The 72089-nt window shown below is 40.9% G+C and overlaps 1 protein-coding gene across 1 annotated transcript; it reads right to left on the reverse strand.

The window, feature by feature from the left end:
- Positions 1-1332: 1332 nt before the first annotated feature.
- FRRS1 (ferric chelate reductase 1) lies at positions 1333-45064 on the reverse strand (the record flags this gene model as incomplete). Its single annotated transcript, XM_080691477.1, has 15 exons — positions 1333-1425; positions 1504-1565; positions 4637-4780; positions 6213-6271; positions 7314-7411; positions 14134-14220; positions 16686-16801; positions 20289-20402; positions 24488-24635; positions 25597-25695; positions 36863-37045; positions 40040-40187; positions 41510-41604; positions 44163-44299; positions 44869-45064. 15 exons carry the CDS (start codon positions 45062-45064, stop codon positions 1333-1335), a joined length of 1779 nt encoding a protein of 592 aa, XP_080547603.1.
- Positions 45065-72089: the final 27025 nt, after the last annotated feature.

Below are 72089 nucleotides of genomic sequence, written 5' to 3' on the forward strand. Positions count from 1 at the left end.
TGAGGCCATTATTTAAAGATAGAAACTAGGTTCTTGGGCCTAGTGGAAACTGTAGCATAATACAGAAATGAAGCGTGGCCCCTAAGCATGTTTAGTTTAAACATGCACAATTTTTCTTTTTTCCTTTGCCTATGATGAGTGTATGCATTTACTGTGGGATACACAAAGAGAATGCAGAGAATATCACTTAACTATTAAAAATCACCACAGTTTGAAAACAGAAATGAAACTAGAGAATAATACCACTAGTCTTTAAGTTTCTACACCCATTGTTCCAACCTAAAAAGAAAATGGAGAATTTTTTTTTTTACAAATAAGGATGAGGAGCTGGTAAAATTTAAGGAAAATGCTGTTAAGTACTAAAATCCACAGAAGCAAATAGGAACAAATGAGGACTTCGGTGTTGCAGCGCCACCCACTGGCTAGAAGCCCTCATAGCAAATATGCGACTGGGCCAAAAATAGAAGATAAATCAACAGAATGGGAAGGAAAATAACACTATTCTGATTCATTAGAGCACCAGAAACTTATTACAAAACAGCACCACCTAAAATGTTTTATTACCACAAGGAAAGATAATCATTGTTAGCTGTGTTCACGAGAGGGAGCCTTATTTTGAAACGCAAGCCTTTGATCTCCAAATGCTGTCAGGACTTACTGATATCTTATTGTGAAATAATACATGAAAAGCCATAGCTGAATAAGTAGATAATATCTTTAAGCAGAACATGTCCACTTGCATTTCATCACTAACAAAGAAATTATAATACTAATAATACAATTAAATGTTAATGAAATCTCCAGTGGAATCACATCCATTTCTACCTTTAACCAGAGAAGTTTTAAAATACACAGATCAAACAAAATCTTCCAAACACTAGACTGAAAAACACAGTTTCTAAAATAAGTCCAAAGACAATTCAGATAAACTAGTAAAAAAACAAATGTTTTCTTTAAAATATCATAGCAGCTCTGTTGTCCAAAACCTTAATAAAATTTCCCTTTTATTCTAATAATGTTTTCTCTTTTACAAATTGTTCTTGTTTATCTTCTTCAGTGGTACCATTCTGAAAATCTTGGCATGGAATATTTACGAATCTTTTTCCTCCAGTACAAGGTTTTCCTTAAGAAGCTTGACCTCGGTTTTTATTTTATCTGACCGTCCTGAATTTGCTCTGTGAAGATCAGAATTCAGAATTCCTCTCTAGACACAACCCTGGTCTTCCAAATTCAAATTCGCAAATAAGCTCCAGGCAGTCAGTGCAGGCTGCCAGTTTCTTTGGCTTGATGATAATTATTATCTGGTCCACAAAAAAGAAGGTCTTTGCTTGTTCATAGATGGCTGATTGCAGATAAGAATATGATGAGAAATGTCACATTCCCACTGACATAAATTGCCAACACTGTCTTTTTAAAAGCATGGCCCTGCAAGAAAAGAATTGAGATATAAAGCAAAGTACCACCATTAAGGTTTGTGTCAATAACCAAGAAAAAAAGGCTTACCTCAGCTTCAGATGCCGTAAGTGACGGCATGATCTGCATTCTATCATCGTCCAGGATTTCAACTGTCAAGAACAACACAAGTTTGTAAGGACAGTGTTATGCAGACAAAAAAAAAAAAACCTCTAACAATAAAATAAAATAAAACCTGATTCCTAGGGTTCACCTATTTCCAAGGTCAAAGTTCTCTCCTTTCAAGGTTTCAAATAAATATTGTGAACTAGCCAGGCATGGTAGCTCATGCCTGTAACCCCAGTACTAGGGAAGCTGAGGCAGGAGGATCACAGGTTCAAAGACAGCCTCAGCAGTGGAGCGAGACTATCAGCAACCTAGTGAGACCCTGTTTCAAAACAAAAATTAAAAGGGCTGAGGGTTTAGCTTGGAGGTAGAATTCTCCCTGGATCCAATCCCCAGTGAAAAAGAAAAAGAAAGCTTTCCAAATAGCTCTCACAAATTGAGACATACCAACTATAGCACATATTTGTCAAAGAGCTTAAAATTTAAAAAAATAATCCTAACAATCTAAGTTTTTACTTTACTTTTTTTAATTAACAACTTAGAACTGTATATATGTATGGCATACCACGTTTTGATATAAGTTTATATTGTAAAATGCTTAAATCAAGCTAAGTAACATTTTACTCAACCCAAGTTTAAGAATATCTGTATTTTAAACAGTAAGCCATAACTGAGTGATCATCAAAAGTCCCATGTATGTAAATATAACCTAGTCAAGAACCCAAAGGAGCGATACACACACACACACACACACACACACACACACACACACACACACTATTTGGCTCCTGAAAGCTGCCTAGGCTCCTATGTACACTAGACAACAAAGTTTTTGCTTTTAGAAAGCTACTTATTCACCAGGTGTGGTAGTACACACCTGTAATCCCAGTACTTGGGACGCTGAGGCAGAACAATCTCAGGTTTAAAGGCAGTCTCAGTAACTTAACAAAATCCTATTTCAAAATTAAAAATTAAAATAAAAACAAAGAAGAAAGCCACCTATTTGGGGAAAGGGCTACAAATGATAAAGAACACAGAGGACACTTAGCCTAGAATCCAAACTACCTTAAAATGTCATCCACTCTCTACTAATTTCTCCACCCCTATCAGTAACTTGACACTGCCTGGCACTAAGACCAAACCAGAGCATGTCACTAGAGAGCACAAACAAAGTAGGTCCTATATTGCTATATATATTTTTGCATGTGACAAGCCAAGTGATCACACCAAGTAAGTTCATCAAATAGATAAGACCTGTCTGCAGCTGCGCCCTGTGTTGACTCTGGGTCTTCTCCCACTCCACCTCACGGTTTTCTCAGTTCTAGGAATCCTGAGCTCCCAGTGTATACTGTCTCCAGGTCAGACCAACATGCCTGGTAAAAGCACTTAAAAGACTTCTTCCTTTAAAACCTAAAATTTTGCCAGGTGTGGTGGTGCACGCTTGTAATCCCTGCGCTTGGGAGACGGAGACAGGAGGATCGCACAGGTTCGAAGCCAGCCGTGCTGGCTTAAGAGACCCTGTTTCCAAATTTTAAAAAGTATAAAAATAGGTCTGGGAGTGTAGCCCGGAGGTAGAAGGGTTTCCAGATACCCCAGTACCACCCCAAAAAATAAATAAATAAAATAAAACCTAAAATTTTTCCTTTATGTTTTATGTTAAATAAAATAAAAAGGCATAAAAATCCCCACAATTAATACCCCTGGCTGAGAAACAACAACAGAAACTCTTACTGAGCCACCATGCAACAGCCAACCACTAATACCAAGCAGATGTTTTTACATTCCAATAGCTTGCATAGAGGTGATTCTAACTCTAGTTAGATGGTGATCATCAAGAATACAAACAATAATAAGTGCTATTTGAGGATGCAAGGAAACAGTAACTTTTATAGCCAGTGGGATTGTAAATTAGTACAGCCACTATGTTGATCAGTATAAAGATTTCTCAATAGACTAGGAATGGAGCCACCGTATGATCCAGCTGTACCACTCCCCAGTATCTTCCCAAAAGAATTAAAGTCAGAATACATGCATGTATTTTATCAATTAAAACATACTAAAGTTAAAACATACTAAAATTTAAGGGATGAATAAGATGAACATTTAAGACAGAATAGTTCATTTAATCTTGCCCTCTGAGGTCTTGTGGGGGAGGAGGAGTCCTGGGGATGGAACTCAGGTTCACACTATGATACATGCATACCCGTGTTCACAGTAGTCAAATTATAGAACCAACCTGGGTGTCTGTCGATAGATAAGTGGATACAGAAAATGTGATATATACACACAGTGGACTCTTGGCCATAAGGAAGGACAAAATTATGTCATTTGCAGAAAAATAGTTGGATCTAGAGAATATTATGATAAGTGAAACTAGCCAGCCTTAGAAAGTATGTTTTCTCTCATATGTGGTTGTATATTTTCTCCAATATGTGAAAACTGGAGAGAAAAATAGGAAACAAAAGGGACTTCAGATAAATAAGTAAAGAGACCCATAGAATAGTGGAGGGGAATAAGAAGATGGAGGCTAGAAAGGGAAAAGGAGGCTTCATGAAGAAAACCATTCAAAGAATGCTGTGTCCATATATGAAGGTATCACAACCAATCTCACTACCATGTACAGGGAATGGGTTTGGAGCAGGGTGGGGTGCAGAAGGAAATACCCCTTGGATCCATGTATGTGCTATGAGCATGTATGTGTCTATCGCTTTTTGTTTTGTTTTGTTTTTTTGCGGTACTGAGGGTGGAACCCAGGGGCATTCTACCTCTGAGCCACGCCCCCAGCCCTATTTTTTATGCTTTATTTTGAAACAGGGTCTCACTGAGTTGCAAAGGGCCTCACTATGACCAGCATGTGTCTATCACTTTGAATCTCCCTATGACATATAACTCACTCTATCACAGAGCTATACCCCCAGCCTATTGTGCTTTTTTAACTTTGAATGAGGCAGAGTCTCACTAAGTTGCCGAGGCTCTCCTCGGACCTACTATCCTCCTGTCTCGGCCTCCGAGTACTGGGATTACAGTGTACACCACCACACCCACCTATAGTCATAATACATCAATATAAGTCTATGTATATTTTTAAATCTACTATATGGCTTTTAAAGCAGGTTACCTTTTCGAGAGAGTCGATAAGCATGTATCTCTAGAACAGTATCAGTCCCGATGTGCCAGGTTACAAATCCAATCATTGCATAAATTTTCCATGGATCAGGAAGATTCAATCCTGGTAAATCCATTCCCAGGAATATTGCTGCCACTAAGCATAAAAGATAAAAAATTATATTCAAATGCAGTTGTCCCCCAAATAGATAATCATTGCATGTATTTTATTAATTAAAACACACTAAAATTTTATGAGATGAATAAGGCGAGCATTTAAGAAAAAACAGTTCACTTAATCTTGCCCTGAGGTCTTGTGGGGAGGGAGGAGTCCTGGGGTTGGAACCCAGGCTCACTCTATCACAGAGCTATACCCACAGCCTACTGTGCTTTTTTAACTTTGAATGAGGCTCTCACAAAGTTGCCGAGAGTCTCACTAAGTTGCTGAGCCTCTCCTCGGACCTACTATCCTCCTGTCTCGGCCTCCTAAGTACTGGGATTAGTGTACACCACCACACCCACCTAGAGTCTACTGTAAAACTACATAGGGCAAGATAGGAAATTAGAATTAGAATCATAAGAGGCAACCAAACTTTCCAGGAAGTTTTTAGTCTGCAATCTCAGAAGAAATGAAAGTGTGGAAACCATTGCCGCTTGGACCTCTCTTCCACGTGGAATCCCACACACTAAAGAGACATTAACATAGGAGGTGCCTGCTTAAAGGGGCTTTTACAAAAGCCATCAGAATGTGCTGCACTCTCATCCCTGCCTTCCAGAAACCACCACCCCTGGAAGGTACCAGCCCTATGGGAACAAACGACCCTCAACTTCGGCAGCTTCTACATGTGGCTGTCCACACAGCTTATTCCACTGGCAGAGACAAATGCGTAATAAAAACAGTCTGGGTGATTCTGTGTGCATATATGAAATTACCAATGCCAATTTCAACATGTACAGGACAGGGAAGAGGGTAGGGTGGGAACCAGAGGAAAGCACACACCAAGTGCTGGGTGCAAGTTTATTCCTATCACTCTATACCTCAGTGTGATGCATGAATACAATGCACCAATAAAAGTAAGAAAGGAAGGAAAATATTAGGAAAAAAACAGTCTTTAAAAATATTTTAAGGTAGCCAGGCATGGTGGCGCACGCTTGTAATCCCTACGCTTGGGAAGCTGAGACAGGAGGATCACACAGGTTCGAAGCCAGCTTCAGCAACTTAGTGAGGCTCTCAGCAACTCAGTGAGACCCTGTTTCCAAATAAAATATAAAAATAGATCTGGGAGTATAGCCAGGAGGTAGAAAGCCTCTGGGTCCCACCCCCAGTACCACCAATAAATAAATAAATAAATATAAATAAAAAATATTTTAAAGTCACTTTTAAAACTTTAAACCAAACACTGAAATAATGACTTAAATTGTTAACTCTAGAAATCACTTTCTGGATTTCAATGTTTAAGGCTGATTTCACCTCAACAACCAGTTACTCCAGTCACTAATACATCTAAAAATCATTTAAGCCAAATTACAACTTATAATATAAACAGCTATATATATATATATATATATATAGCCTTACAATTACTTACCTGCTACTATTCTTGCAGCTGTCCCCAAACTCCAGTGAGTCCAGTTAAACACTTGCCTTCTACCAAAAGAAAGAGCTGGTCAGTGTTCTTAAACGTGAGGGGAGGACAATTCCCAAGAGAATACGAGCATGTCATTTCCCTGTCAAAAAAACTGGATATGAGCCGGGCGTGGTGGCGCACGCTTGTAATCCCAGTGCTTGGGAGGCTGAGACAGGAGGATTACACGGGTTCGAAGCCAGCCTCAGCTACTTAGTGAGGCTCTCAGCAACTTAGTGAGACCCTGTTTCCAAATAAAGCATAAAATAGGTCTGGGAGTACAGCCCAGAGGTAGAAAGCCTCTGGGTTCCACCCCCAGTACCACCAAAAAAAAAAAAAAAAAACCTGGATATCTGAAATAAGTTTTTTAAAGCCTTCCAAAGTAAAAACAATTTGTCATCATATTTTATAAGATGCAAAATGTCTCCATTCAAAAAGGTTCATTTACCAACTAATGATATCCTCATTAAGAAGAGTGATATAGTGCCCGGCATGGTGGCGCACGCTTGTAATCCCCGCGCTTGGGAGGCGGAGACAAGAGGATCGTGCAGGTTCGAAGCCAGCCTCGCTGGCTTAAGAGACCCTGTTTACAAATAAAAATATAAAAATAGGTCTGGGAGTGTAGCCCAGAGGTAGAAGGGTTTCCAGGAACCCCAGTACCACCAAAAAAACAAGAACAAAACAAAGAAGAGTGATATAGAAGCTAGGCGTAGTGATGCATACCTGTAATCTCAGGACTGGGGAGACTGAGACAGGAAAATCACAAGTTCAAGACCAGCCTCAGCAAGTCTGCGAGGTGCGCAGATCTATTTCAAATTTTAAAAATAGGGCTGGGAGTATAGCTTGGAGTTAGAACACCCTCAGGTTCAATCCCCAGCACCACAGGAAAAAAAGAAAGAAAGAAAGAAAAAAGAAAGAAAGAAAGAAAGAAAGAAAGAAAGAAAGAAAGAAAGAAAGAAAGAAAGAGAAAGAAAAAGAGAGAGAGAAAGAAAGAAAGAAAGAAAGAAAGAAAGAAAGAAAGAAAGAAAGAAAGAGAAAAGAACATTGATATATAAAAGCAAGTACCTCGGATCATGTACAGGTGGCCTGAAGACTGCCAGCAGAGGCTGAAGAACTGCTAATGCCATCACTATACAACCCAGGTATGGGTGGTAACCTGCGTGCTGGACAAAATTAGGACATTTTAATGGTCTCAATCTCTCTCATCAGTTTAAATCCTCAAGCTAAAAATAATATATATTTGTGAATTTTTTGTGTTTTTTTCATAGCTTTGAACATTCAATGATGATGCTAATGATGCTAATGATAGTGATGATGATAATTTTGGTGATGATGATGGTGATGGTGACAGTGATGATGATGGTGATGATGATGGTGATGGTGACAGTGATGATGATGGTGATGATGATAATGATGGTGATGATGATGGTGATGGTGACAGTGATGATGATGGTGATGGTGACAGTGATGATGATGGTGATGATGATAATGATGGTGATGATGATGGTGATGGTAACAGTGATGATGATGGTGATGATGATGATGATGGTAAAAATTGGTAACACTGACTATATACTTTCTACCAGGCATATGTTCTTTCCACAGATTAACAGTAGTACTGGCTACAGTGCTTTCCAGCTGGTATTAGTATCCCAATTTTACAAACTGGGAACTAAGGCTCAGAGATATCAAGTACTGGGTCCAAGTCCATACCACATGTGAATGGTTGTGGTGGGATCCAAGGACAGAATGCCGCCTCTGCCGCATCAGGACGTTAGATGGCCACGGACACCAGGACAGCCAGGTGCAGCCATCTAGAACCAGCTGGAGTTCACATGTCAAGAGCAATCATCCCAATGTATCCTAATGATTTGTGTAGACCTCAGTGTTTCCCTAAGCCGTGGGTTCAATATGATTCCTAGTAATTCCGAAGCTTAATGAGTCACTCAAACATTTGTAGATTAAGTGAATAACCTGTGTGTCCATTGTACTGAAAGCTTATCTCCTCTGTTCAGAAGGGTTTAACTCAAGAAGAAAATGAACTCAGAATCTCAACAGTTTATGCAACTCTCCTTGGCAGTATCCTGTGCTCCTCCAAACAGTACCTCCGGGATTAGGCCACTGACATTTAAGTACAATGACTTCATTTAAACACTTACGAACCAAGAACATGCTCTACTCTGTGACATTTATTTGTTTGTTTTATTTTTTGGTGATGGTACTGGGGTTCCTGGAAACCCTTCTACCTCTGGGCTTCACTCCCAGACCTATTTTATATTTTAGTTTTATAACACGGTCTAAGTTGCTGAGAACCTCACTAAGTAGCTGAGGCTGGCTTCGAACCTGCGCGATCCTCCTGTCTCTGCCTCCCAAGCACGGGGATTACAAGCGTGCGCCACCACGCCCGGCTCCGTGACATATCTAAATGGAGGGGTGCTGTGGTCTGTGGTCACTGGCTCCCACGCTCCAGCAGACTTTAAATCTGTGGCCTGAGCCGGGCGTGGTGGCGCACGCTTGTAATCCCAGCATCCGGGAGGCTGAGACAGGAGGATCGCGGTTTGTACCCAACCTCAGCTACTTAGTGAGGCCCTCCGCAATTTAGTGAAACCCTGTTTCAAAATAAAGGATAAAAAATAGGGCAAGGGATGTAAGCTCGGAGGTCAAATGCCCCTGGGTTCCATCCCCAGACCCGCAAAAAAAAAAAATAAATAAATTAAATAAATAAATAAATAAATAAATAAATAAATAAATAAATATCTGTAACCTGAAACAGGGACATGATGGTGACTAAACTATGATAGGAAGTCCTTACAAACAGGAGCCAAAGGCTGAGGAAAGAACAATAGAAAAACACCTTTAAACCATGGACTCAGCTATACATGGATAAAATTATAACCATGATTGTGGAGATGAGTCTTCATCCAATTAAAAAATAACAGCAGCAGCAGCAGCAAAAAAAATAAATAAATAAAAATAAAAAAATTTTTAATTTGGTCTTAGAATGTGCTGGGAACTGTCCAAAGTGCTTTCAGTGAGTTAACTCCCAGTTCACAGAAAGCCTGTGAGATGGACAGGACATCACCCCATTGCACAGATGAGGAGACTGAGGGAGAGAGACAGTAAGTAACTGGCCTATAGTTGTCCCGGGTAGTAAGTGATGATGCCAGAATTTGAACCCAAGAAGTCTGACTCTAAAGTAGTGCCCTTAAGCTGGGCGTGGTGGCGCGCGCTTGTAATCCCCACGCTTGGGAGGCTGACACAGGAGGATAGCACAGGTTCGAAGCCAGCCTCAGCTACTGAGTGAGGCTCTCAGCAACTTAGTGAGACCCTGTTTCCAAATAAAGTATAAAATAGGTCTGGGAGTATAGCCCAGAGGTAGAAAAACCCCTGGGTTCCACCCCCAGTACCATTAAATAAATAAATAAATAAATAAATAAATAAATAAAGTCGTGCCCTTCACCTTTACACAGCCAGCCCTCCAGGTATGTGGGATCTGTGTGCATGGAGTTAACCAACCACTGATGCACAGATGGAAAATATTTTTAAAAAGAATTGCTCAATTCTTTTTTAAAATTCTAAAATCTAATTCTAAATTACTAAATACATACAGACTTTTTTCTTGCTACAATTTTTTCTTCTTGTTCTCTCTAAACATCTGCTTCAAACATTCATTAAGTAACTAATACAAAGCTACAACAATGATTTACAAAGCACTCAGGTTGTATCAGGTATTAAAGGTAACCTGGAGATGATTTCAAGCATGCACGAGTATGTGTGTCAGTCACATGCATTGTTTATTTTTTTGGTGGTACTGAGGATGGAACCCAGGGGCCTTCTACCTCCAAGCTGTACCTCCAGACCTATTTTATATCTTATTAGGAAACGGGGACAGTGCTAAGTTGCTGAGAGCCTCACTAAGCTGCTGAGGCCGACTTTGAACCTGCAACCCTCCTGTCTCAGCCACCATGCGCGGCTCAGTTATATGCATTTTATATAAGAGACTTGAGCATCTGCAGATTCTGGTATCACCAGGGTTCCTAGAGCTGATCCCCATAGACAGTGAGGGACAACTGTACTATTCCATTCATAAAGTGCAAAGACGATAAACTACAAATTACAAAATAAGTGTGGCCCTCGTTCCAAATACCTGGTAAAATTAAGTTCTGATGTCTTTGTTCATAACAGAAACTTTTCAGAATTTCCTTTAAAAAATAGCTTGACAGCCGGGCATGGTGACGCATGCTTATAATCCCAGCATTTGGGAGGCTGAAATAGTAGGATCCGTTTCACAGACAGCCTCAGCTACTTAGTGAGGCCCTCTGCAACTCAGTGTTTCAAAAATTAAGAATAAAAAATAGGGCTGGGGGTGTAGCTTGGAAGTAGAATGCTCCTGGGTTCCATCTCCAGTACCGGGGGAAGAAAAAAAAATCTTGACTATTACAAAAAATACCTTAAAAAAGCAGAAGTGGTATTTTTCTAGTACCATCTCTGACTCAAGATTCGCATTTATCTCATGAAGCACCAGCCCAAACTCCAAAATACTGCATTTTGATATCACACACTATCTGGAAAATTGAACGACTTTAATGAAAGCATTAGGTACTTTTGCATTTAGGTGTGTCATTTACACCCGATCAGGCTTATTTGTTTATTCACTGCATATATACCGGGTGCCTACTATGTACCAGAATCTGTTCTGGGTGCTTGGGACACACCAGCACCGAGAGCTTTCACAGAGCTCACTGACTAGAATGTAGGAAGACACACGAAGAAAAATCATAAGATGGAGGAGAAATCACATGGCAAAGTGGAAAATACCAGGCCCTGACTTTCACAAAGCTTCACCCTAGCCCCCTGTCTCTAACCCTTTCTTTTCTTTTCTTTTCTTTTCTTTTTTTTTTTAGGGAATAGGCAATATTTTGTGCTGTGTGCATGTATGTCTCTGTCACTCTGAACTGTAACACGATGTATGATTCCAAGAAAATGAAAATGAAAAAATATTTGATCCTCTTAAATCTAGCCACACAGAGTGTTTAAACTGATTTGCAAAATTAATTATCCAGCAATCCTAAATAAGCATTTTTACATTTCAAGACATTTTCTCTTACTTATAGTTCATTATGTGATTAATACATTGCAATTATACATGCACACAGCACTTGGTATTTTTCCCTCCATATCTCACCCTGTTCCCTCCCACACCCAAACACATTAGTGAAATTGGTTGTGATATCTCTACATATTGCCATCGTGTTATTTGGATTGTCTCTAACCCTTTTAAAAGAGGTGTTGGAAGAAATATCCTTACCCTTTCAGACTGTGGGATTCAGGTGCACCCAGCGGTAAGGAAACATACTGCATTTTGTTAAGTTTCCCTTCATGTCAGAAACACTGGGGCTGGAACCATACCTTATGTCATGAAGATCAAAGATCGGTTTGTGAGATTGTGAAGATCTACTTATCAACCAAGCATTCTCCACGGGCAGGTGGCTGGATTGCCATTCATTGTTACAGAGATAGCGAACAAGTTCTTTATGGAGAAGAGATTTCACAGAATTTTAGGTGGGCAATCCACTAACTACTCCACTTAGGAGAAAATCCATGTGTTTACTAACTCATAACATGAGCATTTTCCGTGTGCCACAGAACATACTGGAGATCACTTTTGTGCACACAAAAAAGGCATGTGAACCTGTCCCCTATTTTCTGCCAGATTGCTAGGAATATACTTACTGATACAATCATATTTATGGTTCCTTTACCTATCTGTTTCCCCTTTGGCTTTACTGACAAATAAAATGTATTATAATTGACAAAACTTTTATATTTAAATAAAGAAAAGGCAGCTGGGCGTGGTGACACACACTTGTAATCCCAGTACTTGGGAGGCTGAGACAGGAGGATCGCAGCCTCAGCAACCCTGTGAAACCCTCTGCAGCTTAGTGAGACATTGCTTCAAAACAAAAAATAAAATCAGCCTGGGATTGTAGCTCAGAGGTAAAATGCCCCTGAGTTCAATCCTCAGTATCTAAAAGTAAACAATCATTCTGCCTTCTTTATGAGGAATAGACTGCAGGGGAGCAAGGTTTGAGGGGAGGAGACTTAGGCGGCCACTGTAAAGGTTCAGGCAAAAGATGGTGGTGGATCCTACCCAGAGAGTGGCATCAAGGATGGAGAAGAGGAGTATTATATTATAGATTTGGAGGGGGGGGGTTACTGGGGTTCCTGGAAACTCTTCTACCTCCGGGCTACACTCCCAGATCTATTTTTATACTTTTTTTTATTTGGAAATAGGATCTCTTAAGCCAGCACGGCTGGCTTCAAACCTGCGTGATCCTCCTGTCTCCACCTCCCAAGTGGGGGATTTACAAGCGTGCGCCACCATGCCTGGCTAGATGTATTTTAGAGTCAATGGAGCCGGGCGTGATGGCGCACGCTTTTAATCCCCGTGCTTGGGAGGTGGAGACAGGAGGATCTCGCAGGTTCGAAGCCAGCCGCGCTGGTTTAAGAGACCCTGTTTCCAAATAAAATATAAAATAGGTCTGGGAATGTAGCCTGGATGTAGAACGCCCCTGGGTTCCATCCCCAGTACCACCAAAAAAAAAAAAAAAAAAAAAGTATAAAAATAGGTCTGGGAGTGTAGCCCAGAGGTAGAAGGGTTTCCAGGAAAACAAATACACACACACACACACACACACACACACACACACACACACACAGAGAGAGAGAGACAGAGACAGACAGACAGACAGACAATGGGACTTCCTGATGGATTTAACAGGGAATATGAAAGTGCAGTTAAAGACAATTCCAAGGTTTGGGTCTAAAGATGGAGTTGTCACAGCTAACATGAGAATGGCAAGGCTGGAAGAAGACATTAGGAATTCCACTTCCAACAAGTTCAGTGTGAGATGTCTTTTACATGCCAGTAGAGGTCCTGAGCACTATGTAAGATAGATGTGTGAGCCAGGGGAGAGCTCTGGGCCAAAGATAAACCTTTGGGAATAAGATTCAGGTTTTCGTTTTGTTTTGGGTTTGTTTGTTTGTTTTTCCCGGTACTGGGGATGGAACCCAGGGGCATTCTACCTCCAAGCTACACCTCCAGTCCTATTTTTTTTTTTTATTCTTTATTTTGAAACAGGTCTCACTAAATTGCGAGAGGCCTCACTAAGTAGCTGAGGTTTCCTGTGAACTATGATCCTCCAGTCTCAGCCTCCCGAATGCTGGGATTACAAGCATGGGCCACCACGCCGGCTATAAGCTTCAGTTTCTTTGTTTGTGACCTGGTATTATTATCAACGCCTACTATATCTGACATTTATATTTTGGAGGAAAATATTATTTGAAGTTTATTTCAAATATAATGTTTTTTATACTTTTATTGGTGCATTATAGTCTCACATCAGTGATAGCGACACACATGCACATATTTAAGTATGATAATAGTGTGAACACACAGCACAGCTGGCCACGTGGCAGGAATGCAACTTCTGTTAGCTTAGCGTTAATCAGAGCACCAGCTAGAGAGAACCACATACATTGTTCATGTTCCTAAAAGATCACACGTGCAACTTTCACCCCCCTATAATAAAAAGAAAAACTCACTAAAGCCATAATGTGTACATGTGATGCAACCTAAAAATACATTTTTTATTATTTATTTATTCTAAAAATACATTTCATTACCAAGTATTCTGTTCCAACATCCTCACTCCATCCCTGACCCCCAACCCTGTGAAACAGTCATCAGATGATTCAAAAGAGAAAGAAAGAGGGACACACAAAGAAAGAAATGCCCTTTTACCCATCATGGGAGAATAAAACAGCAATCTGCTATGACATCAAAATGGATTACATGAAAACATCCTGCTTGACGTACACTCACCCGGCTCCAGCCGCCTCTGTATATAAAAGGCATAACAAAAGCGATGCAGGTGAGCACCGATGTCGTGAGCATGAGCATCCGATGCACCTGCAAGGTGAATGGCAAAGTGAGAAGAGAGCTCGCGTGTGAGGGAGCTGGGGTTACGTGGGGTGGATCCTGGGGTGGACTTCCCTGGAGTCACGCATTCGACTGACCTCCAGTCACAGTTCAGGGTCAGTAAAAATGAAATTTTAGTATACCATTAAACTTTAAAGAAAACTCTAAGCTACCATCCCCATCATTCAAAAGTATTTACTAAAATTTCACCCACACAGAGAGAGCGGGACATGCCACACACAGAGCACACTTATTGGCCAAGTCCTTTATTTCCTTCCAAAGACATTTACTAAGCTCTATCACCATGTACTATGTTAGAGCTAGTGCAGTGAGATAGCAAAGAAACAGAAAATACTATATCTCCTGAGGAGCTTGGGATATAATTAAGCAGGTAAGTGAAAAATTCATGAAATGTATAAATCATTATATATACATGTCAAGAGAATATTAAGAGTGAAAATAAATCCCAGGGCTTGGGAGGCTGAGACAGGAGGATCACAGATTCAAGATCGGCCTCGGCAACTTGGCACAGCCCTCAGCAACTTAGTGAGAACTTGTTTCATAATAAAATAAAACAAAAAAATGGGGCCAGGGTGTGGCTCAGAGGTAGAATGCCTCTAGGTTTAATCTCCAGTACCACAAGAGGGGGAGAGGGAGAGAAGGCAGAGGGGATGAGACAAAGAGAGAGGGAGAAAGAGAGGGAGAGGGAGAGGGAGAGGGGGAGAGAGAGAGAGAGAGAGAGAGAGAGAGAGAGAGAGAGAGAGAGAGAGAGAGAGAGAGAGAATAGGCACTACTGATTGATTATGGAAAACTGGTGTGAATCAAAACTATTTCAAGGAAAGAAGGAAAGTAGAATATATATTTACCCTAGAGGTATCTATATATGTCATTATAACAAAACACACACACACACATGCACACACTTTCAAAAACAGTGAAGGATTTGGAGGAGGAGACAGTCCTCCTATTGGGAACACCTACAGGAGCAGCTGGAGAGGAGAGAGGCAGAAATGAGAGTGAGGAAGAGCACACGCATGGAGCCAGAGGCAGGATCCAATCTTGCAGCAGCAGAAAGAAGAATAAAACAGAGAGCCAGGCGTGGTGGTGCACACTTGTAATCCCAGCATTTGGGAGGCTGAGCCAGGAAGATCACGGTTCATGGACAGCCTCAACTACTACTTAGTGAGGCCCGTTGCCACTAAGACCCTGTTTCAAAATAAAGAATAAAAAATAGGGCTGGGGGTGTAGCTTGAAGATAAAATGCCCCTGGTTTCCATCCCTAATACCAAAAAGAAAGAAAGAAAACAGATAATCCTGCTAGTCAATTATGGAAAATGAAGATAAGTAAAACATCAAAAGCTACAAACCTCTATGAATATAGAGTGTGAAGAATACTCTAATAAATTCGATACTGTTCCATTAGCAGTATTTCTCTCTACAGGCAGGCAGACACATTCTAACTCCACACCTCCTCAGTGATCTTCCACTCTGTGTGCAAATATCTCTATTCCATGACCCAGGAAAGACAAGGTTGTTTGGCTTAGTTCTGAAGGGAACGTACTGACTTTTACTTGTGTTCCCATTAGGGGACTGCCAGCCCATTCCATGAGAAGGGACAGCAGGAATAAGAACACTTCCAGTCTCTCCTCCCACCTACATGGGGGACCGACAACCTGACTATGTTAGGGACAGCCCACCGTTCACCCACCAAGCAGAGGACAGGTGGTGGGTTCCACTGCCTCTCTTCTGCTCTCCAGCCTTCCTGGACTCGTCTTTCCTCAGTGCAGTGGGTGGATGCTCTCTTGCATCTTCCCCCAACCAACAGAGGTGTAAGGAAGGAGCATTTGGATCCCAGAGTCTGCGTTACAAAGGGACACACAGGGCCCTGACACCTTCCCCCACACAGCCTGCCTCTGTCTGTGTTTGAACCACAAGCAACTTGTGTCTCTCTCAATTGGTTAGGAAACCATAGAGAATGAAAGAGGATCCTAGACCTACAACAGCTATAATAAAAAAAGAAAGAAAGAGAGGGGGGAAGGAAGGAAGGAAGGAAGGAAGGAAGGAAGGAAGGAAGGAAGGGGAGGAGGAGGAGAAGGAGGAGAAGGAAGAGAAGGAGAGAAGTGAAGGAAGCAAGGAAGGAAGGAGGAGGAGGAAGAGGGAGGAGAAAGAGGGAGGAGAAAGAGAAGAAGTGAAGGAAGGAAGGAAGGAAGAAAGGAAGGAAGGAAGGAAGGAGGAAGGAAAGGGAGGAGGAGGAGAAGGAGAAGGAGAGAAGTGAAGGAAGCAAGGAAGGAAGGAGGAGGAGGAAGAGGAAGGAGAAAGAGAAGAAGTGAAGGAAGGAAGGAAGGAAAGAAGGAAGGAAGGAAGGAAGGAAGGAAGGAAGGAAACACATTTTATGATTCAAAGCTGCAATGTTTAAATAATATGAAAACCACAATAAGCTTCTTCCTATCACTTACCTGAAACCATGCTGCTTCGCCAAGAAAGAAAGCTTTTGACCAAACAGGCCTGAAGAACCGGGCAACCAGCACACCTATGCTAACAGTTGTCATCCAGGCCACAAACATTAAGGCACCTAAAGTGAGAAAAGGACAATGGTTGGCGTCACAGATTAACTAAGCTTTTTCTTAGCCAGGCGTGATGGCACATGCTTGTAATCCCAGCATTTGGGAGGCTGAGACAGGAGGATCACAGTTCACAGACAGACTCAGCTACTACCTAGTGAGGCCCTTTGCAACTCAGTGAGACCCTGTTTCCAAATAAAGAACAAAAAATAGGGCTGGGGGTGTAGTTCGGAGGTAGAATGTCCCTGGGTTCCATCCCCAGTGCGGAAAAAAAAAAAAATTCAGACTAACTCAGCTGCTTCTTAAGTGATCAAGCCAATTATTTAGGAAATATATAAACAGCCAGTAAAATTTATTCAGCTAACATAAGTATGACCTAAAAAGACCTGGCACATCAAAGGTTTTACCACCACCACTACTTCTAGCAACCTGAGCACTTCCAGTCTGTATTGTGTGACAAGCATTCAAAGTGCCGTGTGCTCTAACTCATTATACTAGTGGTCTGTCTGCAGTGAATGTCGAGAGTCATCTCACAATCTTCTTATGTCTTATTCCAAAAAAAACAATTAAAAATAAATAAACAAATGATTTCCAATATAATTACTTATCAACTGAAGGTACGACATGAATGGAATCGAATGAACAAAAATAAAGTAATTTTTCAAGTTTAACTGTGGTGATGTTTGTGGAAATTCTACTATGATAGATAACTCTGAGAATAGAAAGGGAGTATACCAAATAAAGAAAATTTTCCAGAATACTAATGTCTTATAATGGCATACTTTACACCACATACTTTCCCTACTTTCATATCCCATCTTTTTTATAATAAGCCAGGCCACCTTTCGAATGGAATCAACTTTCATTGATAAAAACAGAGACACAATGGAATTTTACTCAGCCATCAAAAAAAACTCAATTACATCATTTTCAGGGAAATGGATGGAACCGGAGGACATGCTAAGTGAGATTAGTCAGTCACAAAAAATAAGAAATCAGATACTTTCCCTAATATGTGAGAGTTAGGGAAAATTGGGTCATAGAAGGAACTCTAGATGAAAAAGAAAATCCTATGGAGGAGCAAACAAGGCGACCTAAAGGAGGAGAAAGGAGGGGGGAAGAGGAAAATCTCTAAAACACACAATGTACTTAAACATATCGAAGTCAACCACTAAGCCGAGCAAGGGAGGGTGGGAAGGGGAGGGAATGAGGTGGGAAATGGTTAGGGGTTAAATCAGTGATGTGTACATGTCTGTACACACAAGTTTTTTACCCCAATAAGATGTATGAATATAAAGCACCAATAAAAAATAAAATAAAATAAAATAACAGGGCATTTGAGAACCTGGAGTCCAGGTCTCTGCTCCTAACTGGCGCCGTTCCCCATTCAAGCATATGATGCCAAGCATTGACTGAATTTTTTGTATACTCTCAATTATTTGTACCTTGATCAGTTCTTCAGCCATAAAACTATATTTCTGAGACCAACTTACTATTATAATGGTAATTATTAGCACTCTTCATTAGCATTTTTGTGTGTGTGTACGGTACTGGAGATGGAACCCAGGGTCATTCTACCTCTGAGCTACACCCCCAGCCCTATCATTTACTCTGTATTTTGAAACAGGGTCTCACTGAGTTGCCTCACTAAGTAGCTGAGGCTGTCCGTGAACCACGATCTTCCGGTCTCAGCCTCCGGAATGCTGGGATTAGACGCGTGCGCCACCATGCCTGGCGCATTAGCATTTATTTTAATAAATACAAAAAAATTAAGGTCTTATGAAGGTTAAGTAGAATGACCCATTGATAGTCAAACCTGGCTCTGGCACCAGTTAGAAGTAATTAGGATACTTTTTTAAGTTAATAATGTCTAAACTGGGTAGGGTGGCACACGCTTGTAAACCCAGCTTTGGGAGGCTGAGACAGGAGGATCTCAGTTTGCAGACAATCTCAGCTACTTAGTGAGGTCCTTTGCAACTCAGTGAGACCTTGTTTCAAAATAAAGAAAAATATGTCTACGGCTGTAGTTCAGAAGTAGAATACCCCTGGGTTCCATCCCCAGTACCAAAAAAAATTAATAATGCCCTTAAAACTCCATTGTTGATTTTAATATTCTACCAGGGTCAAAAACCACTGAATATACCATTTACTTTTTTTTTTTTTTTTTCAGTACTGGGGTTGGAACCCAGGGGCATTCTACCTCTGAGCTACACCACCACTACACTACCAGCCCTATTTTTTATTCTTTATTTTGAAACAGGATCTCACTAAGTTGCAAAGGGTCTCATTAAGTAGCTGAGGCTGTCCACTAACCATGATCTCCTGTCTCAGCCTCCAAATGCTGGGATTACAAGCATGTGCCACCACGCCCGGCTACCATTCACTTTTTTACACATTTATTGGTGCACTGTAATTATACATCATAGTGAGATTCAAAGTGATACAGACGCACATGTACACAGCACATCCCCCTCCCCACTCCCCATACATGTTAGTGAGACTGGTGGTGATACCTTCATATATATGGACATAGCATTATTCTTCAAGCCTCCTTTTTCCTCTGGCTCCCAGCCCCCGCCCCCTATTCTCATGGTCTCTCTCATCATTTATCTCAAGTCCATTTTGTTTCCTATTTGTTTCAGTTTCCACATAAGAGAGAAAATGTAAATGGAAAATTAAAATTGTGATATCAATTCTTAATGAACTCAAGCGGAAATGGTTTACCTCGTGATAAAATCACCCAGCAGGGGAGCTGGAAAGAATATCTTAAATTTTCCATATTGTTTCAGTGAGCCCCAAGACTTCACTTTTGGAGGCTGGCTGATCTCACTTAGCATAATATTATCTAGTTCCATTCATTTTCCTGAAAATGACATGATTTTGTTCCTTTTTTTTTTTTTTTTTTTTTTTGGTGGTGGTACTGGGGTTCCTGGAAGCCCTTCTACTTCCGGGCTACACTCCCAGACCTATTTTTATATTTTTATTTGGAAACAGGGTCTATTAAGCCAGCACACGCGGCTGGCTTCGAACCTGCACGATCCTCCTGTCTCCGCCTCCCAAGCGTGGGGATTACAAGCGTGTGCCACCACGCCCAGCTTGCTCTTCCTTTTTAATAAAAAATTAGCAACATTAAAGCCAGTCAGGTATGGTGGTACATGCTTGTAATCCCAATACTTGGGAGGCTGAGATAGGAGGATTATAGGTTCAAGGACAGCCTCAGCAGCTTGGTGAGACCAGGTACAATCACCAGTACCACAGAAAGAAAGAAGGAAAGAAAGAAAGAAAGAAAGAAAGAAAGAAAGAAAGAAAGAAAGAAAGAAAGAAAGAAAGAAAGAAAGAAAGAAAGAAAGGTGATCTACCTGCAAATGTTAAGGCTTAGTAATAAAAGATTTTTGAAAATTTGCTCCAAGTTATGCCTGCCAGCACTCCTAATCCAGCCAACACTGAGTGGTCAGGAAAGCTTATTCCATAGGTAATAATGCCACACATGTAACTTACCATGAAGTTTCAGAAGGAGTGAAGAACGGGACCCTCCTATGTTCTTCGGATCATCTGTCACATTGTGTTTTTCGTATGTAATCAAAGGTTGCTGAGAGTGCTTATAAATTTGACCTAAACATTTTTTCAAAATAAAGATAATAAAAATAATTACTTCTTCAAGGAGAGAAAAGGTTGAAAGATGAGCATAGAATGAGAAATTTGTTTCCTATGGTGATTAAAAAAAAAAGAACCTACAGAGTTGATAGTCATATGCAAAAGAAACATAAAGATATATGCAAAGGCACCTGGCCTTTCTGGAAAATGTTAAAAAATAACCAGCCAAGAAATGAATCAAAAGCACGCTTGTAATCCCAGCATTTTGGAGGCTGAGACAGGAGGATCACAGGTTCACAGCCAGCCTCAGCTACTTAGTGAGGCTCTCCACAACTTAGTGAGGCCCTGTTTCAAAATAAAGAATAAAAAAATTGGGCTGGGGTATAGCTCAGAGGTAGAATGCTCCTGGGTTCAATCCAAAATACCACCAAAAATAACAACAACAACAATAATACCAGCAGCAACAACTAGGAATGGAAAAGTTATGGAAAAAACTGATGGTGTGTAAGAAATGGGTTAACAAGTCAAATTAATTATTATTGTGGTCACAAATCATTCATAATTTTCAAAAAAGAATACTTTTTCTTTCTTTCTTTTTTTTTTTTTTTGTCTGGGGATGGAACCCAGGGGCACTAAGTTGTCGAGGGCCTCACTGAGTAGCTGAGGCTATCCACGAACCACGATCCTCTGGTCTCAGCCTCCTGAATACTGGGATTACAAGTGTGCGCCACCATGCCGGCTAAGAATACTTATTCTTTTAAAAACCTACAAGTCAGCCAAGCATGGTGGTGCACACCTGTAATTCCAGGGAGGCTAAGCTAGGAGAATTGCAAGTTCTAGGAAAGCCTCGGCTATGTAGCAAGACTCTTAGCAACCTGAGGAAACTCTGCTTCCAAACAAAAAAATAAAGAGCTAAAGATGTAACTCAGAAGTAAAATGTCCTTGCGTTCAGTCTCTAGTACTACCAAAAAAAAAAAAAAACCCAACAACCTACAAGTCATTAATTATCATGTGTATCTAAAATTTAGAATAAACTAACAGAAATTGGTTGTGGGGGGACAGGATGAATGGATGGAAGGCAAAAAAAAAAAAGCCTTTTGATGAAATGATACTTTGCATATGATCAACTAGGACTGACTTGACTAACAAATCAAAATCCCAAATTATAGTGACATAAACAAATTTAGAACACATTAATAATTGGTTTTATTACTATTTGTTATATGTAAAATTAAATCTTGGATAGTACAGAATTATCTCAAGGACGTGTGCATATGGGTGTGTTCATTCTAGGAATCTATCCTACAGAAAAACTTTCTTTTTAATGAAAAATGAACAAGAACATTCACAAAAACCTCTTTTATGGTGGTAAAAAGAAATTATAAACAAAGTAAATGCCCATCACCAGGAGGATGAGTAAGTAAATTATGAAACATAATTTTTAGAACTCTATATAAGTATAAAAATAATTTTAAAAATAGATATAACAGAAATATATATATATAAACCTTTACCACAAAAAAATGATAAATATTAGGCCAAAAACTATAACTCAGTAGTTTCTGAAAGGAAATAATTATACAAGATACAAGTGATGTTATTCTACCCAAAATGCAAAACTAAAAACTAACATCTCATAGAACCCCACCCTTCTCTGTTGCCATCTGATTTTTTTGTTGGTGATGGTAGCGGTGTTTTGTTTACATCATTAATATCTATGGTCAGGAAAATAATTAGGTAGATAAGGCAGCATATTTGAAATTTTTCTCATGTATTAATTCTTATCATTCCTAGTCATTAAATACCCATTTTCTCAGATGTTTGACTTGAGACTGGAAAATCAGAAGAACCAACAGCACCTACCATAGTGAAAAAAAAAGAAATCACATTCCAGTGAGCCTGAGAAGCAAGAAGGAAAAGTAGAATCACTGTATCACTGAGAGCTGAGCATTTCAGAGTTCCTCTGCAGGGCTCCACTGTAATTTTGCAGCTCTGCTCTCAGGGAGGTTGGGTTCATATCTAGTAGGAAACTGCACAGTAGTGCATGACCTACAGCATTTTTAAATTGTCTGAATAGCAGGCCAATGGATAACGAGGTCTCTGTTTCGCTAAATATTTAAAATGGTAGATTTAATTGTGAATTACTTTACTCGCCTCAGTGATTTCTATCTTTTAGTTTAAACACTCAGCATTTCACATAACTGCTTGTGCAAGGAAGAACGTCAGCCTTCTGAGAAAAACAGCACTTTTTTAAAGACTTCCAATGAATAGACCTTTCTAAAACTCACTGGAACTAAGTGATGTTTTACATTTATATGGGCTATAGAAATTAGAAGAATGCTTTGAAAATGGCTTAAACCTTATAGTCCCAGTGCTTTTAAGCAGAGTTCAGCTTAGAAATGGTCCACATCCATACAACTAAGTAACATAAGAGACAAAGATTTATGTGGTAACTGTCCTTTATTCCTCAGTCGAAAGTAACTGGAAAATTAACTTCCTGGAGCCACAATCTCCATTTTTGATTGTTTGGGATGGTTTGTTTTTGTTTTGATTTGCTTTGCCCTCAACCATATTAAAAATAGGCATGTGCTACCAATATACATGTATTTTTGTAAATAAACATATTCATGTACTACTGTGTGTGTGTGTGTGTGTGTGTGTGTGTGCACGCCATTATGATTTGCACCTGGAATGTCCCCAAAAATCTTATGAGGGCTCTGACTTCATAAATAAATTAATCCATTTAATGGATGAATAATTTGAGTGAACTAACAGGAATTGGTGAAAACTCAAGGCAGGTGCACCATGGCTGGGGTTGGAGGGAGCAGGTCACTGGAGGCATGACCTTACGAACTATAATTTCTCTCTCAGTCTCTCTCCTCTTCCAGGTGCTGTGAACTGAGCAACTTTTTCTTCTACTGTGCCCCTTCACCATGATATTCTATCTCACCTCAGGCCCAGAGCAATGAAACCAGCCCACCATGGACTAAACTTAGAAACCATGAACCAAGCCAGGTAATGGTGGCATATACTTGTAATCCTAGTACTTAGGAGGCTGAGACAGGAGGATCGAGGGTTCACAGCTAGCCTCAATTACTTAATGAGGCCCTTTGCAACTTAGTGAGTCCCTGCTTCAAAATAAAGATTAAAAAATAGGGCTGGGAGGTATAGCTCAGAGGTATAATGCCTCTGGGTTCCATCCCCAGTTGCAAAAAAATAGAAAAAAGAATAAAAATAGGGCTGGGGGTGTAGCTCGGGGGTAGAATGCCCCTGGGATCAATTTCCAGTACCACAGAATAAAAAAGACATTGTTTCTATCAGAAAAAAATGTTCTGACTTTTACAGTACTGACCTATGAAGAAATTTTGGGTACTGCCATACATCCCACAAACACACTTAATTTACTGTATAACAGAATACCTCCACTTAAATAAACTTTGAAAGTACAAATTTTTTCAAGTACGAAAACTTTTAAAATACACACGCAAACTCTTAAATCTCCTAGCAATTTACGAAATCCATCTGAGCCTGGCGTGGTGGCGCACGCTTGTAATCCCCGCGCTTGGGAGGCTGAGACAGGAGGATCGCGCAGGTTCGAAGCCAGCCTCAGCTATTTAGTGAGGCTCTCAGCAACTTAGTGAGACCCTGTTTCCAAATAAAATATAAAATGGGTCTGGGAGTATAACCCGGAGGTAGAAAGCCTCTGGGTTCCACCCCCAGTACCATCAAAAAAAAAAAAAAATCCATCTGAGTCAATACTCAAGCACCTGTAAGATGTTGGGCACCAAAGGAAGCAGTGTGGTCTAGTAGGAAGGGCACAGCTTTTGTAACTGGAGATTTGACTTGAATTATCCTCACTTGAAGCCATTCTGATCATAAGGAACATGACCCTATAACCTAGTTGACATTCTGTGTCGTTTTCAAAGGAACAAAACCAGAAGGTTTAACAAAAATCCATTTTTCAGGCAAAATGGAGAAAAGTTATAAACCTTTTTAACATGTGTGCACCTGAAAAAAAATGAGCAATTATAATAGTCTCTGCAAAAGAGGGGGAAAGGGAAGAAGGATAAACATGCAAGGACCGTTTTTATCAATGTACTCACCATCATTAGCTGCACCATCTGCTAGAAATATGTAGTAGCTTGTGTTTAGATCAAATCTATTCTTAACCCCAGGAAGGGTAATGTTTCTTCTGAATGAACACTGCATAGCACCATCTGCCAGCCTCCAAGCCATATCCTCAAGAGTGCCCTACAAACACACACAATGGGTCTTCTCAGCGCTTCCCAAAGATTTGCTAAAAATAAGACATGACCAAAATCCTGACCTGCTCAACTTCCTTCTCTAAGAGCATATGTGCACGTTTCATCTGCGGGGTCATTGTGTTTCCACTTCCTCTTTGAAGAGCCCAAGAAACATTTTCTCCAAGTTTGTCTTTATCCCACTTGGCAAAAAATATTTTTACTTTGAGCCAGAATCCCACTGTTCCTCTACCTGGGTTAGATTCTTTGGCAGATGTACTAACTCCATCTGGCCACTAGCACACAAGCAAAAACACTGAAGAAACAACACATAACACTCTGGTGGCCAGAATGCAACCTGCAGCCGGGGGAAATTTCCACATCAGCTGGGGGAGCTGAGGGCAGTTATGATGGTGAGTGATGCCTCTGCTCAGTCAGACCTCATGTCTATCATTGAGTGATAGCTGCCGCTCCTGTGGAATTCACCTGTCAACTGCCCCATGAAAAAGATGCTTCCTACCAGTAATGGCCCACATTTGGCACAGATCCCACTAAAGGGATCTTTAAGATGACTGCCCGAGGGATCAGTCTTTACCATACATGTTCCTCCTTCCCACCAGATGAAAAATCCTACTGTCAATAACATAAGCCTCTTCTTAAAAAACTAAAAAAGGGCTAATGGTGACCATGTTAACAAACCATCACTTGCATTTTTATAGGACACAAAAAGGATTTAAGTGACATAAGCAATAACTCAACTTTGCTTACAAGACAAACTGGAATCATGCATGCTAAAGGTGTAGAGAAATTCTTGGCAAGCCTTATAAGAGTGGAATCCTGCCGCCAGGCCCCTGCCATGGCGACGCCGCTAACCTCAGGGTTGAAGGCGATGGCAGCAGGGCTGTGCCAGTGTCAGCCAGGGAGCAAGAAGATGGGCCACCAGGTGGGGTTCCTCCCACGTTCACACTCACCCCAGAGTCCATTACGGGGTGACTTCGCCCTGTCAGATAGGAAGGCTGTATACGCACAGTCTGATCTTCATGAATACACATGTAAGCATCATCGTCGCCCTGAAAAACCATGGCAAGTGAGAAATGTTTACGGGAAATCTCAAGATTTTTTAAGAGTCCCCAATCAAATAGTATCTGATGCTCTTAAAACATAATTTACTAATTCAATTCTAAATAATCTATGAATTCTAGGAATGGACCTGGGAACATTCATTACCTCTAAACTACACCCGCAGCTCTCACACTGGCCTTCAGAGGGTGATTCTGGAGAGATGGGGTCTCTATGTTGCCCAGGCTAACCCCAAACTCCTAAGTTCATGCAGTTCTTCTCAGCCTCCCAAGTAGCTGGGACATCAGGTATACACCACCCCACACAGCTCTGGTCACTAACCTCCTAAGCAAGACCCAAGACTGTATAATTATAATAAATTCTGTTATAAGCTCCAATATGAACTTCTAATACATTTCTCTAATTTTCAAACTCAATTTTATTTTTAAAATGTTTCACTTTTTTTTTTTTTTTTTTTTTTTTTTGCGGTACTAGGGATGGAACCCAGGGCATTCTATCTCCGAGTGACACCCCAGCCCTATTTTTTACTTTATTTCAAAACAGAGTCTTACTGAGTTGCAAAGGACCTCACTAAGTAGCAGAGGCCAACCGCGAACCTCAATTCTCCTGTCTCAGCCTCCCAAATGCTGGGATTACAAGTGTGTGCCAACACGCTTGGCTAAAATGTTTCACTTTTAAAAACTCTCAAGGACATTTCTTAGCAAAGCAATCATTCACTGTTACACGTCTTACAGTCACATCAGAATTAGCCCAACTGAAGATGAGAAATTTGGAAGAAACATGACTTAAACCAGGAGTTGACAAACTAGAGCCTGCGGACCAAAATTAACAGAAATTTGTTTCTATACAACTCGGGCTAAGAATGGCTTCCACAAACTTAAATGGCTTCAAATAATTAAGAAGAATTATAACAAATGAAAAAAAAAATTTTTTTTGCTGTACCAGGGATGGAACCCAGAGGCATTGTACCTCCAAGCTACACTCCCAGCACTATTTTTTATTCTTTATTTTGAAACAGGTTCTCACTGAGTTGCAAAAGGCCTCACTAAGAAGCTGAGGCTGTCCTTGAACTGCTGGTCAATAGTTTTGGTCACTAGTTGTTAGTTTTACACTTTATTTTTATTTACTTTTTTTTTCTTTTTGCGGTACTGGGGATGGAACCCAGGGGCACTCTACCTCCAAGCTTCACCCACACCCCTATTTTCTATTCTTTATTTTGAAACAGGGTCTCACTGAGTTGCAAAGGACCTCACTAAGTAGTTGAGGCTGGCCGCGAACCGTGATCCTCCTGTCTCTGCCTCCCGAATGCTGGGATTATATGCGTGAGCCACCATGCCCGGCTAAAATATCTTAAACTCAAATTCAATGTCCATAAATATTTTACTGGAACACAACCACACCCCACCACCAATGTATTTCTTTTGATTACTTTTGTACTCCAACAACAGAGCTGAGTAGCTGTGGCAGAGGCTATATGACCTACAAACTGTAAAACAGTTGTTTACAGAAATAAGTTTGCTGAACTTTTTTTTTTTTTTTTTTTTTTTTTTTTTTTTGCTACTGGATGGAACCCAGGGGCATTCTACCTTCAAGTTATACCTCCAGCCCTATTTTTTATTTTGAAACCGGGTCTCACTGAGTTGTAAAGGACCTCACTAAGTAGCTGAGGCTGTCCTTCAACCATGATCCTCCGGTCTCCGCCTCCTCCCGAATGCTGGGATTACAAGCCTAGCTGAACTCTGAATTTTAAGCAATGTGTGTTTTCTAGAATGTCTATCATCAGTGAGGCATAAGAATTTAATTAGCACAATTCTTTTTTGGCATGCGTGTGTAGTACTGGAATTTACACCCAGAGACACTGTATCTCTGAGCTACACCCCCAGCCTTATTTTTATTTTTTTATTTTGAACCCAGGCCTCACTATGTTGCTGAGTCTGGCCAGGAACCTACGTTCCTCCTGTCTCCACCTCCCAAGTACTGGGATTACAAACATGCGCCACCATGTCTGGCAAATTAACACAGTATTTTAATTAATTAATATTGAACTGATACAGTAAAACGGTTGATCTTGAGGCAAACTGACAAAACTAAATCTAAACAAGGAGGCCTCCCATATATTGGAGAAGATGACTGGGATAGAGAACAGGTAAGCCAATCTATTCTATTCTACATGAAGGTAAGGAGCCGGGCGTGTTGGTGCACACTTGTAATCCCAGCATTCGCTGGTAATCCCAGCATTCACTTGTAATCCCAGCATTTGCTTCTAATCCCAGCATTCGGGAGGCTGAGACCGGAGGATCATGGTTGAAGGACTGCCTCAGCTACTTAGTGAGGCCCTCTGCAACTCAGTGAGACCTAGTTTCAAAATAAAGAATTAAAAAATAGGGCAGGGGGTGTAGCTCAGAGGTCGAATGCCCCTGGGTTCCATCCCCAGACCCTCAAATAATAAAAAATAAATAATAAAAATAAATAAATGAAGGTAAAGTAAGATGTTACTTCAATCGTAAACTCCACATAGTTCTACATATTCCACATTTGAGCATGGAAGCACAGAACAAGCTCCCATGTTCCACCAGTAACCAGGTGTGGCAGCGTGCACCTACAGTTCCATCTACTCAGGAGGCTGAGGCTGGAGGATCAATGAACTCAGGAGATAAAGACCCAACTAGGCAACATAGTGAGGCTGCATATCAAGAAATAAAATAAGAAGTTCCACCAAATCCCTGGTTTGGGGTGAAACTCTCCCCCTTGTTCACCTCTCTCGATTCAAACGTTTAGGATACACTCTATGAAAAAAACACTGTGCTAGATGGGCGTGGTGGCGCACACTTGTAATCCCATTACTTGGGAGGCTAAGACAGAATGATGGTGGGTTCGCGGGCAGCCTCAGCTACTTAGTGAGGTCTTCTGCAACTAGGTGAGATAGTGTTTCAAAATAAAGAATAAAAATAGAGCCGGGTATGGTGGCACATGCTTGTAATCCCAGTACTTGAGAGGCTGAGACAGGAGGATCACGCAGGTTCGAAGCCAGCCTCAGATACTTAGGCTCTCAACAACTAAGTGAGACCCTGTTTCCAAATAAAACATAAAAAATAGGTCTGAGAGTGTAGCCCAGAGATAGAAAGCCCCTGGGTTCCATCCCCAGTGCCACCAAAAAAAGAAAAAAGAATAAAAAATAGGGCTGAGGGTGTAGCTCAGAGGTAGAATGCCCCTGGGTTCCATCCCCAGTACCAAAAGAAAAGAAGAGAAAAGAAAAGAAAAAAGTAAAACACTGTGTTGAAGGACAAATGAAGATGACTACAGTACAGTTGTTCTATTCAAAGGCTGTGTTTTAGTGAAGGAAATAGTTACAAAGGTACATGAAATATGATAAAAGAGAAATTTAGGGCAAAGTGCTCTCAATAGACAAATTATGGATGGTCAGAGAACTGGAAAGGCTTATCAGAAAAAGGTAGTAATTATATATGAGGATAAGGAGAAGCTGAAATTAAAGGCTTGTTTTCCCAATCTGAAAAAGTTTCAAAGCCGCAGATAGAAAAACACAAAATTTCAGGAAAGAGCTAGTTTTCTTAGCTAAAACATATAAAGGGTATAGCTGGAAATTCCCAAGAATTTGAAGAGTTACCGAGAGCCAGGCTAAAGAGAAAGAATATTTTCCTATGATTATTACAAGTTCTTCGAAGGTCTGATGGGATATTTTTGAGATGGTCTCAGTTGTCTTGGGAAGAGAATTCCAGTATTGTGTGAAGACTGGGACGCAGAGGGGAAACTGTGGAGGCAGGAAGACTAGTGATAGGCTCTGCAGCAATGCAGGAGGAGACATTAAAGGTGTAGGCAAGTCAGGCATAGTGCCAATGCAATAAGGAGAATAAAAGAGGTGTGCCAAAGATGGAACTGAAAGGACCGCAGCAGGCTGGGGCTGTCGCTCGGTGTCCAGCACCTGCCTAGTGTGCACAAGGCCCTGGGTTTCCATCCCTAGCAGAACAAAAACAAAAGTACGTGTAACAGTGAACATATTAACATTTAAGTCTTTATTTCTAAATAAGTGAAGAACATCATATTATACTAGAAACCAGGACATGCTCAAAAGCTGATGGAGACACATCAAAAGGGCACAGAAGCCAGCTTGAAGGGGCTCCCAACAGCCACATGTGAATTGACAGGTCCATCTTCAAAAATGGTGGCAATAACCAACCCATGGTGGGTACCAGGATGCCACCAGTCCACGCTGTTACCCCAAAAGGGATGGAGAAGTGAATAGAAGAGAACAAAACCGCCGGGCGTGGTGGCGCACGCTTGTAATCCCAGCATTCGGGAGGCTGAGACCTGGAGGATGGCGGTTCGCGGACAGCCTCAGCTACTTAGTGAGGCCCTCTGCAACTCAGTGAGACCCGGTTTCAAAATAAAGAATAAAAAATAGGGCAGGGGGTGTAGCCCGGAGGTCAAATGCCCCTGGGTTCCATCCCCAGACCCGCAAAAAAAAAAAAAAAAAAAAAAAAAGAAGAGAACAAAACCTCTTCTTTTCAGAAGAATGTCAGTTAATAAATAAGCTAGACAATCGCCTTTTTCAACCACTAAGTTAACAACTGATTCCAAGAAGGAACATCAATAAATGCTAAAGCCATGGTAACAGATTGTTGGGGAGCAGAACATTCATGCAGACTCAAAGTATCATCCCACATGGTAGTTATCAATTACAAAGAAAAAAGAGCGGTGCCCAATAGAAAAAGCTGAAAGACACCAGTGATCAAACGTAGTAGCGTCAATAATGAAACAATTTAGCATGATGCATCTTTTGATATGATGTGCTGACTTGGAAACAACATTTGTTTTATAACACCTGTGTCAAAAATCTGAATGTGGACTATTTATAAATTGTAGAACATTCTACAAAACAAATGGCCTGAAAAAAAAAAAGTAAAGTAACTTCCAAAGTTTAGGAGATCAAGATATAGCAACCATATAATGAATGATAACTGATTTGATCTTGGATCGAACATTTTTTAAAAAAAACATCTGAGACAGGAGGATCACAGATGTGATCCTAGCAACTTAGCAACTGACTATTCCTGTCCTCCTCAACTTAGTGAGAACCTGTTTTAAAATTTAAAAAAAAAATAAAATAGGGTTTGGAATTATCTCAGAATGCTCCTAAGTTCAATCTCCAGCACCCTCCAAATATACATCCCCCCCCCAAATAAAAGCCCAGCTATAATAGATATTTACTGAGACAAATGGGGAATTGAAATATAGACTATAGGCTAAACATCGCATAAAATTATCATACTACTAAATTTTCCAAATATGATAAAATATAATGTGATAACTATAGGAGAATATCCTGGTTCTTAATAAAGATATGCTGAAAACCTTAGGGATAAAATGTCCTGATTCTCACATCTTACTTTCAAATAGTTCTAAGAAAAAATATGTATTTATATATCACATAAATAAATTGAGATAGAGAGATATAGATGGACATAGAAAGATATGCAGACAGCCAGATGTGGTGGTGTAAACCTGTAATCTCCGTACTTGGGAAGCCAGAAAGGAGGACTGCAGGTTTGAGCCAGTGCACAGCAACCTAGTGAGACCTTCTCTCAAGATTTTAAAAGGGGCTGGGTGTAGCTTAGTGGTAGAACTCTTCCGCGTTCGATCCCCAGCACTACAAAACTAATGAGAGAAAAAGAGAGTGGCAAATTAGGTGAAAGGCCTATGGGTTTTCATCACACTATTCTTCCAATGTCTATGTGTGTAGATTTAAAACTTTTTTGAATGAAAAGTTGGAGGTTTGAGGAAGAAAAGCCTGAGAGATAAATGAAAAAGAACCTAAGCCATGATCAAAATATCTGTGAAAAACAGGTAAGATGGTGACAGTAGTAACTGAAATGTTTTATAAAGTACCTAGAATGGTGCCTGACAAGAAGCCAGCCATCAATGATGGCAGCTGCTTTCTAATATTGTTGATAACCAAGAATGAAGGAGACAAGAGACAGTAGAAGGGAAGATAGTAAGTTCATTTCTTTTTTCTCATTAAACTTTTGTTTTAATGGGTCTCAAAATTGTGACAGATTTTTGGTCAAGGTGTTTCCATTAAAAAGTACTGATTTTAAAAACTAATAACTTAAAACTGCCACACACACACAAAAAAAAAATGGTCCACAAAACATTTTCCTTTCCTTCTGAAGGTTTTACGATGCATTGTTATCATTAACCAGTCTTTTACTATTAAACTTAAATGGCCAATTGAGACAAACAGTTCTGAGACCGTTCTTCCACCACTGATTAAGACTGGGGTGGCAGGTGTTAGGGGTAATATGTTGATTTGTGTTGTACAAGAACATTCATTGAAATGAGACCAGCCAGCAGGTGGAACCCACAATCTGGAGTCCACGAGAAGTCAGTACTGGAAATACCCTAGAATTTGGCCACAGAGAGGTTATGTATTAAGAAAGAAGATATGGGGCGAGCATAATACTGCAAAATATATATTTTGTCTTCATCCCCCTCTCTCCTGGCATATAACTCCTAAAATCCTTAGAATCGCCAAAGTCATTTTCCTCTTTGTGTGCTGATGAATTAACTGTTGGCTGGTCGCATGTAGGTAGCCACAGAAGTAGAGGGTTGGTGGGGGCACTGTAAGGTCTGACTGTGAGGTCTGACTGTGAGGTCTGGCTATGAGGTCATGCCAGAGGAAGACTGAAAACAAAGGAACAAAGAAAGAGAAACACCCCCTGACCGTTGCCCTGTCCCAAGATGACCTGGCCACTAGCACACCAACCAGTGCTTTACACGACTATTCCTGTACTACTTCTCCCCTTTCTCGCCCCATAAGAAGCCCCTAGCCTATAAGGAGGAAGACTTTCTGACTCTCACGGGCTCTGCCCTTGGTCAGAAGCCTCCTTCCAGGTTTTATCCCTAAATAAAGCCTGTTCCCTGTTGTGTTGAGCTGTGTTTTCTTTGACCCTATATACCCCCAACAGCTGGGATCTTGAACCGCACCCCCCAACCTCAGGGAATAAAGAGGGGCTGAAGGTTAAACTGATCACCAATGGTAAAGAATTTATAATCAATCATGCCTATGTACTGGAGCAAAAAAACAGAGTTCAGAGAGTCCTGGACAGCTAATCACATGGAGGTTCCTGAAGAGTGGCCTGCCTGGAGAAGGCATCAATCTCCACCATCCTTCTCCCCTACCTTGCCATATGTACCTCCCTAACTCTATTCTTTGTAATATCATTTTTGCCATATTCCTTATTTCTGATGTATTATTTGTTTACTTATTTTGAGTATGGGGGATTGACCCTAGGGGTATTCTACCACGGAGCTACACCCTCAGCCCTTTTTACTTTGAAATAGGGTCTTGCTAGGTTGATGAGGGTCTCTCTAAGATGCTTAAGCTGGCTCTGAGCCTGTGATCCTCCTCTGTAAAGTAACTTATAATAAACCAGTAAACAAGTGTTTCTCTGAATTCTTCCAAAAATTTAATAGAACCCCAGAAGAGGGTTAAAAAAAAAAAAAAAAAAAAAAAAACTCTAGCTTTTAACCCATGGCGTCAGAAGCACAGGTAAAATAACCCTGGTCTAGCCAGACGTGGTGGCGCACGCTTGTAATCCCCGCGCTTGGGAGGCAGAGACAGGAGGATCGCGCCGGTTCGAAGCCAGCCGCACTGGCTTAAGAGACCCTGTTTCCAAATAAAAAGTATAAAATAGGTCTGGGAGTGTAGCCCGGAGGTAGAAGGGTTTCCAGGAACCCCAGTACCACCAAAAATAAATAAATAAATAAAATAACCAAGTCTTTTGCCTGGCATCTGAAGTAAGAGAAGGCACAGTCTTTAAGGCCAGGCCCTCAACTTGTGGGATCTGACACATGTCCACGCACATGGAGTCAGAAAAAAATGAATTAAACAATATCCAACTGACGTCTGCTACACAGCTGATTGCTTGCTCGGCCTGGGGCTGCAGAAGTGATCTATGTCGTGAGTGTTAAGAGGGAGAAACTGAGTCTTTATTTTTCTATTCAGAAGGGGAAGAAAGAGGATAGAAGCTAATAATGTGTATTCTTAATAGGCCTCATGTTATTTACAAAATACTACGGAGAGGGAAGTTGTATGTACTTGGAATTCAGTTAAAATTCAGAGATTAGGGCTAAATGAGTGCATGTATGTTTCTCCATCTTGTACTCCATTAAGGTGTATGACTACAGTGCACCAATAAAAAAAAAAAATACTATGTCCATCCATATCTGAAGGTGTCACTATGAATCTCACTGACAGGTACAGAGAGGAGGAGGGAGCTGAGTGGGATGTGGAGTGAATCTCACCAAGTGCTGTGTGTGTATGTTTGTATCACTTTAACCTTACAATGATATATAATTACAATGTACCAATAAAAGTATAAAAGAAAAAACTCAGAGACTAGCAAACCATTGTTAATAAAAATATGGAAAAGTATAGTATTCATCAATTTTAATGAGGAGGTCTAACACCAAAACAATTGCTATCTCTAATTCACAAACCAAATTTTAAAAACAAATGATGTCAGTTATCCAATCAGTCTTGATAACATCAGACACCTTCAGCATTTAAATTTATAATATATACTCAAAAAAAATCTACTGGGTCACAAATAAACACTAAAAATTAAAAAAAAACCACCCAAAATAGAAATAGCTACTTTAAAATATATTTGAGATGATTCATTTCCACCAATTTAGGCAAACAGGTGTTAGATTATCTTAATTAATACACAGGATTGCTCTGTAACCCAGCTGCACCTGCATCATTGCATCTCTCCTATAAACATTTTGATGACTGTGATGTTAGAAACAGGTAAGATTTCCAAGTAAGATAAACATCTGTTAAATTCTAGATAAATGCTTTTGTGCCATCTATGCCTGCAATTTAGGGCAGAAATAACTGGCCTGTCTGTCCTCTCCTTATTACTACTCTTGAGATAGCAGTAATGCCTACTGTCTCACACACGAACTTTATGTAACCAGTAAAGAGGGATGTGTTAGTATACTGCAGCAGGAATTTGGGCTGTAAAGTCACTAGAATGAGCTATTGAAGCAACTAGAGCAGCCAGGTGCCAAGGCACACACTGTAATCCCAGTATTTGGGAGATTGAGACAGGAGGATTACAGGTTCAAGGCCAGCCTCAGCAACCCAGTAATAATCCCAGCAACTTAACCAGACATGTTTCAAAATTAAACATAATTTTAAAAGGCTAGGGTGTAGCTTGGAAGGTTCAATCCACAGTACCAAAAAGAGAGGGGGGCTAGAATATAATATACATATTATATTCTATATATATAATATATGACTGTTCAGAAATTCAAAAATGAGGCCTAATGAAATTATGTATTTATTCAATATATTCAAAATGTCCAAAACATTTTTTAATTCATCTTCAGAATTATCTTCATAGCCAGTTTTACCACATTCAGACAAGCATTACCACCTTTTGTTACGGCTTTTTTTGAAGGGATTGGAGGAGAGTTATACTGAGACTGAACAAAGGGGCGTTCTACCTCTGAGCTATACCTCCATACATACATATATATGTATCTTTTTATTTTAAAACAGAGTCTTGCTAACTTGTTAAAGGTCTTGCTAAATTGCTGAGGCTGGCCTCAAACCTCCAATCCTCCTACCTCTCCCTTTCAAGTACTGGGATTACAGGAGTGTCCCGCTGCGCCCAGCCCACATTTGATTCTTAACCCAACCTCATTCATCTGATGCAGCAAACTTGATTCATTGCACCAGCACTGAGAACATTCAAAAGAACAGGCCACAGGTAGGTCACAGGTCTGATGACAATTAAGGGGAAGTTGAGAAAATGTTCTGAAGAAAGTCGCCAGCCTCATGTTCTATAAATAAAATGTATAGAACTCCCCAAAAAAGCAACTGTGAGGGGGAAAGATTTAAAATCTCTTATTTTTAAAGCATGTGACACAATTTGCTTTTCGCAGGTTTAAGGTGTATTTTTTGTTTCATGAAAGAGGATAGGGAGTGCTTCCTAAGCAACCCAGCAAACCGTCTGAGTCATATACACCTACTGAAGTCTCAGCTCCCTAACCCGCCGCACCTGGCTTCCTGCGATACTTGCAGCAGGTGTACCAGGACCTGTGTAATTATGGTGCACTTTTAGAGAAAACACCGGTTCTTCTCTCACAGCCCTCTCAGAGTACCTTTTTTTGTATTATTAATACTGAGGATTTAACTCATGTGCATTCTATATCCAAGCTACACCCCAGCCCTTTTTATTTGTTTATTTGAAACAAAGTCTTGCTAAGTTGTTGAGGCTGGACTCAGATCTGTGATTTTCCTTTCTTAGCCTCCCAAGCACTGGGATTGTAGGAGTCAGCCACCATGCCCAGCTCGGAGTCCCTTCTATTTATTATTTTTTTGAAATATGATTTCCTAAAGAAGTGGTATTCCCATTTAAATATCGATAGGATTAAAAAGACTCTTTGCCTTTGCTAACGTGGCAACGAAGCGCCTTCTGTACTGGTGGCCCCACCATGAACAGGACTCACACTTCTCCTGGGAAATCAGGGCTCCTGGGCGCCTTGCTGCTCTCCCCACCACAGCTCAAGGCTGCCACCTACAGGAGCTTTGCATCAACTGGGCACCGCCTGGGGCGGCCAGAAGCAGCTGAGATCAAGGCTGCCTTAGGGTCTGACAATGGAGCCCACGTTTGCCTGCACACTCAGGTTTAACTCATCGGTGTGAGAAATGCACCTATGACTACTACAATAGGGATGCTGAGAGCAGGGGCACGTGCTTTAGTTCTGGTTCCTTAAGAAAAGCACAATGGTTTGAAAAGTACTGCAAACAACATGCCATTTTATGCAGAACTATTTCCTCTTAAACTGGGCTTCCTGCTTTTTCCCAAAGAGAGAGACAGACATAGAGAGTGGCAAATCTACTGGAAATAAAATGATCTTCCCAACAGTCCTTAGGACAGCCTGTTCTCAGGGGTCTGTAATTGCCCGACTGTTAAAGTCATAAAACACTCACAGCTAAATTAGTTTTCCATTCACCCCGTAGGTGTGATCATTTGACTCTGGAAGGAACAGCCAATCTACGGCTGATTAGAGCTCCCTCCAGTGACCCTCCCTTCATGACCACTTATATAATTGAGAGGTACGAACCATCCAGCGGTCATGAGAAAATGCAAAGGATAAATAGCCTTCACTGGGACCGCTCATTTCAACCATCACCGACTGGTCATCTCTTGTGAAGGACAAGAAGACACAGGCAGGCTCCTTCTCTGGGTCACAGCTCAAAGGACTCCTAATGCAGAATTTCTTGTTCCCACAGTCAGAGGCACTGAACTAGAAAAATGACAGGGGGAAAAAAAATCTTAATTATCCAACAAGCAGTTCATTGCCAATCACAGAGGAGCCAATATGTTCAAGTATGGGTTTTAATGAGAGGATCTTTTCATAATAAAGACTCAAAGAAGGGAACAGAAGACACACCCCCATCGCTCAGAAGTAGAATGCCCCTGGTTTCCATCCCCAGTGCTGCAAAAAAGACATACCCCCCAACTGAAATGAACAGAACCATAGTTAAGCTATGAACTTTTAAACTTAATTAATTTTAATTAAAATTTGAAAACCTTTGTATTAGTGGCCCTGTGCTGTGCAACCAACCAAGTCTGGAGGTTGTGGGTTTGATCTGGTCCATCCATAAAAGAAGCAAGGCACTGACAGAGGCAGGGGATAAAATATGGCTTTATTCCTGCTGCAGCAAGTTGAAGTAGAAGGCCCAGGCCAGTACCAAGAGTAAACAACTGGGCCCATGGAAGCTCCATGTGGAGATTTCCCCATTTCTGCTTATTTATGTATCTGCACCTGGACTGCCTCAGTCCAGTTTATATATTTTTTCCAGTACTGAGGATGGAATACAGGGGCATTCTACTGCCAAGCTATACCCCCAGCCCTATTTTTTATTTTTTATTTTGAAACAGGCTCTCACTGGGTTGCAAAGGGCCTCACTAAGTAGCTGAGGCTGTCCTCAAACCGCGATCGTCCTGTCTCAGCCTCCCAAACGCTGGGATTACAAGCTTGTGCCACCACGCCCAGCTTCTGTTTATATATGTTAAAGTGGAACAAAAGTGACAAGTAGATAGGGCACAGAGTTACATAAGACAGTATGGTGTTCTCAGGGAAATGCTTAGCTGTTTTTCCTACAATAGTGGCCTTTCCCAACAGGAGGCCAAGAAGCCTAACACTATGTTTTGACTGTCCCTACAGCCCAAATGGTACAAGAGCACTGAAGTTCCTTTAGTACAGGAAACATTGCATATTAAGTATGCCCTGGAGCACTTTCTGGTAAATTTTGAGAAACTTCTTAGAGACTGTCCACGCTGACAATCTTGCCTAATAGGTAAACTGGTATTTTTTTTTAAAACAAATCCTTGCAAATTTTAATATTTAAACCTTAGACTTTGCTTTTAAATTTTAGGTTGAAATCTGAAATGAAAGTAATCCAAGGGCTGGGAATATATCTCAGTGGTGGAGCCTAAGTACAGCCACTAAGTACAACCCAGTACAACTACTTCTCTAAGGTCCTGAACTCAGTCCTGAGTCTGCTTAAGTCTCGTAGTGATACTAAGAGCTAGATGATATTATTTCTTATCCTATAAGTGAAGAAACAGAAAATGAAAATCGAGTAATTTCTCCAAAGACCCCAGAAAGTAAACAAATCAGTGTTTAAATTTTAAATTGTAACAATCTATCTCAAGACATTTTCATATGCCCACTTTGAGCAATCTAACTCATTAAAACACTTCTTCCTAATGTTCCTAACATGTATTATTCTAACCCTAATCTTTTGAGTTAGAGGCCTAAATGGAATTCGACCTGATGAGCTGGCAAAAGATTTTCTGTGGTTCAGCACAGAAATTCCTTAGGACTCTGACCTTTATATGAAGTAAGATATGAGTTATACGGATAAAGATGTAACTCAGTGATAAGATCACTTCACTAGCACGTGGGAGTTCCTGAGTTCAATCCCTAATTCTACCAAAAAAATTGCTAGGCTTGCCAGGTGTGGTGGTGCACGCTTGTAACCCCAGCATTTGGGAGGCTGAGACAGGAGGATTGCGGTTGGCAGTCACCCTCCCAAATGAGGTGAGGCTCTTTGAAACTCATTCAGATCCTGTTTCAAAATAAAGAATAAGCCGGGTGTGGTGGTGCACGCTTGTAATCCCCGCGCTTGGGAGGCTGAGACAGGAGGATCGCGCAGGTTCGAAGCCAGCCTCAGCTACTTAGTGAGGCTCTCAGCAACTTAGTGAGACCCTGTTTCCAAATAAAATATAAAATAGGTCTGGGAGTATAGCCCGGAGGTAGAAAGCCACTGGGTTCTGCCCCAGTACCACAAAAAATTTAAAAAAAGAATAAAAAATAGAGCTGGGGATGTAGCTTTGAGGTAGAATGCCCCTGGGTCCCATCCCCAGTACTGCAAAAAAAAAAAAAAAAAAAAAAAATTGCTAGGCATGATGGTGCCTGTCGATAATCCCAGTATTTGGGGAACTAAAATAGAATGATCACAGGGTGGAGGCCAGCCTCAGCCAACTTAGCAAGGCACTCAGCAACTTAAGGAGAACCTGTTTCAAAATAAAAAAAAAAAAAGGCTGAGGGTGTAGCAGGAAGGCAGAAAGCTCAATCCTCAGTACAAAAAATAATAATAATAATTTATACCACTACTTCAAAAATGTTTTCTAAATCAGCCAGGCGTGGTGGCACATGTTTGTAATCCCAGCGCTTCAGAGGCTGAGACAGGAGGATCCTGCAAGTTCGAAGCCAGCCTCAGCTACTTAGTGAGGCTCTCAGCAACTTTGTGACACCCTGATTCCAAATAAAGTATAAAATAGGTCTGGAAGTATAGCCTAGAGGTAGAAAGCCCCTGGGTTCCACCCCCAGTACCACCAAAAAAAAAAAAAAACCTTCTAAATCTTGTCCAAATTTAGCTCAGATTCCTCTCCATGTTTGACATTTGACCAGAAGGAAGGATGAAAGAAGTTTTCTCAAATTTATTTTCAAATGAAAATACATCCACTTGCTAGTATAGACTACATGTGAATATTACAACCACACCTTCATCATGCAAGGTTTTGCTTTTCTTTATTTCAACCTAGAAATCGTCGCATTTTAATGAAGACTTCCTTCAGATTCCTACAGAGGACCCAAAATTCTCCTATCACAACTACTTCTAGTAGTACAGCTACTTCTCTGCGCACTCTGCCAAGGATTGAGTCACAATTTTCCAAGAATGCTGCTATTTTCTATTGCATTTGGTGAAGCTCTAAAAACATGACTTACTGGTTTGGTTAAATGAGAAACTGGAGGTGACGTTGACAAAGGTCTTCCCGTCGCTTCAGGTGTCGTAAATGGAAGTGCGTTTGGTTGAGAAATTATCTGGCTTGGAATCTTCACCCAGTAGATTTTATACTTCTCAACAACTGTGGCTCTGAAATGCAGGACCAGTAAAGGTTAGACCAAACCCTGACTGTGGCCCACCATAATTGAGTCAAAACCTTAAAGGAAGAAAAAAACACAAAAAAACCTTAAAGGGAAAAAAAAAAAGGTGAGAGAGATGAGCTAGGAACACACAACCTGTCAAATCTCTAATGACTCTCTTCTCCCGCTTCACTAAATAAACTTTTACTACTTAGCCCCCCTCCCCATCCCTCTCTTTTCTTGTCTATTCTTTGGGCATGTTAACATCAGCCATGAATGCCACACTCAAAGATTAAACTGCAGATATTTCTGCCCTTTGACATATAAGGACCAGCTACGACTCATTTCACAGTGTCCAATTCAGTCTTCCAAAGGGCAAGGCTGTGGGCAGCTATGGCAAGGAGCTCTACAGAGGATGCAGAAGCCTGGCAGCTCTCACTGGGGCCACATTTCTTCTTCACACTTCACAGGACACACCAGTGCAAAGCTAGGTAACCGTATGCTGATGGCCCGTAGACAAAATTGAGCAGAAAATAAAGATGTGTCAGGACAGCAAGCTTTCCCTTAAAATATATATCTGTAACACCGCTCAGGAATCATCACATGGCTTTATGACATTCCATTTCCCCTCGTACATGGGAATAAGGAAGACGTACTCAGAATCATCATTCTTAGAGGTAGCGCAGGGCTTGTTTCCCTGACAATCTAATCTGCAAGTTGCAACTCTGTAAAAAAAAAAATCATCTGAATTTCAAGACTGTGTTATTCATATTCTCATACTGAAACGAGAGCGGGTGTTTTAGAAAGTATTACTCTGTACACCACATACACTCAAGAATTAACTGCTGGCTCCTATGAGTATTTAGATAGGGCAACACTTCAGTCATTCAGCAAATGTCTAGTAAGTGCCTATTCAGTGCCAAATTCTGGGATGGGTATACACTGGTGGAAAAAAAAAATTCCAAACAAACTCTTATTTCAGGAGTAAGCTGGCATCATTACTATACCATAAGTCTCCTATGTAGGTGAATGGTCAATAGCATAAAAAAATGAGCCGGGTGTGGTAGCGCACACTTGTAATCCCCACGCTTGGGAGGCTGAGACAGGAGGATCGCACGGGTTCAAAGCCAGCCTCAGCCACTTAGTGAGGCTCTCAGCAACTTAGTGAGACCCTGTTTCCAAATAAAATATAAAAAAGGTCTGGGAGTATAGCCCGGAGGTAGAAAGCCTCTGGGTTCCACCCCCAGTACCACCAAAAAAAAGAAAAAAAAAGGTACAAACCAGTATGGCTTCAATCATATTAGTTACAGAGACATAAACTCTTCTACTCACAAAAACTGTATATGATGAGGGGCATTGCTTGGAGCATTCCAATAGACTTTAATTTCTGTTTTCTTGGATGGACTTGTGTGGCTCACAGCTGATCCCTGAAATAAAATTTTTTTAAAAAAGTATCATTCAGTCACCCAAGAGTTCATCATGGCTGTAAATGCTATCAACTTTCAAAGCAATTGATCACTGTATGACCATGGTATCTGTGAAAATGGCTATATTTAGAACAAGGACTGGGGTACACAATAAATACATGTAGACTGGTTGGCAACATATTAGCAGTTAGCTTTGTGAATGAAATATAGTCATCCAAAACGTAAGAGCTGAAAGGAGCAAGAAAAGTACCATTTTCTTTCACTTGGTACATGCCTGTGGCCTGAAATCACAACTATTCAGGAGACTGAAACAGGCGAATCATAGGTTCACAGCCAGCCTCATCAACTTAGTGAGAACCGGTCTCAAAATAAAAAATGGGCTGGGGATATAGTTCAGTGGTAAAGCACCTCTGATTCAATCCCCAGTACTACCACACACACACACACACACACACACACACACACACACACACACGAGAGAGAGAGAGAGAGAGAGAGAGAGAGAGAGAGAGAGAGAGGAAAACTAGTAAAGTGGTAAATATTGGGTGTGTTGATTCTAGAAAAGAGGCATCTCACTATTCCATTTCCACTACAAATTCACATTCTTTTCATTAATAGATATAAAAAATGTAGAAGTTTCCTCAAAAGGAAAAAGAAAAACTTCCTGCCTCCAAATATATAGTATGATATTTTTAAATTACTTTCATTTGGGGGCAGGCACCAAGTACTGTGTGACTATATGCAATTGTCAACATGGTCCACATTATGATGTGAGACTACAATGGACCAATATTAAAAAGTTTAAAAAATAAATAAAAATTACTTTCTTTTGGGCACTCTTGTTTCCCATTTTCTTCCACTTGGCAGACTCCTACACACACCTTTAATCCTAGCTTAGGGATCACCTGCTCCGAGGTCTCCTTGATCCCCTCCCGCCTGCGTGTGACACCCTGTGCTTTCTGCTCACCCTAGGGATGCTCCATCCTATACTGCGCTGTTTGTATATCTGTCCTATATCCAGAGGTTCTACTTTTATGTCTTATCTTCTGTCCTTGTTCTACTGATGTGTAAGGCTGTGAGTTCTTCAAGGAAGAAGAATAAGTGGTGTTCATCACCATCTTTCTTGCATCCAAGACAGTTCCCGTATATTAATATTTAAGGCATTCTATCTCCAGGCCTATTTTTTCTTCTTTATTTTGAAGCAGTCTGCCTAATTTGCAGAGGGCCTCACTAAGTAGCTGAAGCTGACTGCAAACCTGCAATCCTCCTATCTCAGCCTCCCAAGTACTGGGATTACAAGCATGGGACACCACGCCCAGCCATGAATTACATAATTAATTAATGAAGGCTTCTGTCCTACTTTAGAATCCTAACTTCAATAGTGAAATGCTTCAAAAATAAATATAATAAGAAGACATTTTAAGAAGCCGGGTGTGGTGGCGCACGCTTGTAATCCCAGCATTTGGGAGGGTGAGACGGGAGGATCGTGATTCGAGAACAGCCTCAGCTACTACTTAGTGAGGCCCTTTCCAACTCAGTGAGACCCTGTTTCAAAATAAAAAAAAAAAATCTTAAAAAATAGAGCTGGGGGCGTAGCTCGGAGGTAGAATACCCCTGTGTTGAATCCCCAATACCAAAAAAAAAAAAAAAAAAGCAATTTAGATGTAATCTCAGTACTTGGGAGGCTGAGACAGGGGGATTGCAGGTTTAAGGCCAGACTCAGCAACTTAATGAGATCCTGTTTCAAAATTAAAAAAACAGGGCTAGGGGTATAGCTCAGATGTAGAATGCCGCTGTGTTCCATCCCTAGCACTCAAAAAAATAAAAATGAAGCCGGGCATGATGGTGCACGCTTATAATCCCAGCATTCGGAAGGCTGAGACCGGAGGATCGCGGTTCGCGGACAGCCTCAGCTACTTAGTGAGGCCCTCTGCAACACAGTGAGACCCGGTTTCAAAATAAAGAATCAAAAATTGGGCAGGGGGTATAGCTCGGAGGTCGAATGCCCCTGGGTTCCACCCCCAGACCCGCAAAATAAATAAATAAATAAATAAATAAATAAATAAAATGAAAGCTGGGCATGGTGGCGCAAGCTTTTAATCCCAGCATTTGGGAGGCTGAGACAGGAGGATCGCGGTTCGTAGAAGGCCTCAGCTACTTAGTAGGCCCTTTGCAACTCAGTGAGACCCTGTTTCAAAATTAAAAATTAAAAAAATAGGGCTGGGGGTGTAGCTCAGCAGTAGAATGTCCCTGGGTTCCATCCCCAGTACTGCAATGAATAAATAAATAAATAAATAAATAAATATGTAAAAAAAATTAAAATGAAGAGTTAGTCTGATATAAAACATCACAAACTATCAACTTTTCAAGCTATTGCCCCTCCTCTTCTAGGAGTCTGATGTGTAAACATATATTACAAATAGGTCAGAAGGAGAGTTTGAATTCGTGTAAATGTCTGCAATACACGGGCAGTGTCATGGTTTATGTTACAAACATCACCCCACAGTGAAAAGATCCCCAAGGAAACAGACAGAAATAATTTTAAATAAGACACAAACCTGTATATCTTCACAAGTCAGAAGCTGTGACACTTGGCTGTCAATCAGCGTGAAGGAGCCAACAGGAGGGCCACTTTGAGCCTCCGCATCCCTGGCTTCTAAGAGAAAGCCTTTAAACGGTCTTCCTGACAAAGTAACTGAGACAGACAAAAGGACAAGTTAAAAGATTTACAAGCCGGGCGTGGTGACGCACACTTGTAATCCCAGCATTCAGGAAGCTGAGACCGGAGGATCGCGGTTCGCGGACAGCCTCAGCTACTTAGTGAGGCCCTCTGCAACTCAGTGAGACCCGGTTTCAAAATAAAAAATAAAAAATAGGGCAGGGGGTGTAGCTTGGAGGTCAAATGCCCCTAACTTCCATCCCTAGACCAGCAAAATAAAATAAAATAAAATAAAATGTTTCATAATAAAGATGCAATAGACAGTAAAAGAATGGAACTCAAAATGTAAGCAATCAGCCAGGCACAGTGGCACACACCTATAATTCCAGTCCTTGAGAGAGTGAAACAAGAAGCATCACAGGTTCAAGGACAGCCTCAGAAAGTAGTGAGATTCTCAGCAACCTAGCAAGACCCTATTTCAAAACAAAAAATCAAAATTTGGCTAGGAAGGGAGAGTATAGTTTGGAAGTAGTATTCCTCTGGGTTTAATCCCCAGGACCACAAGAATATCAAATAAAAATGCAAATAACCATTCTGCACTGTACCTTCGATCTGATCTCCTGGTCTGAAGGTCCCCTGACTCACTGCAATGCTGTGAACAGGCTCGGGCTGTGGGCTGTGGCCGTGCTGAGGAATCATTCCATGGCATGACTCTGTAACTTTTCCACTGGGATAATTAACCACAGAACTAATGTGCAACACATACACAAAGGCACCAAGAGCACATCTGGAAACCGCCATCTCTACAAGAAGATGAAAGCACATCATTTTCAGCTATAATTAAAATAAGACATAAAAGCCTCGTTACGCAGAACAGTTAATTCTAGATAATTACATGCTTTCAATGTCCAGATATCCATGTTCTCAAAAGACATAATAAAAATAAGGTGGTATATGAAATCTGACCTGGGCTTGCATCTCAGCTCTTTAAAATATTGACTGTGAGATTTTAAGCAAGTCATTGAAACTTCCAATCTTCCTCACCTGAAAATGAGGAAACTAAGGCCCTCCCCCACCAAGAGTATTTTTTTAATGGAGATTGAACCCAACAGCATTGTACCTTGAAGCTACACTCCCAGCCCTTTTTATTTTTTATTTTGAAACAGGGTCTGGCTAAGTTGCTGAGTCTGGCCTTGAACCTACAATCCTCTTATCACAGCCTCCTAACTACTGGAATTACAGGCATGCACCACGGTGCCTGGCTTCAAAGTGTCTTAATAAAACAAAGGTACAAAGCTGGGTATAGTGGCACATGCCTATAATCCCAGTACTTGGGAGGCTGGGATAAGAAAGCCAGCCTCAGCAATTTTAGTGAAACCCTCAGCAACTTAGCAAGGCCCATTTCAAAATAAAAAATGAAAAGAGCTTAAACCAGGCATGGTGGCACACGCTTGTAATCCCCGCACTTGGGAGGCTGAGACAGGAGGATCACACAGGTTCAAAGCCAGCCTCAGCTACTTAGTGAGGCTCTCAGCAACTTAGTGAGACCCTGTTTCCAAAGAAAATAGAAAATAGGTCTGGGAGTATAGCCCGGAGGTAGAAAGCCTCTGGGTTCTACCCCCAAGTACCACCAAAAATAAAAAAAATAGGTCTGGGAAGTATAGCCTGGAGGTAAAGGCCCCTGGGTTCCATCCCCAGGACCACACACACACACACACACACACACACACACACACACACACAAAGAGCTGAGGGTATAGCACAGAGGTAGAATATCCCTGAGTTCAATTCCTGGTAAAATATATAAATAATATAAAATAGCCCAAAGTCTGATAACAAAAGATAACTTTCACCAGTATGATAAGAAAATAAACTAGTTCAATATAAAGAAAAAGGGTTTTTTTTTTTCTATTTTATCTTAGACAGCTTAAAGAAATGTCTCTTCTGGACTTTATTTATTTTGTGGTACTGGGGTTCCTGGAAACCCTTTTACCTCCGGGCTACACTCCCAGACCTATTTTTATACTTTTTTATTTGGAAACAGGGTCTCTTAAACCAGCGCGGCTGGCTTCAAACCTGTGCGATCCTCCTGTCTCCGCCTCCCAAGCGCAGGGATTACAAGCGTGCGCCACCACGCCCGGCTTCTCTTCTGGACTTTAAACATCATTACCTGAATAAATTCTGGTATGACTTCTCCCAACTTCCTATTCAATTCATCATAATGATGAGGTGGGTAATTTAATTTGCAATACTCAAAACGAAGAAAAACAATCAAGTTGAGAAGATGTTATTTCTATTACCTATAGTTTCAGATATTTCTGAGTTAGAAAACAAGAACAAACATCAGAACCAAATTTGGTTATGACAGGAGCATTGGAATTATTATGTCGGCAATATGGTTAAGATAAAGTAGCACAGAAGAACGATGATCAAGGTGAGCAGAGGGAAATAGCCAAAAAAAAGAGGCTAGCAACAAAAATGAAAACTTAGCCAGGCATGGGAGCACACACCTATAATCTCAGGACTAGAAGGCTGAGACAGGAGGACTACAAGTTCAAGGCCAGCCTCAGCAATTTATCAAGACCCTGTTTTAAAATGAGAAAAAAAATGCCTTTGATGGGCTTATTGGATGACTGGATACCAAATGTCAAATATCAGAGGAAAGAATCTCTGAGCTTGAAAATATCTTGTAAGAAACCACCAAACTAAAAAAACAAAGGGAAAAATACACAGAATATTCGAGAACGGTGGGACAATTGCAAATGATGTAACACACATGTAAAAAGAATTTTAGAAGAAGAGAAAGAAATAGATGATTTCTTTGAAATAATGACTAATAATTTTTCCAAATTAATAATCAGACACTAAACTACAGATCCAAAAGCTTAGACAACACCAAAAGGGGTAAATACAATTTAAAAAAAAAAACAACCATAAAGAGGCTTCTGTGATGGTTATTTATGTGTCGACTAGGCTAAGTGATGCCATGATAAATGATAAACATTATTTCTGGGTGTTCCTGGAAGAGATCATCATTTTCAGACTAAATGATGCTCCCTCACCAGTGCAGGTAGGCATCATCTGGAACAGAAAGGCTGAAAAAAGGTGAATTTGCTCTCTTTTCTTGAATTGGGATATTGAAAATGGTTGATTATGCCAGGCATGGTGGAGCATGCCTGCAATCCCAGTGCTTGGGAGGCTAAGACAGGAGGATCACAGGTTCAAAGTCATCCTTAGCAACTTAGTCCCAAAACAACTTAATGAGAACCTTTTCCAAAATAAAAAATAAAACAGAGCTGGGAGGACATAGCTTAGAGGCAAAATGCCCCTGTGTTCAGTTGACAGTACAGGGAAGAAAGAAGGAAGGAAAAGAGTGAGTTAGGGAGAAAAGAAAGAAGGAAGGAAGGAAGGGAGGAAGGGAGGGAGGGAGGGAAGGGGGGGAAGGGGGGGAAGGAAGGAAGGAAAAAAATGGTTAATTACTATATGAAATATAATATTTAAGAAAACTGCTAAAAAGTAGAATTAACAGTGCTACTTCTGGAGTGCTAGGCTAGAGGCCTGACTCTGAAGACCCAATATAATACCATCACAAGATGTCTATCACATGATGTCTATCAATCAGATCTTGTTTTGGGAATCTGAGGTGACTTGGAGCAAGAAAGATGGACGCAAAATGGCAACAGAGCTGTCAAGTCTTTAATCCTGATTTTAGCCATTCATGGGACATTTGCAGGCAAAAGTGAAGCGTCTAAGTCCTTGTTACAATAGGGTAATGTTCAACTAAATCCTGGCTTCCAAGTCCTCCTCTTAGGGGCAGACCTGTACTTGGGGGCAGATCTGATTTTAGGGCCAGACAAAAAGCACAGGAGAAGATCACAGTCACAGCTAAACTACGTGACCTCGGCCAAGTCATTATGAAGATTAAATGCCATCATGTGCCATCCATCTAAAGCACAGTACAGTGTGAAGAATTAGTTCCATTTTGCAAATATTCCTTTGGCACTGGCTTCCTGTCCGGTGGAGTGGAAACCAGACTGTGTGTGTCTGTCTCTGCTATGCTCTAAACACCTGAATAACATCAAATCACTTGATCGCTCATTTGCAAAATATAGCAAGTGAACAGAGAAATTCAAGGCCACTTTCAATTCTAAAAATGTTATAACTTTAGGAAAGCAGATTGGAAAAATATGTTGGGAATAATTCAAACAAGAAGGACAAGACAGAAAAGAGAAATGACTAAGACAAGAACACTAGTCATTCATTAAGGAAATACCACAAACAAGGGCAAAGAGGGAAGTCCCCGTCACCTTCTGTGTTCTCTGTCAAAAGCTAACTATAGCCGGGCGTGGTGGCACAAGCTTGTAATCTCCCCATTTGGGAGGCTGAGATAAAAGGATCAGTTCAAGCTGGGCCTGGTGGCGCTCACTTGTAATCCCCGCACTTGGGAGGCTGAGACAGGAGGATAGCACAAGTTCGAAGCCAGCCTCAGCTACTTAGTGAGGTAGTAAAGCTCCTGGGTTCCACCCCCAGTACCACAAAAAAAAAAAAAAAAAAAAAAGCTAACTGTTCAATGTAACTGCTCAAAGTTCTGTCTTATTTACAAAGACTAATGAGTTTTCCAGTTAATGGCTTAAGAAACAACTTTTTAAGTTTATTAGTCAACCTATATCAACAAACTCCTGTTCCTTTTTCTTATACTACATCACACATTATAGTATTACATGATACTTTTATAATTTCTTATAACCTTGTAACCCCAGCATTCAGGAGGCTGAGACAGGATGATCAAGGTTCACAGCCAGCCTCAGGTACTAAGAAAGGCAAGAGGATCGCAGGTTCAAAGGCAGCCTCAACAATTTAGCCAAGCTCTGAGCAACTTTGTAAGATCCTGTTTCCAAATAAAAACAAAATAGGGCTGAGAGGTAGCTTGGAGGTAGATGCCTCTGGGTTCTACCAAATAAATAGTAAAATATCCATGTCAGAGGATTAAGCTAGCAAGTAACTAATCAAGTCCAATTAATTATGTTGCATTCAAGTGCAAGATCTTATTATCTAAATTTATTTAAATTAAGGCATCAAAGGACTCCAAAATCTAACATGCACACAAGAAACTAAACATAGCCCAGTAACACTGACTCCACATCACCCAAGATGTGAGCCTGGGCATGCGCTGAGTGTTAAGTGACCTGGAGGGATGAGGTAACAGGGCTTTCTTATGAAGAATGAGCTGCAAAAATATCCAAAATAGTTCACTATATAGTATATAATCTGGGAAAGAGTTTCAGGGGGTTCTTTGTTTGTTTCATTTATTTTCATTGTTCCCATATGTATTAGGATTTCTATATGCTTTTTTTTTTTTTTTTTTTTTTTGCGGGTCTGGGGATGGAACCCAGGGGTATTTGACCTCCGAGCTGCACCCCCAGCCCTATTTTTTTTAATTCTTTACTTTGAAACCGGGTCTCACTGAGTTGCAGAGGGCCTCACTAAGTAGCTGAGGCTGTCCGTGAACCACGATCCTCCGGTCTCAGCCTCCCGAATGCTGGGATTACAAGCGTGCGCCACCACGCCCGGCTTTTCTATATGCTTTTATTAGTGCAGTATAGTCTCACATCAAATTGATAATTTTTTTAACCACCGCTAAAGACAGAGCTTTACATTATAACCCAAAAAACATTTCAAGAGATTTGCCCTGATCATGTTAATTTTTTTATATCTTTCTATCATTCACATATATATATTTTATTGGTATATTATATTCATACATCATAATGGGGTAGAAAACTTGTGTAGATATACATGTACACATCACCCATTTAGCCCCTAGATCATTCATATATTTGCTATTCCTTCGTTTTTTATGCTGGTCATAAGGTAGGACAAAATAAATAAAAGAAAAGGGAGACAGTGAGACCCTGTTTCAAAATAAAAAATAAAGTAGGGCTGAGAGTGTAGCTCATTCGTAGAATGCCCCCGGGTTCAATCCCCAGTACCAAAGAGAGAGAGAAGAAGAAGGAGGAGACAAAAAGAAAGAAGTAAAATATGACTCTAATATAAAAGTCTGGTCCTAAAGTTCCTCGTACTTTTATCCCCAAACCAGTTCTCTCTCCCAGGCCTGTCTCTCTTGAATTGCTGGGAAATCTGTAAATCATACAGTTAGCTCGTGCATGCACACACACACACACACACACACACACACACACACACACTATAATTACCCAGTGCACTGTTAACAAAACAGCTATGATATCTTGAGAAACCTATAATTTAGGGGACTTTCCAGCTTATCTACTAATTAAATGACAGAGCCCACAATAAGCCTAAGGATCCCGAAGATGACCAGATGGCCTAAACCCGCTTGTGATCAGCAGACTGATGTCATCCTCATAGACCTTTCCCCTACCCACGCTTCACCGAGTTTCCTTAAAAGAAGAGCCAGAGCTGGGCATGGTGGCTCACGCTTGTAATCCCAGTACCTGAGAGGCTGAGACAGGAGAATCTCAGGTTCCAAAGCCAGCCTTAGCAAATCAGTGAGGCTCTCGGCAAGTTAGTGAGATCCTGTTTCAAAATAAAAATAATAAAATAGGTCTGGGTGTATAGCCTGGAGGTAAAAGGCCCCCAGGTTCCATCTCCAGTGCCACACACAATAAAAAAGAAGAACCAGGGACCCTCAAATGTGTCTCTCCCTCTGGAAATGGCCCAGGTTCAATGTGTATTTCTGGCTTTCCTAAACAAATCTGTCTGGGTCTCTGCCGACTCTTGGTGAAGTTCTTTTCAGTGATATCCATCAAGGACCTACAGTCCTGAACTGTGTTTCCTCACCCTCCGACTGGGAACTTCTCCCAGCCCTTCTTCATGGAATCAACTGTCAACCAATGGTCAGCCTTCTCCCATGACAATTACATACTACTAAATTGTTATTTCACAACATATTGATCTTAATCTGCAGCTTCCAAAACACTATGGCGTATATAGACTAGTAAGTTTCAGCCTTGAATCAAGCTCTGAATTAGAAATATCATGGAGTTCAGTAATAAAAGGAAAGTCTTCAGAACTAACGAATGAACCAACAGGCCATGAGAAGATTTTTTAATAAAGAGGATAGATTTATACAATGGAAAATCCCTTATTTCCTCTTCATTCCATTTGTAAGCATAAACAAAAACTACAAACATGGCAACTCTCTTACAGCGATGTTATGAGAAAACATTTAGTTAACTATAATATAAAAACACTGCTCTCCTTAAAGCTCCTTTCAAAATTTCCATCAACTACAGCTGGGTGTGGTGGCACATGCTTGTAATCCTAATACTTGGGAGGCTGAGAAAGGAGGATTGCAGGTTCTCGGCCAGCGTCAGCAACTTGTGAGGCTGAACTTTGTGAGACCCTATTTCAAAATAAAGAATAAAAAACTGGATGGGAGGGGAGCTCAGAGATAGAATGCCCTGGGTTCTATCCCCTGTACAAAGAAAAAAAAAAATTCCATCAACTACATTCTACAATGTTCAAAGTAAAGAGCTACTTCTTATTAAATGTTGTTTCCATTTTATCATATTATAAGAATTACAACGTTATTGTTTTCTTTTATTTTGGTACAAGTACAAAGTACTGCAATTAATTTGTGAGTTAAATACACAGTGACTTCTCAGCTTATGGCCTAGAAACACAGCCACCATTTATCGTGTGGCTCCTATTAGAAAATATAATTGGAATTCCAAGCTGAATTAGAGGGCACAACACTTTTGTAAGCTCAGCATTTCATCTAAGTCCTGGGGTAAACCTGGTAGACTTTGCACTGTACCTAAAAGCCAATTGGTCCTGAGGACGGAGGTGGAAACAGTTGCCAACTGTCAAGCAAAAGAGTATGGTGAGAAGAGTTTTAGAAAAATAGGCAGAACTACAGGAGGGGAAGGAGACTGACAAAGTCAGAAGAGTTAAGACTGAGCACAAGATATATGTGTAAAAAAGAATTTGGCCAGGCGTGGTGGCGCACGCTTGTAATCCCAGCATTCGGGAGGCTGAGACCAGAGGATCGCGGTTCACAGACAGCCTCAGCTACTTACTGAGGCCCTCTGCAACTCAGTGAGACCCTGTTTCAAAATAAAGAATAAAAAATTGGGCAAGGGGTGTAGCTCGGAGGTCAATAGCCCCTGGGTTCTATCCCCAGACCCCCTCAAAAAAAATTTTTTTGCTGGTACTGGGGGTAGAATCCAGGGCCTTTTCTATCCCCAGGCTATACTCCCAGACCTATTTTATATTTTATTTGGAAACAGGGTCTCACTAAGTTGCTCAGGGCCTCACTAAGTAGCTGAGGCTCTCCACGAACCATGATCCTCCTGTCTCAGCCTCCCAAGTGCTGGGATTACAAGCGTGCGCCACCACGCCCCACTAAATCAATAAAAATTTGGGGGACACAGGGAAAGAAAAGGATTATAGTTTAATCCTAGAGAGGAAGGAATTGGCAGATAGAGAAAGAGGAAAAGAAACACATTTGGTGAGAATCTGACAGAATAATACATCTGATGTAATCCTTACAATAAACATAATATCTTCATATTAGAGAGGAAGAAACTGAAGCTAAAGAATGCATTTCAGGCCAGGCATGGTGGCACACATCTGTAATCCCATTACTTGGGAAGCTGAGACAAGAAAATCGCAGGTTCAAGAACACCCTTAGCAGTGTAGTGAGGCTCTCAGCAACCTAGGGAGACTAGGGTAATAAAAAGGGCTGGGGGTGTAACTCAGAGGTAGAATGCCCCTGGGTTCAATCCCCAGTAAAATACAAACACACACACACACACACACACACACACACACACACACACACACACAGAACGCATCTTAAACCATCAATACCTTTAGGGTGAGAACCTAAATCTAACTGCAACACCCATCCTTTCTTTCACTCTTAAATCATTGTCCCTACCTGGAGAGAGAAAAGAATGGAAAATACACAGGTCAGGCAAGAATCCAGATTTCACAATGAACAATGTTAGCAGTGGGTGTAATGTAAGAAATATTGAAATCTAAACGGTCCTACCTAATCCAGAACGTTGAGTTCACTTTCTAACCTGCGTAGCAATGTAGAGATATTTTTCAGAGGAAAAAGCTCCAGAGAGAATGGATATAAAAAGTAGCTCCATGCCTAAACACAGAAAAATTATCAATAAATGATAATGGCCATTATTTGTAATAACTATTAACTTTCGCCGGGCATGGTAGCGCACGCTTGTAATCCCCGCGCTTGGGAGGTGGAGACAGGAGGATCACGCAGGTTCGAAGCTAGCCTCGCTGGCTTAAGAGACCCTGTTTCCAAATTAAATATATATATATATATATACAGGCGTGGTGGTGCACACTTGTAATCCCCGCGCTTGGGAGGCTGAGATAGGAGGATCGCACAGGTTCGAAGCCAGCCTCAGCTACTTAGTGAGGCTCTCAGCAACTTAGTGAGACCCTGTTTCCAAATAAAATATAAAATAGGTCTGGGAGTATAGCCTGGAGGTAGAAAGCCTCTGGGTTCCACCCCCAGTACCACCAAAAATAAATAAATTAATTAATTAATTTAATTTAATTTAATAAGTCTGGGGGTATAGCCCAGAAGTAGAAGGGTTTCCAGGAACCCAAGTACCACCAAAATAATAATAATAATAATAATAATAATAATAATAATAATAATAAACTATTAACTTTCTAGATCATCAGCATGTGCTGATTTCTTCTAGCACCACTTTGGTTAGTCAACTGAGACTTCACATATCTCTTGCATCTGTATTTAATTTGTTCATGCCTCTCCTCTATTTCAGAAATTTTCTCCCTTCTTTCTAGAAATTTAACTTTACCTTCGTAGAAAACTTCCACATCAAGAATTAAATTGACTTTGACAGCTGAGTCTCAAATTATAGGGAAATTGAAAACTAGGTCAAGTATTTCCACTTGCCCAGATAAAAAACATTTCAGACTCCATTTTTCACAGTAGGAATCACTGAGAAAAAATGATTTTCTTAAATTAGCAATTGGAGCTATGACATTTTCAGAGAAAGTTCTAAAACACAAAGGGCATTTTTAAAAAATGGTACATTGAATACCAATCTGATATCTGTCAGATCTAACAATTTACTATGGCTAGAAAGACTTCTGGAAAAAAAAATTTAAAGTTTGAATGACAGCAAGACCAAGTAAAAGGAAGGTGCAGAAAACCACTAGGCTTTCAAATCTTAAAAAAAAAAAAAACAATTGAACTCTACAATCTAATCCTGGCTTCCCTAATCAAAGCATCATCAGCAAGTTATTTTCCCATTTTCTCTATTGATTTTCTAGAAAAAGTGATTAGAAGCAAATAACTTATTACATGCTATAGAGGTTCCATCTGGGGATCATTCCATTAGGCTCTCACAGTAATCCTGTCCTCAAAACAAAATTAGGAGCTATGTAAAATGACTGCTTTTCTAAAGACACAAAATTAATAGATGAAACAAAACAAATATCATTAATCTGTAATTTAATGGTGTGTGTGTGTGTGTGTGTGTGTGTGTGTGTGTGTGTGTGTGTGTACCCAGAGGCATTGAATATCAATCTGATATCTATCAGACCTCAGAAACCCTCTGAGATTTCTCCCCAGACCTATTCTTTTTTTTTTTTTTTTTTTTTTTTTCTGTACTGGGGATGGAACTCAGGGGCATTCTACCTCTAAGCGACATCCCCAGCCCTATTTTTTATTCTTTATTTGGTCTTTTTTTTGTGTCTGTGTGGTACTGGGGGTGGAACCCAGAGGCTTTCTACCTCCGGGCTATACTCCCAGACCTTTTTTTTTTTTAATATTTTATTTGGAAACAGGGTCTCACGAAGTTGCTGAGAGCCTCACTAAGTAGCTGAGGCTGGCTTTGAACCTGTGCGATCCTCCTGTCTCAGCCTCCCAAGCGCGGGGATTACAAGCGAATGCCACCATGCCCGGCTTTTATTTATTTATTTTTTAAACAGAGTCTTGCTAAGTTGCTAAGGGCTTGTTATGTTACCGAGGCTGGCCTCAAACCTGTTATCCTCCTGTCTCAACGGCCCAAGAACTGGGATTACAGGCATGTACCACCACACCCAGCTGTCACATGTATTGAGGGCCAATTCTATTCCACTCACACAGCTGGTACTTGACATGTACGAGCTCAAATCCTTCGGAGAAGCAGACAAAAGCTTTTTACTGGTATGAAAATTGAAGCTCACCTAGATTATTAAAAAGTACATTGCTTACGGTTACAAAGAAACAGAATGAAGAAAACTGGATCTCATTAGAGTAATTCAGATATATGGGAGAAAATAATAAAAATACTAATAATGACTAAGGGCTTACAATCTATCAGAAACCATGTGAAGGACTTCATGTGCACTCCTCACAATAACCCAGGTGGCCGGCAGAGAATATTTTTGTCCCCAGTTTGTAAAGCAAGGCACTGATTAAGTCACTTCCCAGAGTTACAGCAAATGAGTGGTGGAAAAAGTATGGTCTCCAGCATCGTTTCTAAGGTAACCATCTCCATGGCTTCAGATCGCTGTCGGGCTGCCATGGGCAGGTGGAGGAGAGGGATTCAGGTGAGCATGACTTGGATGAAAATGAGAACCAGAGGTAGAAATCAGAGCGTGAAGTTGGACTGTGAGGGACAATCTAGCCAGACCCGAGGTCAAATGTCAGACACAGGTGTCGTACAAGTATTGAGTGTGGGCCCTCTTTCTGCCTTGACACGAACACACCCATTCCCTAGACTTTCTCCTAAGACTTCAGCTTCCAACTTCCCCACCATAGAACGATATTTTATAAATCTTTCCATTTCCCCACCCCGCATCCACAATGCTCTGACTCAGATGTCCAACTGTGTATGGGTTTCTGTGAATGACCAAGAGCCTAATTTGTCAGAAATAAATGTCACTATCTTTTCCTCTAGTCAAGTTCTTGCACCTGACTGTCCTTATCTCATAGGGCCTGTCACTGTGTGTGTGTGTGTGTGTGTGTGTGTATTTTTTTTTTTCCAATACTGGGGATGGAATCCAGGGGCATTTTACCTCTGAGCTACACCCGCAGCCCTATTTTTATTCTTCTTTTTTTTGTTGTTGTTTTTGTTTGTTTGTTTTTTGTTTTATTGCAGGTCTGGGGATGAAACCCAAGGGCATTCGACCCCCAAGCTATACACCCTGCCCTATCTTTTATTCTTTATTTTTTTGAAACAAGGTCTCACTAAGTTGCTCAGGGCCTCACTAAGTAGCTGAAGCTATCCACAAACCACGATCCTTTGGTCTCAGCCTCCCAAATGCTGGGATTACAAGCGTGTGCCACCACGCCCGGCTTATTCTTCATTTTGAAATAGGGTCTCATTGAGTTGCAAAGAGCCTCACTAAGTAGTAGCTGAGGCTGTCCAAAAACCATGATCCTCCTGTCTCAGCCTCCCAAATGCTGGTATTACAAGCCAGCGCCACTACGCCCAGCTAAGTCACTATACTTCTAATCAGCCAGATTTGACAGCTCCAGCTCTCAAGATCTGATTCCCAAGATTCGGTGGACCCCAATTCCACGGGGCTCTGCAGCGTCCACTCCACCTCTGTGCTCCTACCTGTCCCTGATTCATCCTCCTCGCTTTCCACTTCCTGCAATATGTCTGCCTGTGGTTTCCCATCCTGTCCCCACGTCCAGAGGGCCCTCCTCACATGTCACACAGACCAATGGACCAACGGAGAACACAGACCATCGGAGAACACAGACCAACGGAGAACTCTCAGTTGGTCACTATTTCTGCATTCTAACTTTGCTGGACACCACCAGCTCATGTTCCCAAAGCATAAACGTCCTGAGTTTCCCCTCCTCCCCCATCACTCAGCAGCCTCCCGGGAATGACCGAATCAAGGTCCTTATACATTTAATGTGTTTGTACTTCTCAGCCCAACTGAAACTTTGAGAAGATTTTTTCCATATGATGTAGCAACTAGCAACGATACATACCACGTACTGTGTCTAGAATAAGTCCCTCTCTTTACTCATATTCTGTCTTCTAACTGGGACCTCCATGTCTCCATCTATCAAATTTCTACCCATGTAAAAATGAGAGCTGGGGCTGTCAAATCTTGCTGATTAGAAATATGGTGACAGGCCCCTATGAGATTAGGAAGTCAGGTGCAAGAACTGGACTAGAAGAAATGATAGTGAAATTTATTTCCAACATAAATACACATTTTTGCATATATATGTGTATATATGTACACACATATATAAATGTACATATATATTTAAGCACATGCATGCATTTATATAGTTGGTACATATATACATTTATATATACATTGTACATACATAATTTTGTATACCTATATACATATATGTGAACATGGGACAAAAGTCTGAATATTATGCTTATATTATGTTTAAAATGTATATTGAGCCAGGCATGGTGGCTCACACCTGCAATCCCAGCACTTTGGAGACTGAGACAGGATGAGCACAGGTTCGAGGACAACCTCAGAAAGATAGTGAGACACTCAGCAACCTAGTGAGAACCTGTTTCAAAAAATAAAATAAAATCAGTCTAGGGGTGTAGCTAGGAGGTAAAATGCCCCTAGGTTTAATCCTCAGTACAAATAAAAACTAAAAAATAAACATTGCCTATTATTTCATGTAAAATGCAAGATGGATAAAATTCAATATAATCAAGAATGTGACTGGGTGTGGTGGTACCGCCTATAATCCCATTACTTGGGAGGCTGAGAGCAGAGGATCACAGGTTTAAGGTCAGCCCCAGGAATTTAGCAAAACTCTCAGCAATCCAGTCAGACACTGTTTCTAAACTAAAAAGGGCTGAGGGTGTAGCTTGGAGGTAGAATGCCACTGGGCTCAATCCTCAGTATCAAAAAGATAAAATTAAAAAAAAGACTGTGAAGAAATGAGCATCCCCATACTTAGTGAGAAGGATAAATTGCCACATTTTTGTAAAAAACTTGACTATCCTACTAAACTAAAAATGTTTAACTTCTGACCTAGGAAATTTTACTTCTAGAAAATTATCCTATAGAAAAACTGACACAATTATGCAACAATTATTTGTAATAGCAAAAAATTAGGATCAGTTTAATGATTACAAAAATAAACTAGTTCGGCCAGGTGTGGTGGCGCACACTTGTAATCCCAGCATTTGGGAGGCTGAGACCTGAGGTCGTGGATCGCGGACAGCCTCAGCTACTTAGTGAGGCCCTCTGCAACTCAGTGAGACTCTGTTTCAAAATAAAGAATAAAAAATAGGGCAGGGGGTATAGCTAGGAGGTCGAATGCCCCTGGGTCCCAGACAAGAAAGAAAGAAAGAAAGAAAGAAAGAAAGAAAGAAAGAAAGAAAGAAAGAAAGAAAGAAAGAATTGGGCAGGGGGTATAGCTAGGAGGTCGAATGCCCCTGGGTCCCAGACAAGAAAGAAAGAAAGAAAGAAAGAAAGAAAGAAAGAAAGAAAGAAAGAAAGAAAGAAAGAAAAAATTGGGCAGGGGGTGTAGCTAGGAGGTCGAATGCCCCTGGGTCCCAGACCAGAAAGAAAGAAAGAAAGAAAGAAAGAAAGAAAGAAAGAAAGAAAGAAAGAAAGAAAGAAAGAAAGAACTGGGCAGGGGGTGTAGCTAGGAGGTCGAATGCCCCTGGGTCCCAGACAAGAAAGAAAGAAAGAAAGAAAGAAAGAAAGAAAGAAAGAAAGAAAGAAAGAAAGAAAGAAAGAAAGAAAGAAAGAAAAAATTGGGCAGGGGGTGTAGCTAGGAGGTCGAATGCCCCTGGGTCCCAGACCAGAAAGAAAGAAAGAAAGAAAGAAAGAAAGAAAGAAAGAAAGAAAGAAAGAAAGAAAGAACTGGGCAGGGGGTGTAGCTAGGAGGTCGAATGCCCCTGGGTCCCATCCCCAGACAAGAAAGAAAGAAAGAAAGAAAGAAAGAAAGAAAGAAAGAAAGAAAGAAAGAAAGAAAGAAAGAAAGAAAGAAAGAAAGAACGGACTCGGAGGTCAAATGTCCCTGGATTCCATCCCCAGACCCTCAAAATAAATAAATAAATAAAATAAACTAGTTCATATCCAAACTAAATCATACTGTGTATCCTGTGTATCCTTTAAAAAGAATGAAATAGAGCCAGGCATGGTGGCACACACTTGTAATTCCAGGACTTGGGAGGCTGAGACAGGAGAACTGAAGGTTTAAGGCCAGCTCCAGCAACTTAGTGAGACCCTGTTTCAAAATTAAAAAATAAAACCAGGTTGAGGGTGGTGTAACTCAGGGGCAGAATGCCCTTGGCTTTAATCCTCAGTACACACCAAAGAGAAAGAAAAAAAAAAAAGGATGAAACAGAGTTGACAATGACAAAGACAACAGCTAATAATTAACTAATTTCTAGGAGCTCAGCATATTTTTAAGTGTTTTGCTAGTGCTAACTCATTTCTCCAAAATCCTAAACCATGAAGCTACATGTATTTAAGTGGAAGCGTGCTCATGCCACTCTGAGAAATGAAAACGAGCAAATTATTACTTAAAAGAAAAAAAGGGAAAGAAAACCTCTTCATCAATCATGCTTCTAACTGTTCTCAACCGTGGTTGCCCTGAGGAATTTTTAGAATGGGAAATGAGTGAACTTCCTCTCTTTACTACCCTTTATATTACATATAATTCATATTTTATATATATTTTAAAGCATGTAACATTTTGTAACTTAAAGAACTAAAAATTATACATTCTATAAGAACTATGCAAAAATAAATTAAGCTGGTTTTAGATTATTTTCTTTTTCAAACAGACAATGTTATTTTTACTATTTTTGTTTGTTTTTGTTTTCTGTTTGTCTTCGTTTTGTTTTTTGCGGATCTGGGGATGGAATCCGGGGACATTAGACCTCCGAGCTACACACCCTGCCCTAGTTTTTATTCTTTATTTGAAACTGGGTCTCACTGAGTTGCGGAGAGCCTCACTAAGTAGCTGAGGCTGTCTGCAAACAGCGATCCTCCAGTCTCAGCCTCCCGAATGCTGGGATTTCAAGCACCACCACGCCCGGCTTGCTTTTGTTTTCATGAACAAAATCTCAACCTTTCTTTGCAACATCCATATAAAATGCCATCATCAACTACTGGGCATGGTGCACACATCTGTCGTCCCAGTACCTGGGAGAATGAGACAGGAGAATCATAGGTTTGAGGCCAATCTCAACAATTTAGCAAGACACTCAGTAACTTAATGAGACTCTGCTTCAAAATAAAAAATAAGAATAATAAAACAGGGCTGGAGGTGTAGCTAATAGGTAGAATGCCCCTCGGCTCAATCCCCAGAACAACAAAAAATAAAATAAATTAAAAAGTAAAATAAAATGCTAGCAACTACTATGTTCTGTGGTACAAGGACTATATGAACTTTGAAATCTCATAGACCTAAGTTTGAATTGGTATATTTACTCAATACCATCCTGCAGACACCACTGTAATTAAATGACCCTGAGCAATTGGGGGGGGGGGCTACTGGGGATGGAACCCAGGGGCATTCTGCCTCCAAGCTACACCCCCAGCCCTATTTTTTATTCTTTATTTTGAAACAGGGTCTCACTCAGTTGCAAAGAGCCTCACTAAAGTAGTAGCTGAAGCTGTCCACAAACTGCGATCCTCCTGTTTCAGCCTCGCAAAAGCTGGGAATACAAGCATGGGTCGCCATGCCCAGATAAGAATTTTTAAAAATAACATATATGACCATGGTGGCACACGCTAGTAATCCCCGCACTTGGGAGGCGGAGACAGGTGGATCGCGCTGCTTGGGAGCCAGCCGCGCTGGCTTAAGAGACCCTGTTTCCAAATAAAAAAATATAAAATAGGTCTGGGAGTGTAGCCCCGCGGTAGAAGGGCTTCCAGGAACCCCAGTACCACAAAAAAAAAAAAAAAAACCATATATGAGCCGGGCGCGGTGGCGCACGCTTGTAATCCCATCATTCGAGAGGCTGAGACCAGAGGTTAGCGGACAGCCTCGGCTACTTAGTGAGGCCCTCTGCAACTCAGTGAGACCCTGTTTCAAAAAATAAAGAGTAAAAAATAGGGCTGGGGGGTGTAGCTCGGAAGTCCTCAGAAGTCCCCAGACCCGCAAAAACAATAATAATAATAATAATAATAACAACAACAACAACAACAACATATATGAGACATTAGAACAATGAACACATAAATAAGATCTTTCATTAAAAATCACCTTACTTCCTTGGAATCTTGCTCAGTTCTTCCAGGCCTCTATAACTGTTCTCTTAGAAACTCCATAAGCTCTAGCATTAGCTAATAGAAAGTGCATCATATTTTTGTGTGACAATTGGTGGCTTCTCATATGGCAACCTCTGGATGACAGCAATGGTGTCCTTCTCATGAATTTCCTTCCATTCTGACTAGTAGATAACTGTGAAAGCAGTCCTCCTACCTTGCTTTTTAAATTGAATTTCAAGAGAAAGTTGCATTAAGTAAATGAAGAGGTGTGAAACAGAGAACCCAGCCAACAATAATATTTTTTTTTTCCCCCTGTTACTAGGAAATGAGTTCAGGGGCATTCTACACCAGAGCTACACCCCCAACCCTATTTTTTAATCTTTTTTTTAAGGGTCTGGGGATGGAATCCAGGGGCATTTGACCTCTGAACTACACTCCCTGCCCTATTTTTTTATTCTTTATTTTGAGACAGGGTCTCACTAAGTTGTGGAGGCCTCACTAAATAGCTGAGGCTGGCCACGAAACTATGATCCGCCTGTCTCAGTCTCCCAAGTACTGGGATTACAAGGGTGCACCACCACGCTCAGCTAAAACAAAAACGTAATATACTGACTTGCTAAATGACTTAATTAGAACTCCTGAACGGACCAAAACCTTTCTTTAAAAATTCTAGTTTTGTAGTCGGGTGTAGTGGTATATACTTGTAATCCCAGTACTTGGGAGGCTGAGAAAGGAGGATCGATCGCAGGTTCGCAGCCAGCCTCAGCTACTTAGGCCCTCTGCAACTTAGTGAAACCCTATTTCAAAATAAAGAATAAAAAATAGGGCTGGAGTTGTAGTTCAGAGGTAGAATGGCCCTGGGTTCAATCCCCAGTACCAAAAAAAAAAAAAATTCTAGTTTTGTCATCAAGCCAACAGACCAAATTTAAGCATCCCACCTCTGTACTAAAAGGTACGATACTGAAAAGTTTCTACTTTTTTTCTTAATTCAGCAGAAAAAGAAACTGAAACGTTTAGCTTCGTAAAGAAAGATTCCAGGTAACACATTCACAAGTGGAAACTTTCCCTTTGACCTTGACATGAAGAAATGCAATAAAAAAAAAAAAAAATAGCAACCCAGGCTCTTAACCTTTCCACGGTAATTATGCCATTAGATTTAATTATAAAAAAAAAAAAAAAAACAGTTCCCACAGTTTAAATTTTTAGAACACAAAAAGCTGATGCAAGAATAAAGGGGTACTTTTCAGGATCCTAAAGACATCTCTACTGATAACTAGCCTTTTCTTGGGATTAAAGCTCACACCAGTCACTGGGCGTACCTTAACCTAGCTCCGTAGTGAACACTCTTTAGCTCAATCCAAACCCCAGAACACATTGTGAGCATCCCCGCCGCCCCGCTGTGCCCCAGTCGCACAGGTGCCTGCTCTCAGCTCCGTCGCGTAGCCGGCTTCAATTTTAAAATGCTCTGCAAAGCGCTTTGACCTAGAGAAAACAGAAAAGGACACTTACCTTGAGCAGCTCACGCCGCCTAACCAACTTCCGGTTCTGTTACAACTTGTCTCACATTTCAAGGGCTGGGTGGAGCCAGTTTGCCCCGTAACCCAAAGGGAACTTTTGCCAGGCTAGGCTGCCAAACTTGATTTCCAAGACCAGCACGTACTAGTTCTGAGAGCCCATCTCTGAAAACTAAGGATTCTGGGGATTTTTTGTTTTGTTTTGTTTTTTGTTTTTTGCAGCACTAGGGACTGAACCCAGGGGCATTCTACTCCGAGATTTTTTTTCTTTTCTTTTCTTTTCTTTTTTTTTTTTTTTTTTTTTAAGTACTGAGAATGGAACCCAGGGGCATTCTACCTCTGAGCTACACCCATCTCATCCTATTTTTTTTTTTTTTTTTATTGTTTGAAACAGGGTCTCAGTGGGTTGCGAAGGGCCTCACTAAGTAGCGGAGGCTGTCCGCGAACCGCGAACCGCGATCCTCTTGCCTCAGCCTCCCAAATGCTGGGATTACAAGCGTGCACCACCACACCCAGCTTAACTGAAAAATTATATTAAAAATACATACCTGTTATAAAACAAAAATTCTAAGACATATAAAAGGCATCTGCTTTTGCCTAGGTGAGGTAGACAAATTTAGCATGTTAATAGGATGCTCGGTTAAATTGAAACTGCTTTTTGCAGTGTTAAGTATTGTTCATAAAATTTTTGAGGTATATTCACCCTTTTTTAAAAAGCTAATTATTTTTCTGAAGTTCAAATTTACCATAGTATTTACAGAAATAGTGCTGTATTTTATCTGGTAACACTGTGTCCCCAAACTAATCAGTTAAGTACAAAAGGCTTAAAAAGATAAATTCTCATGAGTGAATTTATAATGCAATAGAATTATTTTATTTTGCAAGATATACCCAGAGATCTAGGAGATTTGATTATCTTTCTCTTTAAGCCTTTAATCCATTTGTTTCACAACATTCTTTTGCAAACGAAGAATTTCAGGGCCAGAAAAAATAATGTCTCTAAAAATATTAAACACTCCAGACCTTGATTAACATATATAGATTGGAAAAATAGATTATGACAAGGGTCTTGACCTGTGACCACTGGTTTTTGTTTTGTTTTGTTTTGTTTTTTGTTTTTTGTTTTTTTTTTTTTTTTGGTGGTACTGGGGTTCCTGGAAGCCCTTCTACCTCCGGGCTACACTCCCAGACCTATTTTTACATTTTTATTTGGAAACAGGGTCTTCTAAGCCAGCACGCGCGGCTGGCTTCGAACCTGCGCGATCCTCCTGTCTCTGCCTCCCAAGCACAGGGATTACAAGCGTGCGCCACCACGCCCGGCCACCACCACTGGTTATTAACCAACCAACCCCACTAGATTAACTACATTTTTTTTTTTTTTTTTTTTTTTTTGCGGGTCTGGGGATGGAACCCAGGGGCATTCGACCTCCAAGCTACACCCCCTGCCCTATTTTTTATTCTTTATTTTGAAACCGGGTCTCACTGAGTCACAGAGGGCTTCACTAAGTAGCTGAGGCTGTCCATGAACCAGGATCCTCCGGTCTCAGCCTCCCAAATACTGGGATTACAAGCGTGTGCCACCACACACGGCTCTAAATTTATTTTTTAAAGTGGGGAAGTAGGCAAAAGAACATCTATCTACTGTTATAGTATATCTTCAAATTTATGAGTGCAGTGTTGTGTGCCGTGTTAATAAAAGTTAATAATCAATAATAGGTAACTAATTTAGCTCTGTATGGTGTTTAATAATCAGTTAAGTAATAAGTTCTTAATGTCACATATATAGATCTGTGTTTATAAGTTTTGTTTAAAAGTTTTAAATTGACAGGCAGAGAACAGCTAATCGGGAAACACCCGAAGCAGCTGCCCAGGCCTAGCCCGCCTGTGTGTCTTAGATAAGAAGCCCCTGCCTATGCCTAGTTTGAAGTTAGATGCTTTAGGAATTGCTTTAAGTTTTATAAGATTGCTGTGATTAAAAATAGGATTAATAATTGTGACATAATAATATTGTATGAGATAATAACAATCAATACTATTGTGATCAGTAGTATTGTGGGCCAGTAGTTCAGTAGTATTGGGTGGTAATTATAAGCCTATAGTCATAAATTTAATAGCAGAAGTTTATAGTAGCTAATAATAAAAATAAGATAATAGGTGATTATAAAAGTGTTTTTATAAACTTTATTAGAAAATGTTTTTAATTGTATAGAAGTTCCATAAGTTGTAAGCTCAAGTAGCCAACATTATGGGGCAAATTCCTAGAAAAGCTTAAAGTATAGGGTATACGCTCCAGCTAAGAGCATCCGCCCCTACCAGGGCTGTAAACCTCGATAGGAGACCCTCTGCCTCTACCCCCGTTATCTTAAAAAATGTCCATACAATTTACGCGGGAAATGTAAAGCGGGAAATTTAAAAAACGTCATCAATGATGTAAAAATGACTTGCAATTTGATGTAAAACTATAACTTCGACCCCCAAATGGAGCTCTGGGCCCATGCCATTTCTGCTGTGCCAGAGGTGCTTGGGTCCAGGTTCGGACCTGTAATAAAGTGTGGCTTGACAGACTAATAATTGGCTCTGGACAGTTTTTCTCGCTGGCTAGGTTACAACACCACCATCACTTGAATCTTTCTCTGTAAGAACTGGTCACAATTAACAGAAGCCCCTTCCTATAGACTTTTAAAAGAGGTTTTAAGTAAAGATGACCTGGGGCTGGTAATTTTTCCTAAGGCTGCATAGAACATGAAGATCTTTAAGCTGTCATCTGATCTTCAGGTCTTCCGTTCCAAAGCCTTAGGTGCCGACATAGCTTTCTACAGTTAAAATTAGACCCTCTGCAGGAGTAGTCCTCTTTGGACATCAAAAGTATAAGACTATAAAACAAATAATTCTTGTGGGGAGGAGGTACTGGGGCTTGAACCTGGGGCATTCTACCTCTAAGCTATACCCCCAGCCCAATTTTATTTTTTATTTTGAAACAGGGTCTCCCTAGGTTCCTGAGAGCCTCACTACTTGCTGAGGCTGTCCTTGAACCTGTGATCCTCTGATCTCACTCTCCCAAGTACTGGGTTTACAGACATGCCTCACCATGGCCAAAACAAATAACTTTTAATATATATTATCATAATCGTTCATCCTAAAGCACTGTCTAGAAGCAGAATGAAACAACGCAGAGGGAACAAGTCAGACAGGAGGATGTCTCTCTCCAGGCCTATCGCTTCCCCCTGGTCCCCAGATGTAATTCCTTCTTATCACACCCTTCCAGAAATTCACCTCTATCCGCTCTCTTCATCAGCTACTTCCCAGTTGTCACAAAGGAAACCAAACATTAAACTGTTCAGTGGAGCCTGGCGTGATGGCACACGCCTATAATCCCAGTACTTTGGAGGCTGAGACAAGAGGATCACAGGCTTGACGCCAGCCTCCAAAATTTAACAAGATATTCAGCAACTTAGGTGTTATGGTTTGAAATGGTGGGGTTCTTTTTCTTATTCAACTAAGGTTGGTTGAATAGAAAAATTAATGGGCAGCTTTAACAAATCTTTATTACAAAGTTAGTAGGAAATAGATCAGTAGAAATAGAAAAGAGAAAAAAAAAAGCAGTATGCTGACCTGCATGCTGGGGAGCCCGAAAATGGAACTCCAGCCCCTTTTGGGGACCCCAACCCTTAAATATATTTTGTATTGGTATCTTCCTCATCAGCGTTACCAAGGCAATGGGCTGGTTACTTATTCCTTAGCCAGGTGATGCCTCTTTGTCAGACAGTGCACTTCCTAAGTGCAAGGGTCAAGAATCTACCTGGCCCTTGTCTATTGTATTGGGCAGTATTGGTTGCTCATCAACTAGGGTACTTTGAAGCCGCACACAAAGTTTACATTTCTTATGCTCAAGCCGGATCCCAGAGGAGAGGAGGTAAACAGAGGCACCGGTTGCCTCTATTGTAATTTTAGGGCGAATGGCTTCAGTTGACTCTAAGGCTTTTACTATAAGTTAATGATTAGAATGAAGGGCAAAGACAGAGAGGAACTCTGCATTGTAATCGCTCCCTGCCTGAATGCTTGCACAGCACCTAAGCTCTGACTAGATTTTATATTTTGGAAATTATCAAAGCAATTTTCCAATACCAACACATTAATACATTTTGATCCCTCTTTCTAATATTGGTACATTAGGGAGACATGTTTAAAATAAAAAATAAAAAGGGCTCAGGAGTGTAGCTAGGATATAGAACCCCTGGGTAAATAAAAATAAAAATGTCAGAGGAGCTTCTGGTGCCAGCTGAGTTCTCACGCTTTCCATTAGAAGATTCAGATAGAGCCAGGCGTGGTAGTGCATGCTTGTAATCCCAGCATTTGGGAGGCTGAGACAGGAGGATTGGGGTTCCCAGACAGCCTCAGCTACTTAGTGAGGCCCTTTGCAACTCACAGAAACACTGTTTCAAAAATAAAAATAAAGGCTGGGGTGTAAAAAAAAAAAAAAAGAAAAGAAAAAATTCAGATAGAGGTTCAACTGCCAGAGGAACAAGACACTTTACTGGGACTTCTTGCTCAAGCAGAAGGAAGGGAGACAGCACTGACCATGGGCGTGTCAGGGCAAAGGAGAGAGTTCAAACTCAAAGATTTTTTTTTTTCTTTACCTGGGTGAGGAGTTTAACCTTGAGGCAGGGGTAGTAACCTGATCATCCTGGCACCAAATATCACATCTCTCCTATGGACATTGCATCCTGCATAAACATCTCTGCCATGTGATAAGAACAGGTTGCTGGAGCCACGTGTGATGCTTGAATCCCAGTATTTGGGAGGCTGAGACAGGAGGATCACGGTTTGCGGACAGCCTCAGCTACCCAGCGATGCTCTTTGCAACTCAGTGAGACCCTGTTTCAAAATTAAAAAATAGGGCTGGAGGAGGTGTAGCTTGGGATTAGAATGCCCCTGGTTCCATCCCCAGTACCGCAAAAAAAAAAAAAAAAAAACGTTGCTGTAGCTCTTAAGAGAACACAGAGGTTGTGAATGGACGAAATCACAGTAAGTCACAAGTCCAGGGCCTGGGAATTTTCTGTGCTGCTGACCCCCCGACTGTTGTATCCTTAATGTTGTTTGACCATGGAGAGTTGTGGTGAGGGTATCCTGGCTTTAATGCTGCGCCTGGGTTTCTGAGGCTGGAGAGACTGATTGAGAGTGAGTGTTGGGCAGGAAAGGCATGTGCTATGCTCAGAACAGCTAACAAGTCTGAGAAAAGGTGAGAGAGCAGGGGAAAGCACACACCGTGCTTGAAATAGCTAATGAGCTATGGATTGCGGCCCAGGAGTGCGTTGCCCTTTGTCCCCACGGTGGGCTCTGGAACTTGGACTCTAAGAAGTTATTGCTTCCCAAGCCCAGGGGCGCTCACATGGTGGAGCTAGTGACCCGAAACTCGAGCTCAAGTGACTCCATTTTTTTTTTTTTTTTTTTTGCAATACCAGGAATGGAACCCAGGTACACCCCTAGCTCTGTTTTTTATTCTTTGTTTTGAAACAGGGTCTCACTGAATTGCAAAGGGCCTCACTAAGTAGCTGAGGCTGTTTGCGAACCGTGATCCTCCTGTCTCAGCCTCCCAAATGCTGGGATTACAAGCATAAGACACTATACCCGGCTCATCAAGAGACTCTATTTTTCTTTTTCTTTTTATTTATTTTTTTATTTTTATTTCCAGTAGTGGAGATGAAACCCAGGGGCACTGTACCTTCAAGCTAAACTCTCAGCCCTATTTTTTTGGTCTTTTTATTTTTTTGATCACGAACCACGATCCTCTGTCTCAGGATCCTGAATGCTGGGATTCCAAGTGTGCACCACCATGCCTGGCTCCATTTTTATTTTGATCCTGGTCTGTGGAGGATCTCATCCCAAAACGATGACCTCTTAAAATTTTTATTTAACAGTATCATTGTTTAAAAATTTGCAGCTCTCATCAATGCCAGGTTTAACAAAGGTAGGTTCTTCATATCTGCTTCTCTATTCACTCTGCTGTGATATGACTGTAACATTGAAATTGAGTAGGGGTCGCGAAGGAGGTAAACACCAGCCTAGTTATCAAAAAGCTGCTTTAATAAGCTGGCACCTTTGGGCAGGTCTGCTGACCATGAGGGAGGGGACCGATGAGCCATGTCAGCAGAGTCCCGTGGAGGAGCTGAAGCACCCCGATATTTAAAGTGGGGGTGGGGGTAGCAGTGTGGGGATGCCAATTCTCTCACAACATGCAGAGTCTTGTGATGCCTGGACTCTGTCTCACAATGTTTGGAGTCTCATGACACCTAGACTCTCGCGATATTTCCGCTTCTGGCTTCTGGGGTTCTGCCTCCCGTCCCCGCTGTGGGGTCCCACGGGGGAAGGGAGGGACCCTACCTATCAATGATATAGCAGCAAATGGCCACTGGGAACTCCCACTGTATATTTGTGAGACCATGAAATTGAATAAGGCAAATAAGGTATAGGAAGAATGATAGTTAAAATCTATTGAACACTTGTTTTTACCAAAGCACACATGTTAGTCTAAGTTGTATAATGACTTCAGGTTAAAGGTATTATTATGGAAATTATACAATCGGTCGAGAATGCTAAGGATCTATATTGCTGTTAAAGGTATTATTATGGAAATTATACAATTGGTCAAGAATGCTAAGGATCTATATTGCTAGGTAAATTGTCTATGATCAGGCAGAGAAAAGTGGCTACAGGATTCTAAGCTAGGACTGCCAAGTTTATTTTTTTATTTATTCATTTTGTGTGTGTGCAGTACTGGGGGTGGAACTCAGAGGCTTTCTACCTCCGGGCTATACTCCCAGACCCATTTTTATATTTTATTTGGAAACAGGGTCTCACTAAGTTTCTGAGAGCCTCACTAAGTAGCTGAGGCTGGCTTCGAACCTGCATGATCCTCCTGTCTCAGCCTCCCAAGAGCGGGGATTACAAGTGTGCGCCACCACGCCCGGCTAGGACTGCCAAGTTTAAATGTGGTCTAATAGACCAAACTTATAACTTCCCTCTCCTATTATATTTAACATTGCATAAAAGATTATATTCAAATAGAATGTCTCCAGCTGATTAGACTCTGATAGAACTCAATAAACACAAAATTCAGCATCTAAAATGGGCCCATCTTCTGGGCGTGGTGGCGCGAGCTTGTAATCCACGCACTTAGGAGGCAGAGACAAGAGGATCGCGCAGGTTCGAAGCCAGCCTGGCTGGCTTAAGAGACCCTTTTTCCAAATAAAAATATAAAATAGGTCTGGGAGTGTAGCCCAGAGGTAGAAGGGTTTCCAGAAACCCCAGTACCACCAAATAAATAAATAAATAAATAAATAAATAAATAATAAAATGGGCCCATTCTTGAACCGGCTGTGGTAGTGCACATCTGTAATCCCAGTACTTGGGAGGCTGAGATGGGAGGATCGCAGGTTTGAGATCAGCCTCAGCAATGTAGCAAGATTCTCAGCAACCTATTGAGACCCTGTTTAAAAAAAAAATAGGGATGGGGTATAGCTTGGAAGTAGAATGCACCTGGGTTCAATCCCAACACCAAAATTAATTAATTAATTAATTAATTAGTAAGGATTCATTCTTACTGACTTTTCATTTTGCCTATCTTATCCAGATAGCCAAATTGATCCTCTCTTCTTTATCTACACTGCCATCATTCTGTATTATAACTTCATTACTTCCCAACTATACTATAGTCATTACCAACTGTGTCCAGTTTCCCACCCTAATCAGTCAAATGTTACACACTTTAAAGTGTCCCCTAAAGCTCCTGTAAATGGCAGTGCAGCCAGGTTCTCAACCCGGGCCTAGCTGAAGGAGATACTTTACTAGGAATGTGGCCTTGGGAACTATCTCTGCCCCTGGCCCCTTCCTCTCCTCTCCTCTCCTCTCCTCTCCTCTCCTCTCCTCTCCTCTCCTCTCCTCTCCTCTCCTCTCCTCTCCTCTCCTGTCCTCTCCCTTCCCCTCCCCTCCCCTCCCCCTCCCCTTCTCTTTCTCTCTCTCTCTCTCTCTCTCTCTCTCTCTCTCTCTCTCCTTTCTTACATTGTAGAAGTGATAACATCTTTTCCTCCTCCACCATGCCCTGAAGCACTTCCACTGCAGTCTCTGACTTGAAGCAACTTGCAAAGTTGCTGAGGCTGTCCTTGAACCTGGGATCCGCCTCCCTAGTACTGAGATTACAGGTGTGTGCTGCCACACCTGGCAAGCATTTTGTCTTTTAAGAAAATAAATATAACCAAGAGAGGAAATTCTTAGAGCACTACCTTTTCCTAGTAATGAATAGGGTTGTCTCTTCGCAGGGACAGGTAAACTCAAGAGAAGCTTGACTTAAAACGAATGGAAGAAAGCAGAGGCGTGTGGTGCAAGCGCATGAGATCACCCTGGGAAAATCACTCACCTTCTCCGTCTTTGTTACCTCAGTGTAAAGTCCTAAATTCTGCGCATTTTTTTCTTTTGTTTCTCTTTTTGCTCTTGGTTTTCACTTTTTTCTTTTTCCATAACAAATTCTGAATGTAAGTTTCCAGTGGACAAAAAAAAAAAAAAGACAGATAATAAGCTGGAAAACAATCAGACTTTCATGAGAGATGACTTTAAATAAAGAATTATCACTGTCATTCAACACATATTTTAGCAAGCACCTTCTACATTGCAGATTCTGTGCAAAGCACTAACTCATCCTTCAGCAAGGCAGCTCTATACTCACACTAAGTATAGATTCCTTAGATGGATGATAGATCAGATGATAGACAGATGTGCTTGTATACATGTCTTTATTCTTGGTCTCCAAACATCTAACCTGAGGATACTCTTTGTCCAATACGTAGCACCACATGTTTTAAGAAGATGAGTCCAGTTTGTACTGACACAGCATAGACCCGCTCACACCTTCGACCAGCACCTCAATGTTCATAAACACACAATACATAACCACAACCTTACATTTTATATATTAGTAAGCTCAAGGACTGTTTTCCTAACTACTTCCATGACAATTGAACATCTCGTCATCCAAACTCTAAATTCACTATATATTTTCCTCTATCAATACTTGCAGTAGTAAAATAATGACCCCAACAGATATCCACATT

This window comes from Muscardinus avellanarius (genome assembly GCF_963383645.1).
Source record: "Muscardinus avellanarius genome assembly, chromosome: 3".
In the NCBI taxonomy this organism is placed as follows: domain Eukaryota; kingdom Metazoa; phylum Chordata; class Mammalia; order Rodentia; family Gliridae; genus Muscardinus; species Muscardinus avellanarius.